The 68,924-nt window shown below is 52.5% G+C and overlaps 4 protein-coding genes across 20 annotated transcripts in view; all 4 read left to right on the forward strand.

Annotated features, from left to right (window-relative positions):
• CDC37 (cell division cycle 37) overlaps positions 1 to 2,048 on the forward strand; it is a 12,118-nt gene extending 10,070 nt beyond the window's left edge. For both annotated transcript variants that reach the window (XM_003914878.3, XM_021930695.2), the window contains exon 8: positions 1,473 to 2,048. In XM_003914878.3, the coding sequence (XP_003914927.1) occupies positions 1,473 to 1,628 (156 nt within the window). In that variant the 3' untranslated portion in view covers positions 1,629 to 2,048. The remainder of the gene's footprint in view (positions 1 to 1,472) is intronic.
• Positions 2,049 to 10,122: 8,074 nt separating this feature from the next.
• Positions 10,123 to 44,932, forward strand: TYK2 (tyrosine kinase 2). Of its 15 annotated transcripts, none has more exons than XM_031659927.1 (25): positions 10,123 to 10,415; positions 11,021 to 11,185; positions 12,311 to 12,523; positions 23,491 to 23,614; positions 23,710 to 23,857; positions 25,063 to 25,226; positions 25,740 to 26,121; positions 26,590 to 26,787; positions 26,867 to 27,024; positions 29,537 to 29,645; positions 29,738 to 29,930; positions 30,013 to 30,116; positions 30,239 to 30,424; positions 30,728 to 30,815; positions 33,459 to 33,586; positions 34,908 to 35,043; positions 35,128 to 35,282; positions 36,640 to 36,790; positions 39,057 to 39,163; positions 39,442 to 39,634; positions 39,994 to 40,112; positions 40,543 to 40,715; positions 41,058 to 41,175; positions 44,295 to 44,405; positions 44,485 to 44,932. In XM_031659927.1, exons 3-25 carry the CDS (start codon positions 12,331 to 12,333, stop codon positions 44,617 to 44,619), a joined length of 3,573 nt encoding a protein of 1,190 aa, XP_031515787.1. In that variant the 5' UTR covers positions 10,123 to 10,415; positions 11,021 to 11,185; positions 12,311 to 12,330; the 3' UTR covers positions 44,620 to 44,932. The 15 variants fall into 15 exon arrangements, 10 of the variants coding, with proteins under 10 accessions (XP_031515787.1, XP_031515791.1, XP_031515793.1 ...); XM_031659931.1 differs by having other exon boundaries at positions 39,066 to 39,163; XM_031659928.1 differs by having other exon boundaries at positions 10,207 to 10,285.
• A 12,878-nt stretch (positions 44,933 to 57,810) lies between these two features.
• On the forward strand, positions 57,811 to 66,197 carry ICAM3 (intercellular adhesion molecule 3). 2 transcript variants are annotated; one of them, XM_031659934.1, is made up of 7 exons: positions 57,811 to 58,156; positions 58,750 to 59,016; positions 63,999 to 64,304; positions 64,618 to 64,830; positions 65,188 to 65,442; positions 65,562 to 65,810; positions 65,914 to 66,197. In XM_031659934.1, the coding sequence occupies exons 1-7, from the start codon at positions 58,081 to 58,083 to the stop codon at positions 66,114 to 66,116; spliced, it is 1,569 nt and encodes a 522-aa protein (XP_031515794.1). In that variant the 5' UTR covers positions 57,811 to 58,080; the 3' UTR covers positions 66,117 to 66,197. The 2 variants fall into 2 exon arrangements, with proteins under 2 accessions (XP_031515794.1, XP_003914922.1); XM_003914873.5 differs by having other exon boundaries at positions 57,814 to 58,156; positions 64,618 to 64,905.
• Positions 66,198 to 66,340: 143 nt separating this feature from the next.
• RAVER1 (ribonucleoprotein, PTB binding 1) overlaps positions 66,341 to 68,924 on the forward strand; it is a 19,350-nt gene continuing 16,766 nt past the window's right edge. Inside the window, exon 1 of the mRNA XM_031659060.1 lies at positions 66,341 to 66,684. Coding sequence (XP_031514920.1) covers positions 66,415 to 66,684 — 270 coding nt within the window. The 5' untranslated portion in view covers positions 66,341 to 66,414. The remainder of the gene's footprint in view (positions 66,685 to 68,924) is intronic.

A 68,924-nucleotide genomic window follows, 5' to 3' on the forward strand; every position in this document is an offset into this window, starting at 1 on the left:
GACTGATAGTCACTGTTACTGTGACTGAGTCCAGCCTCAGTTTCCTTATGCAAACCATATTTTCTCTCAATATCAGCTCACAAAACGTGTGGGGAAAGGAGCTGAGCACATGGCAGGGGCTGGTAAATGCTGGCTGTTAATTGGATTTTGTCTGTTTTTTTGTGTTTGTGTTTTTTTTTTTTTTTTTTTTTGAGACAGAGTCTCACTCTGTCACCCAGGCTGGAGTGCAATGGTGCTATTTCTGCTCACTGCAAACTCCGCCTCCCGGGTTTACGCCATTCTCCTGCCTCAGCCTCCCGAGTAGCTGGGACTACAGGCGCCCACCACCACGCCCGGCTAATTTTTTGTATTGTTTAGTAGAGACAGGGTTTCACCGTGTTACCCATGATGGTCTCGATCTCCTGACCTCGTGATCCGCCCGCCTTGGCCTCCCAGAGTGCTGGGATTACAGGCGTGAGCCACTGCACCCGGCCATCTGTTTTTTTTTGACAGACAGGGTCTTCCTCTCTCACCCAGGCTGCAGCCTCCACCTCCCAGGCTCAAGTGATCCTCCCACCTCAGCCTCCCCAAGTAGCTGGGATTATAGGCTGACACCATGACATCTCACTGATTTTTTTTCTAAAAATTATGTTTTTATAAAGAAGGTCTCACTGGCTGTATTTTTGGAAGTGGCAATAGATGTTGAATCTAAGTAGGACACGATTGACCCTATTCCTACCACTTGGCTCACTGGTTGGTCACCCTGGTTTTCTTGTCTGTAAAATGGGTCTAGCTGCAGGACTGGCCATGAGTTTCTAGAAGCTTCTATGGGCATAGCCATCTAGACCAGGTTCTGCAAACCGCAGCTCCCAGACTCACTGCCTGTCTTTATAATAAAGTTTTATTGCAACAAAGAAGCCATGCTTAATTGTTTCACTGTCATCTACAACCGATCTTGCTCTGCCACAGAGTTGAGTCGTGACGGAGACCATATGGCTTGCGGAAGCAGAAATATTTAGTCAGTCCCTTTACTAAAAAAATTTGCTGGCTTTTGTTCTAGATTGCACTATCTAAATTTAAATTAAAGTTAAATAAAATTTAAAGTTCCAGCTGAGTACGGTGGCTCACGCCTGTAATCTCAGCGCTTTGGGAGGCCAAGGCAGGCGGATCACCTGAGGTCAGGAGTTTGAGACCAGCCTGGCCAACATGGCAAAACCCCATCTCTACTAAAAGTAAAAAAATCAGCCAGGCATGGTGACAGGCGTCTGTAACCCCAGCTACTTGGGAGGCTGAGGCACTTGAACCTGGGAGGTGGAGGTTGCAGTGAGCCGAGATTGCACCATTGCACTCCAGCCTGGGTGACAGAGTGAGACCCCATCTCAAATAAATTGGTTAAATATCAATAGGCAGGAAGCCAGCTTGGGGATGTGCAGGGGATAATGGGGACCCCGGGGTGGTGGCCCCACCTCATCTGCCTGCCCTTCTCCTCACAGGACGCGAAGTACCACATGCAACGCTGCATTGACTCCGGCCTCTGGGTCCCCAACTCTAAGGCCAGTGAGGCCAAGGAGGGAGAGGAGGCAGGTCCTGGGGACCCGCTGCTGGAAGCTGTTCCCAAGACGGGAGATGAGAAGGATGTCAGCGTGTGACCTTCCCCAGCTACCACCACCACCTGCTTCCAGGCCCCTATGTGCCCCTTTTCAGAAAACAGATAGATGCCATCTCGCCCGCTCCTGGCTTCCTCCACTTGCGCTGCTCGGCCCAGCCCGGGGGGCCCGCCCAGCCCTCCCTGGCCTCTCCACTGTCCCCACTCTCCAGCGCCCATTCAAGTCTCTGCTTTGAGTCAAGGGGCTTCACTGCCTGCAGCCCCCCATCAGCATTATGCCAAAGGCCCGGGGGTCCGGGGAGGGGCAGAGGTTGCCAGGCTGGTCCACCAGGTAGTAGGGGAGGGTCCCCAGCCAAGGGGCCAGCTCTGGTCACTGGGCTCTGTTTTCACTGTTCGTCTGCTGTCTGTGTCTTCTATTTGGCAAACAGCAATGATGTTCCAATAAAGAATTTCAGATGCTCTCTGGGCTGCTGGAGGGCTGTTCAGGCAGCTCATCTCTTCTAGGTGGGAGAGAAACCTGGTGGAATTATTGAGGACTGAGCCTGTGCTTCTCTGGTCCTTTGCCCACCAGCCATCGTGGGTCCTCGTCTCACACATGCTGTTCCACCACTTGGAACAGTCTTCCTCCAGAGGCCTCAAAAGCCTCCAACCTTCAGTTCTCACCTACCCACTCCCCTGTCCCTACTTGAACCTCCAGAAGGCAGGGTTGCCCAAGCTGATCACCACCAGAGGGCAGTAGTGATCTGCAAACCAAGTCAACGTTCCCTAGGGTTTTGTGGATCTTCCCCACCTGCCCGCAGACCCCCGCCCTTCCAGCTTCCTTACCACCTTTTGGAGCAGCATCCTGGACTATATCTCCCCACCCTATGGCCAGCACTGGCCCCAACAGATGTGTTTTGGTTTTTTGGGTTTTTTTGTTTTTGTTTTTGTTTTTTGTTTTTTGTTTTTTTTGAGACGGAGTCTCGCTCTGTGGCGCAGGCTGGAGTGCAGTGGCCGGATCTCAGCTCACTGCAAGCTCCACCTCCCGGGTTTACGCCATTCTCCTGCCTTAGCCTCCCGAGTAGCTGGGACTACAGGCGCCCGCCACCTTGCCCGGCTAATTTTTTGTATTTTTTAGTAGAGACAGGGTTTCACCGGGTTAGCCAGGATGGTCTTGATCTCCTGACCTCGTGATCCGCCTGTCTCGGCTTCCCAAAGTGCTGGGATTACAGGCTTGAGCCACTGCGCCCGGCCTTGGTTTTGTTTTTTTTTTTTTGAGAGTCTAGCTGTTGCCTGGGCTGGAGTGCGGTGGTGGAATCTCGGATCACTGCAACCTCCGCCTCCCGGATTCAAGCGATTCTCCTGCCTCAGCCTCCTCCTGGGATTACAGGTGCCCGCCACCATGCCTGGCTAATTTTTTGTGTTTTAGTAGACACGGAGTTTCACCATGTTGGCCACGCTGGTCTTGAACTCCTGACCTCAGGTGATCCGCCCACCTTGGACTCCCACAGTGCTTGGATTACAGGTGTGAGCCACCACACCTGGTCCCCCCCCAAATATCTTGATTCTGACCACTGCCTTTTGTCCCTGTGGCCTCCAGGTCCCCATCCCTTCTGGCTCTAATTCCTGCCCCAGCCTCCTTCCCATTCACCACTCCAAGCTAGCTCCCCAACAGGCAGCAGCCAAAGGGCATCTGTGAACATCAGGGTGGGGGCATGTCCCACCTCTGCTCAAAAGCCTCACAGGACTCCCCTCCCTGGGAACAGAAGCCAAAGTCCTCCCTATGACTGACCAGGCCCCAGCGCCATCTGCCTGTTACCTCCCTGCCCTGTTGTCTGTCCCCAACTCCATGCTGGCCCTTGAGCACTTGGAATTTCTCTTAGTGTGGGCTTAGGTGATGTGCTGAGCCTCAGTGTCCCTGCTCTTAGGGCTAACATCGTCGCACTAGTGCCCTCCTCAGGCTGTAGTGATGGGGACAAGTGAGGTAATGGTTCAGACAACTGGCACCTGGCACTCGTTCTCTGAACGGGGACCTTGGCACTTGCTGGCTCTCTGCAAAACTTACAAAATATTTCTGCCACAGGAAAAGTCTTAAAGGAGAGTGCACAGCCAGGCGTGGCTCACACCTGTAATCCCAACACTTTGGGAGGCCAAAGTGGGAGGATCACTTGAGCCCAGGAGTTCAAGACCAGCCTGGCTAATGTGGCAAAACGCAGTCTGCACTAAAACAAATTACCCAGGCATGGTGGCGTGTGCCTGTAATCCCAGCTACTCAGGAAGCTGAGGCAGGAGAATTGCTTGAACCTGGGAGGTGGAGGTTGCAGTGAGCCAAGATCACGCCGCTGCACTCCAGCCTGGGCAACAAAGACTCTTATCTAAAAAAAAAAAAAAAAAGAGGTGCAGTGGTGCGCACCTGTAGTCACAGATACTTGGGAGGCTAAGGCAAGAGGATTGCTTGAGCCCGGGAGGTCAAGGCTGCAGTGAGCTAAGATTAAAGTACAATAAACACCCAGGTACACATCAGTTTAAGACATGAAATACCTCCAATCCAGTAGAGACTTCTGCCCACCTCTCCCGGGGGACATCGCCTGAAGGGACTGCTTGTCCCTCAGACCACGGATCAATGCCACTTCTCTGAGGCCCTCCTTGACCTACTTTAATTGCCCTCATGCTCGGCCACCAAACCTGCCTCACATGCCCTTCTTGACACAGAACTGTGTATTGTCACCTCCCATGTACTGTGGGTGCCACCAGAGCACGGAGTTTTTCTTGCAACATCCACAGTGCCAGAAAAGGGACCTTCAGGAAATATTTGTAAAAGCATTGGATAAAAACCCCTGGAATGCTGTTGTGCCTAAGCCGATCACCACCAGGGGGCAGGAGTGAGCTGCAAATCCAGTCACTTTCCTTAGTGCTTTGTGTATGAGTGGGAACAGCAGGTGCGGGCTGCAGGGGACTCCTGGAGCCCTGAATGAGCCTCGCACACCTTCCGAGATCGATCTATCTATCTATCTATCTATCTATCTATCTATCTATCTATCTATCTATCAATCATCTATCTATCTATTTATTTATTTATTTATTTTTATTATTTTTTTCTTCAGAGACAGGGTTCTCTCCATGTTGCTCAGAGTGGATTTGAACTGAGCTCAAGCAATCTGCCCGCCTCAGCCTCCGAAGGTGTTGGGACTAGAGACCAATGTGCCCTGGAGAGTTAAAATTTTAATTTTTGAGCCGGGCGCGGTGGCTCACGCCTGTAATTCCAGCACTTTGGGAGGCCGAGAAGGGCAGGTCACAAGGTCAGGAGTCCGCGACCCGCCTGACCAACATGGTGAAACCCCGTCTCTGCTAAAAATACAAAAATTAACCGGGCGTAGTGGTGCGTGCCTGTAATCCCAGCTACTTGGTAGTCTGAGGCAGGAGAATCGCTTCAACCCAGGTGGCAGAGGTTGCGGTGAGCCGAGATCGTGCCTCCAGGCTGGGCAACAGAGACTCCATCTCAAAAAATAATGATAATTTTTGTTCATCATAGACATTTTGGTGTTAATTTCAGTTTTTCAAAATACTGCATTCCTTGTTATTGAAGGTTTTGTTTGTATTTTGTGAGACGGAGTCTTACTCTGTCACTCAGGCTGGAGTGCAGTGGCATGATCTTGGGTTCACTGCAACTTCTGCCTCCCGGGTTCAAGCGATTCTCCTTCCTCACCCTGCCAAGTAGCTGGGAATACAGGCGCCTGCTACCATGCCTGGCTAAGTGTGTGTGTGTGTGTGTGTGTGTGTGATGGAGTCTCCCTCTGTTGCCCAGGCTGGAGTGCAGTGGCGAGATCTTAGCTCACTGCAAGCACCGCCTCCCGGGTTCTCGCCATTCTCCTGCCTCAGCCTCCTGAGTAGCTGGGACTACAGGTGCCCATCATCACACCCGGCTAATTTTTTTGTATTTTTAGTAGAGATGGGGTTTCACCGTGTTAGCCAGGATGGTCTCAATCTCCTGACCTCGTGATCCGCCTGCCTTGGCCTCTCAAAGTACTGGGATTACAGGTGTGAGCCACCGCGCCCGGCCTAATTTTTGTATTTTTTGTAGACACAAAAAATACAAAACTATGAGGACTATGTTGGCCAGGTTGGTCTCAAACTCCTGACCTCAAGTGAACTGCCCGCCTTGGCCTTCTGAAGTGCTGGGATTACACGCGTGAGCCACTGTGCCTGCCCCCCCCCCCTTTTTTTTTTAAGAGATGGGATCTGGCTCTGTCACCCAGGCTAGAGTGCAGTGGCGCAATCCATAGCTCACTGCAGCCTCTAACCTCTGGGCTCAAGTGATTCTCCTGCCTCAACCTCCTGAGTAGCTCAAATGACAGCCAAGAGACACACACTCCATCTGGCTATCCACCACCAGTCCTTTTTTTGTTTGTTTTTTGAGACCGAGTCTTGCTCTGTTGCCTAGGCTAAAGTGCAGAGGCATGATCTCAGCTCACCACAAGCTCCACCTCCCAGGTTCAAGCGATTCTCCTGCCTCAGCCTCCGTACAGGCGTGCGCCACCACGCCTGGCTAATGAAGTGTATTCACTCATTTGACGCCCCTGACATGCCTCTGGGTTTGGGACTAAATAGTCACATCTTGCAGAGGAGGAAACTGAGGCACACTGAGGTTAAGGGACCGCCCAGGATCATGCAGTGATGGAGCTGGGACTTGAACTCAGCCCGTCTGGTGCCAGCCTTCATATGTGTAAGTTACTCTTCTGTATCCTCTCAGGCCAGCACCGAGTGTCCCATTTGGGGTTGCTCCTGAGAATTTTCTAGAGAACACAGGTTCACACACGTGCCCAAAGAAGTGTAGAATTTTTGTGGAAAGATTCCCACGAGGCTGGGTGCGGTGGTTTATGCCTGTATTCCCAGCACTTTGGGAGGCCGAGGCGGGTGGATCACCTGAGGTCAGGAGTTGGAGACTAGCCTGGCCAAGATGGTGAAACCTCGTCTCTACAAAGAATACAAAAATTAGCTGGGTGTGGTGGCAGATGCCTGTAATCCCAGCTACTCTGGAGACTAAGGCAGGAGAATCCTTTGAACCCAGGGGGCGGAGGTTGCAGTGAGCCAAGTTCGTGCCATTGCACTCCAGCCTGGGCAACAAGAGTGAAACCTTCTGCCTCAAAAAAAAAAAAAAGATTTCCCAGGAAACCCATCTCATTGTTGTTTTGTGGAGGAGACTGGCTGTTCCCTGAACTTCCCTATTCATGAAAACACAAAGGTATTTTACTTTCAATCCATCAACTCTTGGCTTTTCCCAGGTACCAGTGGGCTCTGAGGAGGCCCCTCCCTGCAGCCCTCGCAGAGCCAGGGGAAGCCCCCAGCTTTTGTTCCTTCCGGAAAACCCACTGTAGTGGCGTGGCCAACTGCCCTGGCTTGCCCAGGACTGTCCCAATTTTAGCATGGAAAGCCCCTCATTGGGGAACCCCCTCAGTCCTGGGAAACCCCGGCCTGTTAGTCACATGTGGGGTCTGCGGCCTCCCTTATGGACCAGGTCTGAGTTTGGGCAGGAGGCCCTAGGCCTTGGCAAAACAGCCTCCTTAGCCTCTTTTCTTCAGTTGTCAAGTGAGGGTGCTGATACCACTCGCAAAGAAACAGAAGAGGCCGGGCACACAGTGGCTCACGCCTATAATCCCAGCACTTTGGGAGGCCGAGGCGGGTGGATCACGAGGTCAGGAGATCGAGACCATCCTGGCTAACACAGAGAAACCCCGTCTCTACTAAAAATACAAAAAATTAGCTGGGTGTGGTGGCGGGTGCTTGTAGTCCCAGCTACTTGGGAGGCTGAGGCAGGAGAATGGCGTGAACCCGGGAGGCGGAGCTTGCAGTAAGCCGAGATCGTGCTACTGCACTCCAGCCTGGGCGACAGAGCAAGACTCCGTCTCAAAAAAAAAAAAAAAGAAAGAAACTGAGAAGACCCAGGGATGGCTAAATACCCACCCTTGGCCCAGTGTCCAGGCTGGGAAAATGTCAGCTCTTTAATTAATTAATTAATTTATTTGACAGGGTCTTGCTCGGTTGCCCAGGCAGGAGTGCAGTGGGGCAATCGCAGCTCACTGCAACCTCCCACAGTGCTGGGATTACAGGCATGAGACACCACGCCCGGCCACTATCACTACCAGCATTTTCTTTTTTTTTTTTTTTTTTTTTTTTGAGGCGGAGTCTTCACTCTGTCGCCCAGGCTGGAGTGCAGTGGCGCGATCTCGGCTCACTGCAAGCTCCGCCTCCCGGGTCCGCGCCATTCTCCTGCCTCAGCCTCCCAAGTAGCTGGGACTACAGGCGCCTGCCACCGCGCCCGGCTAATTTTTTGTGTTTTAGTAGAGACGGGGTTTCACCGTGTTAGCCAGGATGGTCTCAATCTCCTGACCTCGTGATCCGCCCGCCTCGGCCTCCCAAAGTGCAGGGATTACAGGCGTGAGCCACCGCGCCCGGCCCACTACCAGCATTTTCTTCTTCTTTTTCTTTTCTTTTTTTTTTTTTTTTTGTTTTGGGACCGGGGTTTGCCTCTGTAGCCCAGGCTGGGGTGCAGTGGCCGGATCTCAGCTCACTGCAAGCTCCGCCTCCCGGGTTCACGCCATTCTCCGGCCTCAGCCTCCCGAGTAGCTGGGACTACAGGCGCCCGCCACCTCGCCCGGCTATTTTTTGTATTTCTTAGTAGAGACGGGGTTTCACCGTGTTAGCCAGGATGGTCTCGATCTCCTGACCTCGTGATCCGCCCATCTCGGCCTCCCAAAGTGCTGGGATTACAGGCTTGAGCCACCGCGCCCGGCCCTTTTCTGTCTTTCTTTCTTTCTTTTTCTTTTCTTTCTTTCTTTTTTTTTTTTTTTTTGTGACAGAGTTTAGCTCTTGTTGCCCAGACTGAAAGGCAATGGTACAATCTCGGCTCACTGCAACCTCTGCCTCCCAGGTTCAAGCTATTCTCCTGCCTCAGCCTCCTGAGTAGCTGGGATTACAGGTGCCTGCCACCATGCCCAGATAATTTTTGTATTTTTAGTAGAGACGGGGTTTCACCATGTTGGCCAGGCTGGTCTCGAACTCCTGACCTCAGGTGATCTGCCTGCCTCGGCCTCCCAAAGTGCTGGGATTACAGGCATGAAAGAGACCAGTCCTGGTCTCTTTCAGCATTTTCATACTGAATGTCCACAGCTGCTCTGTGAGGTTTTTTTCCCCATATTTTCTGATTCAGAGAGAAGCAGCCACATGTCCCTTGGCCATGGCAGTTAAGACCAGCTCCATGGAGTTGGGTATCTTAGCTCACATCTGTAATCCCACCACTTTGGAGGGCCAAGGCAGGACGATCACTTGAGGCCAGAAGTTCAAGACCAACCTGGGCAACATAGCCAGACCCCATCTCTACAAAAATTTAAAACTTAGCCACAAAATTTAAAAATTAACAACAAAAGGGCCGGGCACAGTGGCTCATGCCTGTAATCCCAGCACTTTGGGAGGGTGGATCACGAGGTCACGAGTTCGAGTCCAGCCTGGCCAAGATGGTGAAACACCGTCTCTACTAAAAATACAAAAATTAGCCGAGCGTGGTGGCGGGCGCCTGTAATTTCAGCTACCCGGGAGGCTGAGGCAGGAGAATCGCTTGAACCCGGGAGGCGGAGATTGCAGTGAGCCGAGATCGCGCCATTGCACTGCAGCCTGGGCAACAAGAGCGAGACTCCGTCGTAAAATAAACAAATAAATAACAACAAAAGGTGGAAGATGAGGAACTTGATCAGATATCAAGGATGAGCGGATGACTTAATAGGATTCTTTGCTAAGACTTGGCTGGGCAGGTGAAAGACAAAGTCGAGGACTGGTTATGGCATGGCACAGAAGAAGGGTCAGAGGACGGTCTTTGCTACCTCTCTATGCCTGAGTTTCTTCCTCTGTGAAATGGGGATAATAAGAGCCGCCATACAGGGAGTTGCTGCTAGCATTAAATGAGATAACGTATGTGAAACGCTCAGGCTGTAGACTTCTCAGCAAACGGGCACGACTTGCGGAGTGGGGATTTGAATTCACAACTGGTGGGACGTCCAGGCTGCTACCCTGACCGCTGGTGAGCTTCAGGGGACAGGGCTGCCGGTGATCAGGAAGAGGACAGGAGCAGGTGGGCGAGGAATGCTTCCAGGCAGTGAAGGAGGGGTAATTCCAGCCAGTAGGGCGGAGTCGGCCAGGTAGAAACGAAGGAAAGGAGATAGGACAGGATGGAACGGGGAAGCCACAGGGCAGGGCGTCGGAGGGTTGAATGCTGCCCGGTGCAGCTTTGAACACCGAGGTGAGGACATGTAGCTGTGCCCTAGGGTCAGGACCGCACACGCCTGACCCAATTCCACAGCACAGAGGGGAACTCCAGGATCCGGCCGCGTTGCCCACACACTTCGCTCTCCCGCCCGCCTCTCGCAAGCCCCTCCCACGTCTCCGTCCACCACGTGCCAGCGAATAGCAGAAGCGACAGCGCATCCGAGTACCGACTCAGCCAATCGCGGCTGAGCGACGAGTGAGCCCCAGGACCAATCAGGGTGCCGCTGCCATGGCCAAAAAAAAAAAAAGAACTTCCAAAGGTGACGTGCTAGGAGAACAGACCAGCTGCCAATGGGCGTGCGCGTTTCAGGCGGCCAATGGGAGGAGGCGTCTCGGCGGGGGACGTAGTGGCTGTCCGCAGGGGCGGGGTGGGGTCCGGGTTCGAGCTCTTGTCCCCCGGGAAGGGTGAGTCTGGACGCGGGCGCGGAAGGGGCGCGGCCGAAGGTCCTCAGGAAGGATGCGCGGGGACTGGCTGCGCTAGACAGGCTGCACTTGGATGGGAGCACCTGGTACCTCGGCACTGCCCCGATGCCGGGTGGGTGCACATTCCAGTTCCCGCCCTTGCTGGCCGGGTTTAGAGGTTTTGAAGGGGGGGACATGGGGGCGTGCAGCCTTTCCAGTTGCAAACCTCACCCCGATCCCGTCTTCAAAGCTGGTTCCGGGTCCAGTGGGGACAGGAAAGGAGGAAGGAGGAAGTAGGATCCCCGAAAGCCCCATCCCTAGGATCTCATCTATAACATGAATAGGTATTAATGGCAAACGCTGATTAAGCGCTTACTGTATACCAGGCACTTTCCCTGCCTCCTCGCGTTGAATCCTCCCAGCAATCCTTTGAGGTAGACACTCTTACATGCCCATTTTCCAGATGAGGAAACCAGCAACATGGGTGGAACTAACAGCCCCTTCACTTCCATACTGGCGCCCTCAGGAGCCTCAGGCCCTGGACTGGGGGGATGGAGCTGGACATAAACTCTCCTAGGCTTTGGGGAGTCAACAGGGATTGAGGTCACTCTTGGGGGTATGTGTGGGAGAGGAGAATTGTCACTTGAAAGAGAAAGGCCATCACCACGATGAAACTAGTAACAATGATGTTATTCTTGTTTTAGTCATATTTGTTATTTTTGTGTGTGCCTATATCAGGGTCTGTGCTGAATGTGTAATATGCAGAACTATATTGAAACATTACAACCATCTTTTGATGGCAACACCCTGAGGACCTCCCTTTTCCAGATGGGGAAACTGAGGCCCAGAATTGCCAAGTGGCTTGCTTGAGTTGACACAGGGAGCTCCAGGACTTGCCTTCAGGTCTGTTTGACTACACCTGCCCGTCTGGTTATTTTGGGGAGGTGTGTTAAGAGCAGATTTTTATTTTATTTATTTATTTATTTTTTTGTATTTTAGTAGAGATGGGGTTTCACCATGTTGGTCAAGATGGTTTCAATCTCTGGACCTTGTGATCTACCCGCCTCGGCCTCCCAAAGTGCTGGGATTACAGGCATGAGCCACCGCGCCTGGCCCTTTTTATATATTTTTATGTATTTATGTATTTATTTATTTATTTATATTTTTAGAGTAAGGGTCTCACTCTGTCACCTAGGCTGGAATGCAGTGGTGTGATCACTGCTCACTGCAGCCTCCAACTCCTGGGCTCAGGAGATCCTCCCACTTCGGCCTCCTGAGTAGCTTGGACTACAGATGTATGCCCCTACACCTGGCTAAATTTTAAAAATTTCTTGTATAGGCTGGGCACGGGGGCTCACGCCTGTAATCCCAGCACTTTGGGAGGCCAAGGCGGGTGGATCACCTAAGGTCAGAGGTTCAAGACCAGTCTGGCCAACATGGCAAAACTCCGTCTCTACTAAAAATCCAAAAATTAGCCTGGTGTGATGGTGGGCGCCAGCTACTCAGGAGGCTGAGGCAGGAGAATCAATTAAACCCAGGAGGCGGAGGTTGTAGTGAGCAGAGATCGCACCATTGCACTCCAGCCTGGGCAACAAGAGTGAAACTCTGTCTCAAAATAAAGTAAAATAAAATGCCTTGTAGAAACGGGGTCTTGCTATATGGCCTAGGCTGGTCTCGAGCTCCTGGGCTCAAGCGATCGTCTTGCCTCAGCCACCCAAAGTCCTGGGATTAGAGGCGTGAGCCACTGTACCTGGCCAGAGCAGATTTTTATATCGGTGTCAATTTGTGTAAAGAGAGGAGGGTTCAGTGTTATCGCTGATGAGAGATCTAGGTGGGGATGCATACCCCAACCCTGTCCAACAAATGTGGAAAACGAGGCTCAGAGAGGGAATTGGGTCTCTAATGTCATGCCAAGATGGCAGCCCAGGATCTTCCCCTCAGGCCTCAGCGGGGGTGGGTGGAATGTTGAGGAGCTAACGGGGCTCTCTGGGCTGAGACTTGGGAGCTGATAGATTGTCCCCTTTGCAGCCGAGCCACCTGCTGGGAGCATGCCTCTGCGCCATCGGGGGACGACCAGGGGCAGCAAGCCCGTTGGGGATGGAGCCCAGCCCATGGCTGCCATGGGAGGCCTGAAGGTGCTTCTGCACTGGGCTGGTCCAGGCGGTGGAGAGCCCTGGGTCACTTTCAGCGAGTCATCGCTGACAGCTGAGGAAGTCTGCATCCACATCGCACATAAAGTCGGTAAGTCTGAGGCGTTGGCACCATGGGGACTGGGGTGGGTGTGCAAGCGGCAGCTGGCCCCATCCATCCATCCGTCCACCCATCCATCCACCCGTCCACCCACCTGATCACCCATCTGTCCACCCACCCACCATCCACCCATCCATCCATTCATCCATCCGCCCACCCACCCATCCATCCATCCATCCATCCATCCATCCATCCGTCCACCCACCCACCATCCACCCATCCATCCATTCATCCATCTGCCCACCCACCCACCCATCCACCCACCCACCCATCCATCCATCTATCCACACACCCATCCACCCACCCACCCACTCATCCACCCACACACCCAACGATTCATCCATCTATCCATCCACCCACCCATCCACCATCTATCCAATCATTATTTCACCCACCCACCCATCCATCCACCCACACATCCATCCATCCTTCCATCCACCCACCCACCCATCCACCCATCCATCCACCCACCCACCCATCCATCCATCCCCCCCATCCATCCACCCAACCACCCATCCATCCATCTATCCACACACCCATCCACCTACCCACCCATTCATCCACCCACTCACCCAACCATTCATCCATCTATTCATCTACCCACCCATCCACCATCTATCCAATCATCCATTCACCCACCCACCTATCCACCCATCCATCCACCCACCCATTTTAATTTATCCATCTACCTACCGCATCGCATCGCATTCCACGCATCGAGCCCATTATCTTGTTCAATTTTACCTACCTAATTTATCCATTATCTGTCTACTCTAATTTAATTCCATCTATCCACGCATCAATTTTAATTTTATTTGCATTTATCCATTTTAATTTGAAGCACGACCGACGATCTATCCATTCCATTTTAATTGACGTATCGATCCATCCATCTTATCTACCTAATTTTATCTACTTCCACTTATCTAATTTATCCATCTTATCCAATTTTATCTACTCTAATTTTATCTATCTACCTACTCTATCTACTCCATCGACGCATCCATCCATCTACTCTTACTCTATCTACCTCTACCTATCTATCCATCTATCCACTCTACTTCCACTCTTACCGATTGACGAGATTGATCGATCGACGATTGACGACCGACTGATCTAGTTAGCGCATCGATGTCGATATCGATCGATCGATCGATTTATCGATCGATCGATCGATAGATCGACGATGATGATGATTTCACGACGATTTATCGACGACCGATCGATCGACGATCGATCGATCGACGACGATTGACGATTTCGCTGGATCGACGACGATTGACGATTTCACGGACGATCGAGCATCGATGATCGACGATCGACGATCGACGATCGACGATCGACGATAGATCGACGATGATTTACGATTCTCGGATTTACTGACGACTGACGACGATTTACCGACGACCGACGCATTTACCGACGATCGACGACGACGATTCACTGGATTTAATTTTATCTACTCTATCTTACTTCCATCACTTATCTATCTTACCTTTCCACTCTATCCCATTCTATCTACTCTAATGCATCACTCTACTCTATTCAATTCATCTTACTCTACTTATCTAATTTTATACTTCACTTATCTACTCTATCTACTCTACTCTAATTTTATCTATATCTACTCTCCTCTCCACTTCCATTCCATTCATCTTACTCTACTCTACTCTACTCTATCTAACTATCTACCTACTCTATTCATACTCCTCTATTCATCTAATTTTACTCTATTCACTTATCTATCTACCTACTCTATCTACCTAATTTATCTATCTACTCTACTCTATCTATCTAGAAGCAATTTATTCCATTCTAGCTACTTATTCATTCATTTATCTATATCTATCTATTCTATCTTATCCATTCATCCATCCATCCATCCATCCACCACCCGCTCATTCGGGTGAATATTTTGTAAGTATCTACTGTGTGGCAGCTGCAAATCACTGCCTTCTTTGTAGAGCTGAAATTTTAGTAGGGAAGACAGGAAGAAATAGAATAAATCAGAAAACTTGGCCAGGTGCAGTAACTGACACATGTAATCCCAGGATATAGCCTCCAGGCAGGAGGATTGCTTGAGGCCAGTGAAGCTGGAGACCAACCTGGGCAACATAGGGAGACCTTGTCTCACAAACAATTTTTTAGACATGGTGGTGCATGCCTGTAGTCCCAGCTGACTTGGAGAGGCTGAGGCAACAGGATTGCTTGAGCCCAGGAGTTCAAGCCTGCACGAGGTATGTAGGTGGGCATCACTGCACTTCAGCCTGGGTGACAGAGTGAGACCCTGTGTCATTAAAAAAGAAAGTTGGTGCCGGGCTCAAGTTTCATCCCAGTTATTTTAATGCAGGCGTGGCTGGATCACGAGGTCAGGAGATCGAGACCATCCTGGCTAACATGGTGAAACCCCCGGCCTCTACTAAAATACAAAACTTAGCCGGGCGCGGTATGGCTACTGTAGTCCCAGCTACTCGAGGCTGAGGCAGGAGAATGGCCTGAACCTGGGAGGCGGAGCTTGCAGTGACGAGATCACACACTGCACCCAGCCTGGTGACAGCGCCGAGACCTCGGCTCAAAAAAGTCGGGTTGGGTGTATGGCTCACGCCTGCAATCCCAGCACTTTGGGAGACTGAGGCTAGTGGATCACTTGAGGTCAGAAGTTTAAGACCAGCCTGGCCAACATGGCAAAACTCCAGCTCTACTGAAAACACAAAAACTAGCCGGGTGTGGTGGTGCGCGCCTGTAATCCCAGCTACTCAGGCGACTGAGGCAGGAGAGTGACTTGAACCTGGGACATAGAGGTTGCAGTGAGCTGAGATCACACCACTGCACTCCAGCCTGGGTGACAGAGTGAGACCCTGTGTCATTAAAAAAAGAAAGTCGAGCCGGGCATGGTGGCTCACACCTGTAATCCCAGCACTTTGGAAGGCCGAGGTGGGCAGATCACGAGGTCAGGAGATCGAGACCATCCTGGCTAACACCGTGAAACCCCGCCTCTACTAAAAATACAAAACAAAACAAAAAAAAACAACTAGCCGGGCATGGTGGCACACGCCTGTAGTCCCAGCTCCTCGGGAGGCTGAGGCCAGAGAATCACTTGAACCCAGGAGGTGGAGGTTGCAGTGAGCTGAGATCGCGCCACTACACTTCAGCCTGGGACAGAGTGAGACTCTGTCTCAAAAGAAAAAGAAAAAAAAAAGTCTGTAGTGGATATATTTGGAAACGCAATTTCCTCTGGAGGAGGGAAGGACTTTCTTTTTTTTTTTTTTGAGATGGAGTTTTGCTCTTGTTGCCCAGGCTGGAGTGTAATGGCATGATCTCAGCTCACTGCAACCTCCACCTCCCAGATTCAAGCAATTCTCCTGCCTCAGCCTCCCGAGTAGCTGGGATTGCAGGCACGTGCCACCATGCCTGGCTAAATTTTGTATTTGTAGTAGAGACATGGTTTCACTACATTGGCCAGGCTTGTCTTGAACTCCTGACCTCAGGTGATCTGCCTGCCTCAGCCTCTGAAAGTGTTGGGATTACAGGCGTGAGCCACTACACCCGGACTTTTTTTTTTTTTTTTTGAAATGGAGTCTTGCTCTGTCACCCAGCCTGGAGTGCAGTGGTGTGATCTTGGCTCACTGCAACCTCCACGTCCCAGGTTCAAGCCATTCTCCTGCCTCAGCTGCCTGAGTAGCTGGGGATTACAGGCGTGCACCACCACACCCAGCTAGTTTTTGTATTTTTAGTAGAGACGGGGTTTCACCATGTTGGCCAGGCTGGTCTTGAACTCCTGACCTCAAGTGATCCACCTGCCTCAGCCTCCCAAAGTGCTGGGATTACAGGCACGAGCCATCGTGCCCAGCCAAGGGAAGGCCCTTCTTTTTTTTTTTTTTTTTGAGACGGAGTCTCGCGCTGTCGCCCAGGCTGGAGTGCAGTGGCGCGATCTCGGCTCACTGCAAGCTCCGCCTCCTGGGTTCACGCCATTCTCCTGCCTCAGCCTCCTGAGTAGCTGGGACTACAGGCGCCCACCACTGCGCCCGGCTAATTTTTTGTATTTTTAGTAGAGACGGGGTTTCACTGTGGTCTCGATCTCCTGACCTTGTGATCCGCCCGCCTCGGCCTCCCAAAGTGCTGGGATTACAGGCGTGAGCCACCGCGCCTGGCGGGAAGGCCCTTCTAAGGTGGCTTTGGTTACATATACCTTCCTCCAGAAACTCCTCTTACCTCCCCTATTCCCAGCTTCCATGACTGGATGGGAGCATTGTAATCAATTTCTATAACACTTCCTACTTCGCCATTGATGGCTGAGTCTTTTATTTTTTTTCTCTTTTGTAGAGACAAAGTCTCTCTCTGTTGCCCAGGCTGAAATGCAGTGGTGCAGTCATGATGCATTGCAGCCTCCACCTGCCAGGCTCAAGTGATTCTCCTGCCTCAGCCTCCCGAATAGCTGGGGCTACAGGCACACGTCACCACGCCCGGATAATTTTTGTATTTTTTGTAGTGATGGGGCCTCACCATGTTGCCCCATGCTGGTCTCAAACTTCTGGGCTCAAGTGATCCGCCTGCCTTGGCTTCCCAAAGTGTTGGGAGGCTCGAACCATTGTGCGTGGTCATGACTTTTTTTTTTTTTTTTTTTGAGATGGGGTCTTGCTCTGTCCCCCAAGCTGGAGTGCAATGGCACAATCTCCGCTCACTGCAACCTCCACCTCCCGGGTTCTAGTGATTCTCCTGCCTCAGCCTTCTGAGTAGCTGGGATTACAGGTGCCCACCACCACACCCAGCTAATTTTTGTATTTTCATTAGAGACAGAGGTTTCACCGTGTTGGCCAGGCTGGTCTCGAACTACTGACCTCAAGTGATCCACCCGCCTCGGACTCCGAAAGTGTTGGGATTACAGGTGTGTGCCCTCGAGCCCAGTCATGGCAGATTCTTTGTTTTGTTCTTTATGAGATGGAGTCTCGCTCTGTTGCCCAGACTGAAGTGCAGTGGCTCAATCTCGGCTCACTGCAAGCTCCGCCTCCCGGGTTCACGCCATTCTCCTGCCTCAGCCTCCCGAGTAGCTGGGACTACAGGTGCCCACCACCACGCCCAGCTAATTTTTTGTATTTTTAGTAGAGACGGGGTTTCACTGTGCTAGCCAGGATGGTCTCGATCTCCTGACCTCGTGATCCGCCCACCTCAGCCTCCAAACATGCTGGGATTACAGGCTTGAGCCACCGCGCCCGGCCGGCCCCATGAGTCTTAAAGGACTCAGACAGGTGTGTGGGGTGAAGTGAAACACGCTCAGCAGAGGGAACAGCATGCATGGAGGCCTGGAGAGTTTGATCTGTTTGAGGAAGTGAAAGACCTTCAGGGTGACTGGGGTATCAATTTTAAGAGTTTGGAAGGGGAAGTAACAATCGAAACTGGGGCATAGCAGGCAAAAGCCAGGGTGGGGGTACTCAGAATCAAGGGGTTGGGCATTCTCCGGGAGCAATGGGGAGCCATGGAAGATTTAAGCCAGAGAGTGAAGCAGTCTAACTAGTTCTTTTATTTTTTTATTTTATTTGTATTTTTGACTGGTTCTTTAAGAAGTTGTCTCAGGCCAGGCACAGTGGGTCACGCCTGTAATCCCAGCACTTTGGGAGGCTGAGGCGGGCAGATCACTTGAGGTTAGGAGTTTGAGACCAGCCTGGCCAACATGGTGAAACCCCGTCTCTACTAAAAATACGAAAATTAGCTGGGCATGGTGACACACATCTGTCATCCCAGCTACTTGGGAGGCTGAGGCAGGAGAATCGCTTGAACCCGGGAGGCGGATGTTGCAGTGAGCTGAGATTGCACCACTGCACTCCAGCCTGGGTGACAGAGTGAGACTGGGTCTCAAAAAACAAAAATACGAAACATTGGCCAGGTACTATAGCTCACACCTGTAATCCTTGCACTTAGGGAGGCTGAGGTGGGTGGATCATCTGAGGTCAGGAGTTCAAGACCAGCCTGGTCAACATGATGAAACCCCTTTTCTACTGAAAATACAAAAAATTAGCCGGGCGTGGTGGCAGGCGCCTGTAATCCCAGTTACTCAGGAGGCTGAGGCAGGAGAATTGCTTTAACCCAGGGGGTGGAGGTTACAGTGAGCCGAGGTTGCGCCACTGCACTCCAGCCTGGGCAACAAGAGCAAAATCTCCATCCAAAAATAATAATAATAATAATACAAAAATTTAGCCGGGCATGGTGGCACATGCCTGTGCCTGTAGTCCCAGCTACTCAGGAGGCTGAGACAGGAGAATCACTTGAACCTGAAAGGCGGAAGTTGCAGTGAACCAAGATTGCACCATTGCACTCCAGCCTGGGTGACTCCATCTAAAAAAAAAAAACTGTTTCACAGGGAGGTATCCTCCCTTCGCAGAGGGGCAGTATAATTCCATGGTGTGACTTTGGAGAGTGGTTTGATAACACAGTCAAAGCTGGGTGCAGTGGCTCATGCCTGTAATCCAAGCAGTTTTGGAGGCTGAGCGTGGAGGATCACTTGAGCCCAGGAGTTCAAGATCAGCCTGGGCAACATAGTGAAACCCCGTCTCTACTAAAAATACAGAAAATTAGCCAGGTGTGGTGGTGTGCACCTGTAAGTCCCAGCTACTCGGGAGGCTGAGGTGGAAGGATTGCTTGAGCCCAGGAGGTTGAAGTTGCAGCGATCATACCACTGCACTTCAGCTGAGGTGACAGAGTAAGATGCTGTCTCCAAAAAAAAAAAAAAAAAAGCTGGGTGTGGTGGCATATTCCTGTAGCTCCCAGCTACACAGGAGACTAAGGCAGGAGGACTGCTTGAGCCAGGGAGGTCATGGCTGCACTGAGCCATGATTGTACCACTGCATTCCAGCCTATATGTCAGAGTGAGATCCTGTTTCAAAACAAAAAAAGCCCAGAAACATCTTCCCTGAGGTCATATAGTTCCACTCCTGGACAGTGACAGTCACTCTATAAACAGTCAGCTCTTGTGCTCCCAGGGACACTTAGGAGAATGTTTAGAGCTGCCTTGTTTATCATATGGAAAAGGGGAGACCATTGCAAAGTCCCTCAACAAGAGACTGCCTAAGCAAATTGCAATCTGGTTGAATACTAAAATATGGTACAGCCAGGAAAACGAATTTAACCAGAATGACTAATATCATTCTGTATGAAGCTTTATAAACTCTTATAGCGTGAAAAAGCACATTGCAGAGGGATATCTGCAGTATAATACTACACATTTACCATTCATTAGATTTTTTTTTTTTTTTTTTTTTTTTAGACAGAGTTTCTCTCCTGTTGCCCAGGCTGGAGTGCAATGGCACAATCTCGGCTCACCGCAACCTCCGCCTCCCAGGTTCAGTTCTCCTGCCTCAGCCTCCCGAGTAGCTGGGATTACAGGCATGCGCCACCATGCCCGGCTAATTTTGTATTTTTAGTAGAGACGGGGTTTCTCCATGTTGGTCAGGCTGGTCTCGAACTCCCGACCTCAGGTGATCTGCCCATCTCGGCCTCCCAAAGTGCTGAGATTACAGACATGAGCCACCTTGCCCAGCCACAGTTCATAACATTTAAGACTAGATTGTAGAGGATATGAAAATGATAAACACTACTTCAGGGTCGGGCACAGTGGCTTATGCCTATAATCCCAGCACTTTGGAGGCTGAGCTACTCACCCTCCCAGCTACTCAGGAGGCTGAGGTGGGAGGATCGCTTGAGCCCCGGAGTTTGAGACCAGCTAGGACAACATGGTGAGACCCGTTCTCTACAAAAACTACAAAAATCAGCTGGGCATGGTGGCATGCGCCTGTAGTTCCAGCTTCTTGGGAGGCTGAGGCAGGAGGATTGCTTTAGTCCAGGAAGCCCAGGGTACAGTGAGCTATGATTGCACCACTGCACTCCAGCCACACCCAGCTAATTTATTTTATTTTTAGTTTTTTTAGATATGGGGGGTCTCCACTATGTTGCCTAGGCTAGTCTTGAACTCCTAGGTTCAAGTGATTCTCCCGCCTTAGCCTCCCAGAGTGCTGGATTACAGATGTGAGCCACCATACCCAGCCTTAGATAAAATTACTTATTTATTTTATTTTATTTTGTTTTATACAGAGCCTCACTCTTTCACCCAGGCTGGAGTGCAGTGGTGTGATCTCGGCTCACTGCAACCTCCACCTCCAGGTTCAAGCAATTCTCTTGCCTCAGCCTCCTGAGTAGCTGCAATTACAGGTGCGCACCCCCCACACCCAGCTAATTTTTGTATTTTTAGTAGAGACGAGGTTTTGCCATGTTGGCCAGGCTGGTCTCGAACTCCTGACCTCAAGTGCTTTTACCTGCTCCCAATCTCCCAAAGTGCTGGGACGGTGGGCCACCGCACTCCAGCCAGATATAATTTTTTGAGACAGAGTCTTGCTCTGTCACCAGGCTGGAGTGCAGTGTCACAATCTCGGCTCACTGCAACCTCTGCCTCCTGGGTTCAAGTGATTGTCCTGCCTCAACCTCCCAAGTAGCTGGGACTACAGGTGCATGCCACCATGGCTGGCCAATTTTTTTTTTTTTTTTTTTAGATCTCACTCTGTCCAGCTCGGCTGGAGCTCAGTGGCATGATCTTGGCTCACTGCAACCTCTGCCTCCTGGGTTCAGGCAATTCTTCTGCCTCAGACTCCCGAGGAGTTGGGATTACAGGTGCGTGCCACCAGGCTCAGCAAATTTTTTTTTTTTTTTTTTTTTTTTAGTAGAGACGGGGTTTCACCATGCTGGCCAGGCTGGTCTAGAACTCCTGACTTCATGACCCGCCTGCCTCGGCCTCCCAGAGTCCTGGGATTACAGGCATGAGCCACTGCACTTGGCCTAATTTTTGTGTTTTTAGTAGAGACGGGGGTTTCACCATGTTGGCCAGGCTGGTCTGGAACTCCTGACCTCAGGTGATGTGTCCACCTCAGTTTCCCAAAGTGCTGGGATTACAGGCATAAGCCACCATGCCCACACCACAGATACAATTTTGTTTTTTCTTTTTTTTTTTTGAGATGGAGTCTTACTCTGTCACCCAGGCTGGAGTGCAGTGGTGCAATCTCGGCTCACTGCAACCTCTGCCTCCCGTGTTCAAGCAATTCTCCTGCCTCAGCCTCCTGAGTAGCTGGGATTACAGGCATGCACCACCACGCTCGGCTAATTTTTGTATTTTTTAGTAGAGATGTTGTTTCACCATATTGGCCAGACTGGTCTTGAAGTCCTGACCTTGTGATCCGCCCGCCTCAGCCTCCCAAAGTGCTGGGATTACAGGCATGAGCCACCACACCCAGCTGACAGATACAATTTTTTTTTTTTTTTTCGAGACGGAGTCTCGCTCTGTCGCCCAGGCTGGAGTGCAGTGGTGCAATCTTGGCTCACTGCAAGCTCTACCTCCTGGGTTCACACCATTCTCCTGCTTCATCCTCCCGAGTAGCTGAGACTACAGGCGCCCGCCACCACGCCCGGCTAATTTTTTGTGTTTTTTAGTAGAGATGGAGTTTCACTGTGTTAGCCAGGATGGTCTCGATATCCTGACCTTGTGATCCGCCCACCTCAGCCTGTGAAAGTGCTGAGATTACAGGCGTGAGCCGCTGCACCCGGCCAACAGATACAATTTTTAAATGACATCAGTAGAAAGAAAGATGCCCTGGGTAGCTGGTGTGGGAAATTGCAGCAAGTCTGGAGACTGGATTGGGGTTGAGGTTTGCATTTGAAGGTGGCAGATGGATCCCCAGGACATGGAGAGTGCAGGAAGAGCAGGTCTTGGTAACCAATATGTTGTGGAGTTGGTGGGAGAGGCTGAAGATAAGGACCAAGTTCCTGGTTTGAAGAACTGGGTAGAAGCCACACACACTGGCTCATACCCATAATCCCGTCAACTCCAGAGACCGAGGTGGGAGGATCGCTGGAGCACTGGAGGTTGAGGCTGCAGTGAGCTAGGATTGCACCACTGCACTGCAGCCTGGGTGGCAAAGAAAGACCCCAACCCTTAAAAAATAAAATAAAATAAAATAATCGGGCAGAGGAGGGGAGGGTTGGAGTTTGCCGACCACAGGTAAGATGTGTTGTTTGGAACAAAGCATATGTAAGTGGGGGCCTGTGATGTCCAGGGGGAGACAGCCAGGATGTGACTGGATGTTTCTCCAGCCAGGAAGGGGCTGGAGTTCAGGGAGATGCCAGACAATTGCAGCAGTTTGTAGAGTTATGTGGGTCAGGCTAGGATTCGTTTTGCTGCAGGAATAAGCAGTCCCCCTAAATCTTAAGACAATCAAGGTTTACCTAAAATCAGCCGAGCACGGTGGCTCAGGCCCGTAATCCCAGCACTTTGGGAGGCCAAGGTGTGTGGATCACCTGAGGTCAGGAGTTTGAGAACAGTCTGGCCAACATGGTGAAACCTTGTCTCTTCCAAAAATACAAAAAGTAGCCCTAGCCGGGTGTGGTGGCACGCACCTGTATTCCCAGCCACTCGGGAGGCTGAGACAGGGGAATCACTTGAACCCAGGAGGTGGAGGTTGCAGCGAGCTGAGATCACACCACTGCTCTTCAGGCTGGGCGACAGCAAGACTCCATCTCAAAAAAAAAAAAAGGGTTCACCTAAAATCAAGTACAGGTTGGATGGTTCACCTCTATCTTATAGCTTCACCATCTGGCACAAGAAGCCTTCAACATACCTCAGGTGGTGAAGGTGACAAGAGGATTTATTTCCAGGCTTGGAAATGTGCCCATCCCTTTGGCCAGAAACCAGTGCAATTGGCCCCATCCTAGCTGCAAGGGAGGCTGGGAAATGTAGTCCTCCTGTGAGGCCACAGCATGGTCAACATACGCACTGTCCTCTGCCCAGGGGCAACGTGACTGAAGCTGCAGGTGGGGGAGGGGGCCTCAGAGGGAGTGTGAAGGCAGACATTGGGTCTGCAGGGTCTTCCGGTCTGACGGTAGCACATGACATGACTCCTGACCTCATTTCTCCCCTGGTCCAGGTATCACTCCTCCTTGTTTCAATCTCTTCGCCCTCTTCGATGCTCAGGCCCAAGTCTGGTTGCCCCCAAACCACATCCTAGAGATCCCCAGAGACGCAAGCCTGATGCTGTATTTCCGCATGAGGTGGGTGAAGACCCCTTTGCAAAGCTCGTCCCCTCCTGTGCTGAAGCTGGTCTGACTCTGTGCTAAGCCCCAGCTGCGTCCCTCCCGTCCTGCAGGTTTTATTTCCGGAACTGGCATGGCATGAATCCTCAGGAGCCGGCTGTGTACCGTTGTGGGCCCCCAGGAACCGAGGCATCCTCAGATCAGACAGCACAGGGGATGCAACTTCTGGACCCAGCCTCATTTGAGTACCTCTTTGAGCAGGTATGAGCAGGGCTGCGGGGGGCAAGACTATTTGTGGGAGATTTAGGGGCAGTTAAGGAGCCCCCATTTCCCTCCCTGATTCATTATAGCTAATGGGTTTCAACTCATGCCATCTGGGGATCTTTTTTTGTTTTTTTGAAATGGAGTCTCGCTCTGTCACGCAGATTGGAGTGCAGTGGCGTAATCTCAGCTCACTGCAACCTCCACCTCCCAGGTTGAAGTGATTCTCCCATCTCAGCCTCCCAAGTAGCTGAGATTACAGGTGCCCGCCACCACCCCCAGCTAATTTTTCTATTTGTAGTAAAGCTGGGGTTTCACCATGTTGGCCATGCTGGTCTCAAACTCCTAACCTCAAGTGATTCACTTGCCTCAGCCCCCCAAAGTATGGGATTACAGGTGTGAGCCACCATGCCCAGCTAAGAGTTCAGGTTGAAGGGGAAAGAGTGCTGTGATTGATTAGTAATGTCTGTCACAGGCACAAGATTGACAAGAGGAGGGGTGTATGCTGTATATTTGGCCTTTCCAGTAAATGGTGGTCTCTTCCCTCCTCAAGGTGGTGAGATGCAGGAAATTAGAGTTCTCTGGCTAGAGCAAGCTTGTCCAACCCCTGACCTGCAGACTACATGCTGTCCAGGACAGCTTTGAATGAAGCCTGACATAAATTCCTAAAGTATCTTAAAATATTCTGAGATTTTGCTGCAATTTTTTTTTTTTTTTTTTTTTTGAGATGGAGTTTCGTTCTTGTTGCCCACGCTGGAGTGCAATGTCACAATCTCGGCTCACTGCAACCTCCACCTCCCGGGTTCAGGTGATTCTCCTGCCTCAGCTTCCCGAGTAGCTGGGATTACAGGCAGGTGCCACCACGCCTGGCTAATTTTGTATTTTTAGTAGAAGTGGGGTTTCTCCAAGTTGGTCAGGCTGGTCTCAAACTCCTGACCTCAGGTGATGCGCCCGCCTCGGCCTCCCAAAGTGCTGGGATTATAGGCGTGAGCCACTGCGCCCGGCTTGTGATTTTTTTTTTCTTTTACTTTTCTTTTCTTTTTTTTTTAGTTCATCAGCTATCATTAGTGTTACTGTATTTTATGTGTGGCCCAAGACAGTTCTTCTTCCAGTGTGGTCCAGGGTAGCCAAAAGATTGGATACCTCTGGGTTAGAGAGTAAACGCATTCTCACACCTCCCTTTCTGCTCAATTTCCTGTTCCCAGGGCAAGCATGAGTTTGTGAATGACGTGGCATCACTGTGGGAGCTGTCGAGCGAGGAGGAGATCCACCACTTTAAGAATGAGAGCCTGGGCATGGCCTTTCTGCACCTCTGTCACCTCGCTCTCCGCCGTGGCGTCCCCCTGGAGGAGGTGGCCAAGAAGACCAGGTGTCTGGGAATGGGGTGGGGATGCTGTGTAGGCAGGGGGAAGTGTCCTGAGCATCTGGGAGCCGGGGTAGACTTCGCATATTGCCATGCCTCTACTTTTTTTTTTTGAGCCAGAGTCTCACTCTGTCACTCAGGCTGGAGTGCAGTGGCATGATCTCGGCTCACTGCAACCTCTGCGTCCCAGGTTCAAGAGATTCTCCTTCGTCAGCCTCCTGAGTAGCTGGGATTACAGGTGCCCGCCATCATGCCCAGCTAATTTTTGTATTTTTAGTAGAGACAGACTGAGTTTCTTCATGTTGGCCAGGCTGGTCTCGAACTGCTGACCTCAAGCGATCCTTCTGCCTTGGCCTCCCAAGTAGCTGAGACTACAGGCTCAATTCACCACCCTGGCTAGTGTACCTGTTATCTAGATGAGGCAGCTGAGGCTCAGAGAGGTTAAGCCACTTGCCCTGTGTCACCCAGCTGGGTCTGCAACCCAGGTCCCTGACCAGCCCCTCCCTGTGTTCCCCCCAGCTTCAAGGACTGTATCCCGCTCTCCTTCCGTCGGCAGATCCGGCAGCACAGCGCCCTGACTCGGCTGCGCCTTCGGAACGTCTTCCGCAGGTTCCTGCAGGACTTCCAGCCGGACAGACTCTCCCAGCAGATGGTCATGGTCAAATACCTGGCCACACTCGAACGGCTGGCACCCCGCTTTGGCACAGAGCGTGTGCCCGTGTGCCACCTGAGGTTGCTGGCCCAGGCAGAGGGGGAGCCCTGCTACATCCGGGACAGTGGGGAGGCCCCTACAGACCCTGGCCCCGAGTCTGCTGCTGGACCCCCAACCCATGAGGTGCTGGTGACAGGCACTGGTGGCATCCAGTGGTGGCCAGTACAGGAGGAGGTGAACAAGGAGGAGGTGAGCAAGGTGCCTCTTCCGCCCTGGAGGTTCAGGTTGGGCTGGGGTGGGGGGGTCTCTGTTCATCCTTGGCCTTGGCCTCTGAGGGTGGCTGACCTGAGCCCTCTCCCCACATGGCTCTGGGGCACCTGTCTGCTGGGGCCAGTTTCTTGAAGAAGGTCCTCCATCTGCTTACCCCTTGGGGACCTTATTTCTGGAGTCTGCACCTCCAGGGAACCCCTTCATCTGGGGACTGGCACCTGAGTGTGAGGGGGTCAGGATTCCGCTCTCTGCCATCCCTAAGGGTCCGGCTTCCAGCATGTGTATGTTATGGGGTGGGTCCCCATCCCGCCTGTGACACTGGGACTTGGGAGGTCAACCTAGGTTGGTGCCTGGCCCTTCTGGCTCCAGTCTCCCCCCAGGGGAAAGTGCAGAAGTATAAACGAGCATTGCCCTCTCCATCCTCTGCCCCACTTGCGGGGTGTTCAGGGTTCTAGTGGCGGCAGCGGCAGGAACCCCCAAGCCAGCCTGTCTGGGAAGAAGGCCAAGGCTCACAAGGCAATCGGCCAGCCGGCGGACAGACTGCGGGAGCCACTGTGGGCCTACTTCTGTGACTTCCGGGACATCACCCACGTGGTGCTGAAAGAGTGCTGTGTCAGCATCCACCGGCAGGACAACAAGTGCCTGGTGAGGCCCGGGGTGGGAGCCGGGCTAGGGACCGCCATGGCTTGGGAGGACACTCTCCTGATGCTCCCCTGGCTGGCAGGAGCTGAGCCTGCCTTCCCGGGCTGCGGCGCTGTCCTTCGTGTCGCTGGTGGACGGCTATTTCCGCCTGACGGCCGACTCCAGCCACTACCTGTGCCACGAGGTGGCTCCCCCACGGCTGGTGATGAGCATCCAGGATGGGATCCACGGACCCCTGCTGTGAGTGCTGGGTGGGGAGGCACTGGGGGCCACTGCCAAGGCTGCCAACTAGACTGTGAGCCCTAGGGGCTGTGCAGGGTGTGCGTGTGGGTGCACGTCTTTGTCGCTCAAGCTGGAGTGTGGTGGCGTGATCTCAGCTCACTGCAGCCTCCGCCTCCCGGGTTCAAGTGATTCTCCTGCCTCAGCCTCCCAACTGACTACCTGGGACTACAGGCACTCGCCACCACGCCAGGCTAATTTTTGTATTTTTGTAAAGGTGGGGTTTCGTCACATTGGCCAGGCTAGTCTCGAACTCCTGACCTCAGGTGATCCACCTGCCTCCACCTCCCAAAGTGCTGGGATTACAGGCGTGAGCCACCACGCCCTGCCGTGACTGTCATGGTGTGTTGAGGTTGTCATTGCACAGAACTGGTGATTTTCACGGGACTGTCGTTACCCTGGTGCTGGTGATCATTCAGCGGTATGTTGGATGCTTCTGCCTCTGCAGGCGGCTGCCCATGCTGGCAACTTGTGAGTCACTGTCTCAGCGGTCCTGTGTGTGACTTGTGGGCCTGAGGGTGTGAAGTTGCCAGTACTTATGTCATCATCAGGTGCAGGGGCGTGTGTGGCTGTCCTTTGTGCTGCCAAGTCGTGATTTGTGGCTGTCTCCTTGTCGGATCACTGCTCCTGTGACTCTGACCCTTGTCCTACTTGTGATACCAGGGGAGGGGGAAGTGGGCATTTCACCTTGTGAGGCCTGTGGCTGTGACAGCTGTCAAGGCTATATGTAGGCCGGGCGCGGTGGCTCAAGCCTGTAATCCCAGCACTTTGGGAGGCTGAGACGGGCGGATCACGAGGTCAGGAGATCGAGACCATCCTGGCTAACACGGTGAAACCCCGTCTCTACGAAAAAGTACAAAAAACTAGCCGGGCGAGGTGGCGGGCACCTGTAGTCCCAGTTACTCGGGAGGCTGAGGCAGGAAAATGGCGTAAACCCGGGAGGCGGAGCTTGCAGTGAGCCGAGATCTGGCCACTGCACTCCAGGCTGGGCGACAGAGCGAGACTCCGTCTCAAAAATAAAAAAAAAAAAAGGCTATATGTGTGCTGCCCCCTGTACAGACAGGTGTTAGGGGCCACGTGTGTCAGCCACTGCACATGTAGGTGTCTGGGCCTATGTAGCCATGACACTTTATAGTGCATGTTTGTGTCACCTCTGTGTCTGGGTTGCCCCGGCCCCTGTGTTGCCTTGTCACACTGGGTGATTAGGTGTGTCTGGGATTGTTGTCCTTTGCTTGTGTGATTAGCCATCTATCGTGTGTCACCCTTGTGAGTGGTGGTGGCCGTGGCTGGGTGTGCGCCCATCCGGCTCCTGATGGCTGTTTCCTGTCTTGGAGTGTGTGTCACCTCGTCAGGGCCCGTCTGGCGTCAAGTGCAAGAGCAGGAGTGGGCTGGCTGTGGTGGCTCACGCCTGTAATCCCAGCGCTTTAGGAGGCCGAGGTGGGAGAATCACTTGAGCCCAGGAGTTCAAGAGCAGCCTGGGCAACGTAGCAAGGTCTTGTAACTGCTGAAAATACAAAAATTAGCCGGGCGCACCTGTAATCCTGGCTCTTCAGGAGGCTGAAGTGGGAGAATCGCTTGAGCCTGGGAGGTTCAGGCTGAAGTGAGCTGAGATCATGCCGCTGCACTCCAGCCTGGGCAACAGAGCAAGATCCTGTCTCAAAAAAAAAAAAAAAAAAAGAGAGAGCAGGTAGCCAGGCACGGTGGCTCATGCCTGTAATCCCAGCACTTTGGGAGGCTGAGGCTGGCAGATCACCTGAGGTCAGGAGTTTGAGACCAGGCTGGCTAACATGGTGAAACCCCCTCTCTGTTTTTTTTTTGGGGTGGAGTCTCAGCCTGTCCCCAGGCTGGGAGTGCAGTACAATCTTGGCTCACTGCAAGCCCGGCCTCCCCGGGTTCATGCCATTCTCCTGCCTCAGCCTCAGTAGCTGGGACTACAGGCGCCTGCCACCACGCCTGGCTATTAATTTTTGTATTTTAGTAGAGACGGGTTTCACCGCGGTTAGCCAGGATGGCTCTCGACCTCCTGACCTCATGATCCACCACTGCCTCTCCCAAAGCGCTGGGATTACAAGCTGCAAGCCACTGTGCCCGCCCTCTACTGCAACATAAAATTAGCTGGGCATGGTGGCAGGCACCTGTAATCCCAGCTACTGGGGAGGCTGAGGCAAGAGAATTGCTTGAACCCAGGTGGGTGGAGGTTGCAGTGAACTGAGATCGCCACGCATTGCACTGACTAACAAAACTCTGTCTCAAAAAAACAAACAGAAAAGCAGGTGTGTGCCTCCTGCTGCGCTGTGTCTCCATGTAAGGGGCTGTGTGTGTCCACAGTTAGCGTCCTCGCAAGAGTGGCTGTGTCTCACACTTGTCCTAGCTGTGTGTGTGACCTCTAAGCAGGTAATGAGTGTCATTGTTCCCGGGTATGGGTCCAGCAGTGGCCCAGGTGGCCTGATAGTCCCCCTGGACCCCTTTCCAGGGAGCCGTTTGTGCAGGCCAAGCTGCGGCCCGAGGACGGCCTGTACCTCATTCAGTGGAGCACCAGCCACCCCTACCGCCTGATCCTCACAGTGGCCCAGCGTAGCCAGGTGGGCCCAGGGCTGGGGGCTGGGGCTGGGGCTGGACACGCTCCCTGCCTGGTCCCTTGCTCACTGCTCCCATCTCTGCCACCTCCCGCCAGGCACCAGACGGCACACAGAGCTTGCGGCTCCGGAAGTTCCCCATTGAGCAGCAGGCCAGGGCCTTTGTGCTGGAGGGCTGGGGCCGGTCCTTCCCCAGCGTTCGGGAACTTGGGGCCGCCTTGCAGGGCTGCTTGCTTAGGGCCGGGGACGACTGCTTCTCTCTGCGTCGCTGTTGCCTGCCCCAACCAGGAGGTACGACGATGGGGGGACATCTGGGTGGGATGTGGCATCTCTCCCCTAGGCCCACCCTCCATGACTTCACACCTGCCTCCAGAAACCTCCAACCTCATCATCATGCGGGGGGCTCGGGCCAGCACCAGGACACTCAACCTCAGCCAGCTCAGCTTCCACCGGGTTGACCAGAAGGAGATCACCCAGGTGGGTGCAGGGAAGGGGCCCGGGGCAAGGGCAGGGCCCCTGGGGATATGGGTGCTGGGGGCCTTGGGAGATCAGCTGCGAACTCTCACCACGGCAGTGTTCTGTGCCACATGGTTCCGCAGCTGTCCCACTTGGGCCAGGGCACAAGGACCAACGTGTACGAGGGCCGCCTGCGAGTGGAGGGCAGTGGGGACCCTGAGGAGGGCAAGGTGGACGACGAGGACCCCGTCGTGCCTGGAGGGGACCGTGGGCAGGAGCTACGAGTGGTGCTCAAAGTGCTGGACCCAAGTCACCATGACATCGCCCTGGTGAGCGGCAGGGCCAGGCCTGGGGGGTCTGGAGGAGGCGGGATGGGAGGGGTGTGTCTGGAGGAGGTGGGATGGGAGGGGTGTGTCTGGAGGAGGTGGGATGGGAGGGGTGTGTCTGTGGAGGGGGTGGGATGGGAGGGGTGTGTCTGTGGAGGGGGTGGGATGGGAGGGGTGTGTCTGTGGAGGGGGTGGGATGGGAGGGGTGTGTCTGTGGAGGAGGTGGGATGGGAGGGGTGTGGCTGTGGAGGAGGTGGGATAGGAGGGGTCGGCTTTGCAACCACCTGACCTGCCCGGCCCCCACAGGCCTTCTATGAGACAGCCAGCCTCATGAGCCAGGTCTCCCACGTGCACCTGGCCTTCGTGCACGGCGTCTGTGTGCGCGGCCCTGAAAGTGAGTGGGTCCCGCCATACTCATCCCCCTTTGGCAGGCCACCCCTGTCTTATACCCACTCCCTGATCTGTACCCCAACCCTCGACCTACACCCCCAACCTATCCCTATTTCTCGACTCTCACCTGTACTCTGATCCTGGGCTATACCTTGACCTTCAACCTAGACCCCAACTCCTGACGATATTCCAGCCTATAACTTACATCCCAACACCTCGACCCTCACCTGCGCTCAGTCTCAGCCCCCACCCTGATTCCCAACTACATCCCCATTTCCATCTACCTCCCAAACAACCTCTACAATCCAGCACCCATCTGCCCCTGGCCCCATCAGCACTATGGCCTCAGGCAGACTCCAGCACTGATGTGTCCTGACCTCCTAGACCTCAGCCCCTGCACATCCAACCCTGTCTAACCCCACCTCTTCCTTTCCTCTGCAGGTAGCTCAAAACTCCTTGTATAGGCTACGTGTGGTGGCTCACACCTATCCCAGCACTTTAGGAGGCTGAGGTGGGAGGATCACTTAAACCCAGTGGTTCAAGACCAGCCTGGGTAACATGGCCAGACCCTATCTTTACAAAAAATTTAAAAATTGGTCGGGTGCGGTGGCTCACGCCTGTAATCCCAGCACTCTGGGAGGCCGAGGTGGGCGGATCACGAGGTCAGGAGATCGAGACCATCCTGGCTAACACGGTGAAACCCTGTCTCTACTAAAAATACAAAAAATTAGCCAGGCATGGTGGCGGGCACCTGTAGTCCCAGCTACTCAGGAGGCTGAGGCAGGAGAATGGGGGGAACCTAGGAGGCGGAGCTTGCAGTGAGATGAGATCGCGCCACTGCACTCCAGCCTGGGCCACAGAGCGAGACTCTGTCTCAAAAAAAAAAAAAATTTAAAAATTAGGACCAGGCATGGTGACATGTACCTGTAGTCCTAGCTACTTGGGAGGCTGAAATGGGAGGATCACTTGAGCCCAGGAGTTCAAGGCTGCAGTGAGCCATGATTGTACCACTACATACCAGCCTGGGCGACAGGGTGAGACTCTGTCTCAAAAAAAATAATAAATAAATAAAAAGTAAAGCCCTTGTACAGAGCAACCCTAGACCCGCCCATCCCTCAACCCCCTGTGTGTGTGTGCATCTTCCCCACTTTCCCCTGGACCTTGGCTGACGCCCTGACCCACAGCCCCCTGACTACTCTGGTACCCCAACATCACTTAAACCCCAACCTCAAGCCCCCAGCGTCTGCTTATCCATGCCCATCCCTAGTTGCTTACTTTGTAGGCTCACCTTTATCTCCTTTTTTGTGAGACAGGGTCTCCCTCTGTTGCCCAGGCTGCAATGCAGTGGTGCCATCATGGCTCACTGAAGCTTCAACCTCCTGGACTCAAGCGATCCTCCTGCCTCAGATTCTTGAGCACCTGGGATTACAGGCGTGTGCCGTGGAGGAGGTGGGACACCCGGCTGATTTTTTTTTTTTTTTTTTTTTTTTGAGACGGAGTCTGGCTCTGTCACCCGGGCTGGAGTGCAGTGGCCGGATCTCAGCTCACTGCAAGCTCCGCCTCCCGGGTTTACGCCATTCTCCTGCCTCAGCCTCCCGAGTAGCTGGGACTACAGGCGCCCGCCGCCTCGCCCGGCTAGTTTTTTGTATTTTTTTTTAGTAGAGACGGGGTTTCACCGTGTTCGCCAGGATGGTCTCGATCTCCTGACCTCGTGATCCGCCCGTCTCGGCCTCCCAAAGTGCTGGGATTACAGGCTTGAGCCACCGCGCCCGGCCAACCCGGCTGATTTTTAAAAATTTTTTGTAGAGATGGGGGTCTCACTATATTGCCTAGGCTAGTCTCAAACTCCTGGGCTCAAGGGATCTTCCCGCCTCAGCTTCCCAAGTTTTTTTTGTTTTGTTTTGTTTTGTTTTTTTGAGACGGAGTCTCACTCTGTCACCCAGGCTGGAGTGCAGTGGCGCGATCTCGGCTCACTGCAAGCTCCGCCTCCCAGATTCATGCCATTCTCCTGCCTCAGCCTCCTGAGTAGCTGAAACTACAGGCGCCCACCACCACGCCCAGCTAATTTTTTTGTATTTTTAGTAGAGACAGGGTTTCACCATAATTTTCTGTATCTTTAGTAAAGATGGGATTTCAACATATTGGCCAGGCTGGTCTCGAACTCCTGAACTTCTGATCTGCCTGCTTCGGCCTCCCAAAATGCTGGGATTACAGGCGTGAGCCACCGCATTGGCTGTATTTTTTTTTTTTTTAGTAGCGATGGGGTTTCATCATGTTGGGCAGGCTGCCCTCAAACTCCTGACCTCAGGTGATCCACCTGCTTCAGCCTCTCAAAGTGCTGGGATCACAGGCGTGAACCACTATGCCCGGCTCACCTTTCTGTCTTGAACTTCAACTTCCTCCATGCCCCACACCACCTGGACCCCAATGCCCTCATCCAGCACTGCCTTTGCTACATTCTGCATTTCTTCTCTCCCCAAACTCACTTTCAACCCTGACTGAACTCCACCCACACCTCTGCCCTGACACCTCCCCAGCCACATGTACCCAGCCACATTCCAGGTCCCTCCTTGGCCTCTCCCCCAATTCCCTGCCATCCAGAGGGCAGAAGCAGGCAGGTCACCCCAGAGCAGCTGTGTCTTTGCAGATATCATGGTGACAGAGTACGTGGAGCATGGACCCCTGGACGTGTGGCTGCGGAGGGAGCGGGGCCATGTGCCCATGGCTTGGAAGATGGTGGTGGCCCAGCAGCTAGCCAGTGCCCTCAGCTACCTGGTGTGTGGCCTGTGTCAGTCAGGGAGGGCCAGGAGCCCAGGAGATTGAGACCCGCCTGGGCAACAGGGCGAGACCCCGTCTTCTTTTTTTTTTTTTAGATGGAGTTTCACCCTGTCGCCCAGGCTAGAGTACAATGGCATGATCTCGGCTTACTGCAACCTTTGCCTCCCGAGTTCAAATGATTCTCCCACCTCAGCCTCCGGAGTAGCTGGGATTACAGGTGCCTGCCACCATGCCCAGCTAATTTTTATATTTTTACTAGAGATGGGGTTTCACCATGTTGGTCAGGCTGGTCTCGAACTTCTGACCTCGTGATCCACCTGCCTCAGCCTCCCAAAGTGCTGGGATTCTAGGCGTGAGCCACCATGCCCAGCTGGCCCCGTCTTTAAAAAATAAACAAATAGCCAGGCGTGGTAGCTCACACCTGTAATCCCAGCAGTTTGGGAGGCCAAGGCAGGTGGATCACCTGGGGTCAGGAGTTTGAGACCAGCCTGGCCAATATGGTGAAACCTTGCCTCTGCTAAAAATACAAAAAAAAATTAGCCAATGTGAGGCCGGGTGCGGTGGCTCATGCCTGTAATCCCAGCACTTTGGGAGGCCGAGGCAGGCAAATCACGAGGTCAGGAGTTCAGGACCAGCCTGATCAATATGGTGAAACCCCATCTCTACTAAAAATACAAAAATTAGCCGGGCGTGGTGGTGCACGCCTATAATCTCAGCTACTTGGGAGGCCGAGGAAGTAGAATCGCTTGAACCTGGGAGGCAGAGGTTGCAGTGAGCTGAGATCGTGCCACTGCACTTCAGCCTGGGTGACAGAGTGAGACTCTGTCTCAAAAAAAAAAAAAAAAAAAAAATTAGCCAATGTGGTAACTTGCACCTGTAGGCCCAGGGACTCAGGAAGCTGAGGTGGGAGGATCACCTGGGCCCAGGAATTTGAGGCCATAGTAAGCTATGATCACGCCACTGTACCCCAGCCTGGACAGCAGCATAGCTAGACCCCATCTCTACCAAAAATTTAAGAATGAGCCAGCCGTCGTGGTGTGCGCCTGTAATTCTAGCTACTTGGAATACTTGAGCCCTGGAGTTTGAGGCTGCAGTGAGCTATGTTCGCGCCACTATACTCCAGCCTGAGAGACAGAATGAGCCCCTGTCGCAAAAAAACAAAAGAAAAAAAAAAACCCCCTCAAAAAACAAAACAAAAAGAAACCCAGTGATGGTCACAGTTGTCCTTTTCACATTGACTGTCCCTATGGGGTCCAGGTTTGGGGTTGGCATCTGTGCCCCTCCTGAGTGGCCACACCCCCTCTCCTGCCCACCTCAGGAGAACAAGAACCTGGTACATGGTAATGTGTGTGGCCGGAACATCCTGCTGGCTCGGCTGGGGCTGGCAGAGGGCACGAGCCCCTTCATCAAGCTGAGTGATCCCGGCGTGGGCCTCGGCGCCCTCTCCAGGGAGGGTGAGTACCCGAGGGGACCTGGGCACAGTCGGGGGCTTCCCCTGCTCCTTTCACCCTTGGTGACCTCTGACCTTGGCCTCCCAGAGCGGGTGGAGCGGATCCCCTGGATGGCCCCCGAATGCCTCCCAGGTGGGCCCAACAGCCTAAGCATTGCCATGGACAAGTGGGGGTTTGGTGCCACCCTTCTGGAGATCTGCTTTGATGGAGAGGCCCCGCTGCAGAGCCGCAGCTCCTCTGAGGTATGTCTAGGAGACCCTTGGGCCCTCCCCACGATGGGGACCTCTCCAAGGAATCCAGAGGACAGAATCAGAGCTCAAAGCTGCCTCCCCTCTGGTCTCGTGACTTCAAGTCTGTCTGGGCCACCAGCAGGTGGTCCACTCGTTGGGGCTCAATGTAGTCCTAGCCTTTTAGGTCCTTGTGGAAGTCACTTGTGCCTGGTACACACAAGGCAAGTAAGAGACTTGATTTCAGTTTTAGGCAGAGTGACCAGGGCAGTGATGGGAGAGGCCCAGGCTGCGGAGTGGGGAAGAGGAGTGGAGGATGTGCCTCACTCAGCAGCGGGGTCAGACAAGGCTTCCCAGAGGAGGTTTGTGAGTGACGGTTTTTTTTTTTTTTAAGACGAAGTTTCGCCTTGTTGCCCAGGCTGGAATGCAATGGCATGATTTCGGCTCACTGCAACCTTCGCCTTCCGGGTTCAAGTGATTCTGTCTCAGCCTCCCAAGTAGAGGGGATTATAGGCACATGCCACCACGCCTGGCTAATTTTTGTGTTTTTTGTAGAGACAGGGTTTCAGCATATTGGTCAGGCTGGTCTTTTTTTTTTTTTTTTTTTTTTTGAGACGGAGTCTTGCTCTGTCACCCAGGCTGGAGTGCAGTGGCCGGATCTCAGCTCACTGCAAGCTCCTCCTCTCGGGTTCACGCCATTCTCCTGCCTCAGCCTCCCGAGTAGCTGGGACTACAGGCGCCCGCCACTTCGCCCGGCTAGTTTTTTGTATTTTTTAGTAGAGACGGGGTTTCACCGTATTAGCCAGGATGGTCTCGATCTCCTGACCTCATGATCCGCCCGTCTCGGCCTCCCAAAGTGCTGGGATTACAGGCTTGAGCCACCGCGCCCGGCCCAGGCTGGTCTTGAACTCCTGACCTCAGGTGATCTGCCCGCCTTGGCCTCCCAAAGTGCTGGGATTACAGGCATTAGCCATAGTGCCTGGTCCCAGAAAAGGTTTTATCTAAGTGTAGAATGATGCCAACAAGTCCGGCTAAGAAGGGCAGCCTAGGCAGAGTGCATGGCCTGTGCAAAGGCTGAGGCTTCAGTGTATTGAGGAGCTGTGGTCTACAGGAGGGGCGGGAGGGGACCTCCGGGCTGGAGGCTGACTGTGACACTCCAGCTCTGCATAATCACTGGACCTGGGTCCCAGGCTTGGCTCTGCGGCTGTGAGCACGTCCTTCCACTTTGTGGAGCCTCAGTTGCCTCATCTGTATAATGGGACTGATAAGAGTGGGCACCTGGCGGTCCACTGTGGGGGCTTGACTCTGCCTCTTGGGGAAGGGGTGGGGGCGAGGGGAGGATGTTGACTCCTCTGAGTCCCTTCCCCAACAGAAGGAGCATTTCTACCAGAGGCAGCACCGGCTGCCCGAGCCCTCCTGCCCAGAGCTGGCCACACTCACCAGCCAGTGTCTGACCTATGAGCCAACCCAGAGGCCTTCATTCCGCACCATCCTGCGTGACCTCACCCGGCTGCAGCCCCACAGTGAGCTCCATCCCAGTGCTGGGACCCTGGGGAAGTGGGACGGGTCTGGGATCCCTGCTGTATGCCTACAGCGCACGAGAGGTGTCTGCACAGTGGTTCAGGGTATGTGCCAATTTCTTGCAGTGGCGTTCATAAGCATGCCCTGCCTGGCTGCCCTGAGCTCTCCTTTATTTATTATTAATTAATTAATTTATTTATTTATTTATTTTGCGATGGAATCTTGCTCTGTCACTCAGCCTAGAGCACAGTGACGCGATCTTGGCTCACTGCAACCTCCACTCTGGTTCAAGTAATCCTCCCCCACCCTCATTCTCCCCAAGTAGCTAGGATTACAAGACTGCCACTTTGCCTGGCTAATTTTTTGTATTTTAGTACAGGTGGGGTTTTGCCATGTTGGCCAGGCTGGTCTCAAACTCTAGACCTCAAACGATCTTATCCCAAATAGCCTCCCAAATTGCTGGGATTACAGGCATGAGCCACTGTGCCTGGCCTCCTTAATGTTTTGTCTGGGCAGAGACACAACTTCTTTGGATTAGAGATTTAGACCATTGCAGTTTTTTTTTTGTTTTTTTTTTTAATTTTTGTATTGTTTTCTTAAAAAAATTAATATGTTATTTTATTTCTTTTTTTTTTGAGATCGAGTCTCGCCTACACCCAGGTTGAGTGCAGGTCGATCTCAGCTCACTGCATCTACCCCGGTTCACGCCATTCTCCTGCCTCAGCCTCCCCGAGAAGTTAGATTCATAGGCGCCCGCCAATCACTGCCAGTTTTTTTGTATTTTTAGTAGAGACGGGTTTCCACTGTATAGCCAGGATGGTCTCTGATCTCCTGGATCTCAGGATCCGGCCTGCCTCTCGCCTCCCAAAGTGCTGGGATTACAGGCTTGAGCCACCGCTACCTGCCTTTTTTTTTTTTTTGTTTTGAAACAGAGTCTCACTTGTTGCTACAGGGTGGAGGCAGGGTGCACTGGGTCACTGCAACCCCGCCTCCTGGTTCAAGTAATTCTCCTGCCTCAGCCTCTCGAGTAGCTGGGACTACAGGCGCTCAGCCACCACGCCCGGCTAGTTTTTGTATTTTAGTAGAGATGAGAATTCAATTACATTGGCCAGGATGGTCTTGATCTCTTGACCTCGCGGATCCAATCTCACTCGGCCTCCCAAAGTGCTGGGATTACAGGTGTGAGCCACTGTGCCTGGCCTATTTCTTTTTCTTTCTTTTCTCTTTTCTTTTTTTTTTTTTAGATGGAGTTTTGCTCTTGTTGCCCAGGGCTGGAGTGCAATGGCGTGATCTTGGTCCACTGCAACTTCCTGCCTCCCCCGGCTGAGCACCTTTGCCTTTTCCCAGCTCTCCCGAGTAGCTGGGATTACAGGCGGCCCACCACCATGTCCAGCTTATTTTTTGTATTTTTAGTAGAGACGGGGTTTCACTATGTTGGCTAGGCTGGTCTCAAACTCCTGACCTCAGGTGATCCACCCTCCTCAGCCTCCCAAAGTGCTGGGATTACAGGCGTGAGCCACCATGCCCGGCCTAATATGCCATTTTCAACTGGTCATATCACATTTTTCTTTCTCTTTTTTTGTTTTAAAGACTAGGTCTTGCTGTGTTGTCCAGGCAGGAGTGTGGTGGCTATTCAGACACGATCATGGCTCACTGCAGCCTGGAACTCCTGAGCTCTAGGGATCCTCCTGCCTCAGCCTCCCAAAGTGCTGGAATTACAGGTGTGAGCCACCACACCTGACCAGTTTTTCTTTTTTCTCTATGAAATATCTGTGCCTTCTATCCAATCTCAGAACTTCCAGATGTCAGGTTTTTCTGTTTTTTCTTTTTCTTTCTTTCTTTCTTTTTTTTTTTAAGAGACAGTCTCTCTCTGTGGCCCAGATTCACTGCAGCCTCAAAACTCCTGGGCTCAAACAATCCTCCTACCTCAGCCTCCTGAGTAGCTGGGACCACAGGCACGCGCCGCCACACCTGGCTAATTTTTTTTTTTTTTTTAACTTTTTTGTGGAGATGGGGTTTCACCATGTTGTCCAGGCTGGTCTTGAACTCCTGGGCTCAAGTGATCCTCCCGCCTCGGCCTCCCAAACAGGTGTCAGTGTTGATGCAGCCAACTCTGCATCATTTTGGACAGTAAGTGGATTCAGCTGTTGCAGGAAAACGTTTTCTTGCCTCTGGGATCAGATCCTGGGGTAGCTGTGGCTGGCTTTGTGACTCCCAAGTGTGTGCCTGCTGGGGAAAGGATCGGGGTCAGGCCTTTACCCACCGCAGCTCTTCCAGATCTTGCTGATGTCTTGATTGTGAACCCGGACTCATCGGCGTCAGACCCTACGGTTTTCCACAAGCGCTATTTGAAAAAGATCCGAGATCTGGGCGAGGTGAGGGTGGGGCCCGGGCTGCTAAAAGGCCCACCTGGTCGGGGAGGAGTTTGGGGGTTGAGGATAAATACCTGCCTAAGGTGATTCTCAGGAGATGTGGGTGAGACCCTCTGCTTTGAGGGAGGTCTAGGTGCCAGGGAGTCTTAATAGCGCGGAGTGGGCTGGGCCTGGGGTTATTCCGAAAGCATCTGCCTGGAGGAGTGGCCTGGGAAATCGGGGGTTGGGGAGTGGTGCAGGGATTGGGGAGATGGAGCTGACCCTGGTGCGCTCCCGACCAGGGTCACTTCGGCAAGGTCAGTTTGTACTGCTACGATCCGACCAACGACGGCACTGGCGAGATGGTGGCGGTGAAAGCCCTTAAGGCAGACTGCGGCCCCCAGCACCGCTCGGGCTGGAAGCAGGAGATTGAGATTCTGCGCACGCTCTATCACGAGCACATCGTCAAGTACAAGGGCTGCTGCGAGGACCAAGGTGGGCGGGACCCGGCGAGCCTTAGATACTCGAGGGGGCGTGATTAGAGCGGGGGGTGTGGCCTTATGGGCGGGGCCAGTCTGGCCTAGCCAATTAGAGACTCAACCCCAGGCTGCAGGACGCGATTCTTGGCAGCTGGGTGAGCGTGGTCAGGCTGCCTCCTTCCTATCTGGGCGGTGCTACCTGCTGGGGCCAGGATGGACGGGAGCCACCAGCAGCTCCCTCAAGTGAGAATGGGGTTCTGTGCGCGGGTCTTGGCCTTCCCTCCCGACATTGGAGGGGCTCTGCTGGGCTCAGGGTAGGCGATCCCCGGCCCGCCCTTTATCGCCCCCCACGGGGGCCGCCCCTCTCCGCGGCAGGCGAGAAGTCGCTGCAGCTGGTCATGGAGTACGTGCCCCTGGGCAGCCTCCGAGACTACCTGCCCCGGCACAGCGTCGGGCTGGCCCAGCTGCTGCTCTTCGCCCAGCAGATCTGCGAGGTGGGTCGGCCCTGCCCCTGCTTCCGGAGCTTGCCCCTTCCTCTTCAGCTTGGGCTGGCCTCAGCTGTCCGATGCAGTCTGCTCTCACGCTCCGCCCCTGCTTATTTGCCCAGGCCCTCTTGTCCTTGCGCTGGTGACTCCGAATTGGTCGGCTCGCTTGGCCACACCCCCTCCCCCAAGGGACCACGCACTGCAGGCTTGGCCCCTCCCAACTCGCCCTCCTGCCCAGCGTTGCTAGTCTAGCCCCGTCCCTGCTCTCTGGCTTAACCTCCTTTTGCTTGGTGCCACGTGCCATCCGGCCCTCTCCAGCGGCCGGGTAGCCACAGGCCTGACCTGACTGCCCCCCAGCCTTGCTGGCTGCTGAGGTCCTGCGGTCGCCCCCGGCCGAACCCCGCCCTGTTGAAACTGACAAGCCCTGCCCCGCCCCCAGGGCATGGCCTATCTGCACGCGCAGCACTACATCCACCGAGACCTAGCCGCGCGCAACGTGCTGCTGGACAACGACAAGCTGGTCAAGATCGGGGACTTTGGCCTAGCCAAGGCCGTGCCCGAAGGCCACGAGTACTACCGCGTGCGCGAGGATGGGGACAGCCCCGTGTTCTGGTGACCAGGCGGGGTGCAGTCTGAGGGGGTGCTGGGGTCACTTGGAACAGGCAGGGTGGAGTAGACGGATGCTGAGTCTCATGACGGCATGGTCTCGGTGAAGTGCGTGCGGGGGTGGGGCCTATGGAGGCAAGGGGCTGTGTATAGAGTGCGGCTTGGCCTGGTGAGCAGGGTTAACCCGGCCTAGCCAATGAACGCCTCACCCCGCTCAGGCTGCGCTCTTTAGGGTGGGTCCCAACTGAGCCCAGAGGGTCCTTCAGTCTCAGGTGAGGGCTTCAGCCTGGTCTGATCCCCAAACCCTCAGTGCAGCCCCCCGAGGCCTGAGTGACCCCCTTCCCCTAGGTATGCCCCAGAGTGCCTGAAAGAGTATAAGTTCTACTATGCGTCTGATGTCTGGTCCTTCGGGGTGACCCTGTATGAGCTGCTGACGCACTGTGACTCCAGCCAGAGCCCCCCCACGGTGAGAGCCAGGCCCGCAGCCCCACCGGGAGTTTGCTAGAGCAATTAGAAAACCATGTAGTTAGGTCGGGCGCTGTGGCTCACATCTGTAATCTAGCACTTTGGGAGGCCGAGACGGGCGGATCACTTGAGGTCAGGAGTTCAAAACCAGCTTGGCCATCATGGTGAAACCCCGTCTCTACTAAAAATACAAAAAAAAAAAAAAAAATTAGCTAGGCATGGTGGTGTGTGCCTGTAATTCCTGCTACTTGAGAGGCTGAGGCAGGAGAATCGCTTGAACCCGGAGACGGAGGTTACAGTGAGCCCGAGATCGTGCCACCGCACTCCAGCCTGGGTGACAAGAGGGAGACTCCATCTCAAAAAAAAAAAAAAAAGACATGCAAGTCCATGGCAAGTGTTAAAAAACAAACAAAAAAAAAAACAAAAAAAACCACCCCTGCCAAGCGTGGTTGCTCACGCCTGTAATCACAGCCCGTTGGGAGGCCGAGGAGGGCGGATCACTTGAGGTAAGTAGTTCGAGACCAGCCTGGCCAATATGGTGAAAGCCCGTCTTTACTAAAAATACAAAAATTAGCCGGGCGTGGTGGCGGGCGCCTGTAATCCCAGCTACTGGGAAGGCTGAGGCAGGAGAATAACTTGAACCCGGGAGGCAGAGGTTGTAGTGAGCCGAGACCGCACCACGGCACTCCAGCCTGGGCAACAAATGTGAAACTCCATTAAAAAAAAAAAAAATTGAAAAGCATGCGTTCACATCCCGGCTCCTCACTCTTCCCAGTACTCACCCACAAGAGCTCACAGTACTGATCTGTAAAATGGCCCACCTACAGTGCAGGGAGCCACAAATTGTGACAGAAACCCTCAAACGGAGGCAGGCAAAATAGGAACAATTTATTCTGCTATTTGCAAACTTCGTGGATGGGGGAGCCAGGGACTTCATCCTGGACCCTCGGATCTCATCAGGAATCCTGTTCTCCATCTCTCGGATCTACTGTTCTTTGTGGTATCATCTGTCAGGCAAGGTTTCTCTCTGTGTGGTGGTAATAGTGCCCCCTAGCCCTCAGGGAACCCATACCTCTGGCTCAGGGTCCTAGTGGTCCTTTTTTCTGCTTAATTCTCAGGACTTGGTCTGATTGGTCCAGCTTGGTTCATGTGTGCACTCCCAGGTCTATCAATGCGTAGTCATGGGCCACAGGGATTGGCCAGCCCTGACTTTGGGGGAGGAGCCAAGGGTGTGTTAGGGGCTTATTCCAAAGTGCTTTTGTGAGAGTAAAAAGGTTAGCGCGGTGGCTCACTCCTGTAATCCCAACACTGGGAGCTCGGGGGCGAGAGCACCGCTTGAACCCAGGAGTTTGAGACCAGCCTGGGCAATGCAGTGAGACCTCGCATCTTCTTTTTTTTCTTTTTTTTTTTAGACGGAGTTGCTCTGTCGCCCAGGCTCGAGAGCAGTGGCGCGATCTCAGCTCACTGCAAGCTCCGCCTCCCGGGTTCACGCCATTCTCCTGAACCCATTCTCCTGCCTCAGCCTCCTGAGTAGCTGGGACTACAGGCGCCTGCCACCACGGCCGGCTAATTTTTTTTTTGTATTTTAAGTAGAGACGGGGCTTCACCGTGTTAGTCAGGATGGTCTCGATTTCCTGACCTTTTGATCCGCCCGCCTTGGCCTCCCAAAGTGCTGTGATTACAGGTGTGAGCCACCGCGCCCGGCCTTTTTTTTTTTTTTTTTTTAAAGATAGTCTCGCCCTGTCGCCCAGGCTGGAGAACAGGGGCGGATCTCTGCTTACTGCAACCTCCACCTCCCTCCACCTCCATTAAATGTGAAACTTTAATGGAGTTTCATATTTGCTGCCCAAGCGATTCTCGTGCCTCAGCCTCCCAAGACCGTGTATCTGAAAAAAAAAAAAAAAATAGCCGGGAGCAGTGGCTCATACCTGTAATCCCAGCACTTTGGGAGGCTGAGGTGGGTGGATCACCTGAGATCAGGAGTTCAAGACCAGCCTGGCCAACGTGGCGAAACCCCGTCTCTACTAAAAGTACAAAAATTAGCCGGGTGTGGTGGCAGGTGCCTGTAATCCCCACTACTCAGGAGGCTGAGGTAGGGAGAATTGCTTGAACCCAGGAGGCGGAGGTTGCAGTGAGTCAAGATCATGCCATTGCACTCCAGCCTGGGTGAAAGAGCGAGAGACTGTCTCAAAAAAAATTTCTGGATGATAAGAACAACCTGCTGTGAGGCTTAATAATAACAGCAGGCCGGGCGCGGTGGCTCAAGCCTGTAATCCCAGCACTTTGGGAGGCCGAGACGGGTGGATCACGAGGTCAGGAGATCGAGACAATCCTGGCTAACACGGTGAAACCCCGTCTCTACTAAAAAATACAAAAAAAAAAAAACTAGCCGGGCGAGGTGGCGGGGCCTGTAATCCCAGTTACTTGGGAGGCTGAGGCAGGAGAATGGCGTAAACCCGGGAGGCGGAGCTTGCAGTGAGCTGAGATCCGGCCACTACACTCCAGCCCCGGCGACAGAGCGAGACTCCGTCTCAAAATAATAATAATAATAATAATAATAATAATAATAATAACAGCAAACACCTGACTCAGGCTTACTCTATGAATATTAGTTTAACGTTCACAGTAATCCCTGGTGGCAGATGTTACTACTCTATTTTATGGATGAGAAAACTGAGGCCCAGAGAAGTGATCTCAAATTCAAAGTCACACAGCTGAGAAGTGTAAGAGGTGGGATTGGAACCCATGCAGTCGATTTCACGAAGTTGCAGAGTGATTTCTTTTTTCTTTTTTCTGTGACGGAGTTTCGCACTTGTAGCCCAGGCTGGAGTGCAATGGCACAATATCAGCTCACTGCAACGTCCACCTCCCAGGTTCAAGTGATCCTCCTGCCTCAGCCTCCCAAGTAGCTGGGATTATAGGCGCCCGCCACCACGCCCAGCTAATTTTTGTATTTTTAGTAGAGATGGGGTTTCACCATGTTGGCCAGGCTGGTCTCGAACTCCTGACTTCAGGTGATCCACCCGCCTCAGCCTCCCAAAGTGCTGGGATTACAGGCATAAGCCACTGCGCCCGGCTTTCATTGCCTCTTGAAAAGAGCTTGCCTTGTTTCTCCTGTAGAAATTCCTTGAGCTCATAGGCATCACCCAGGGTCAGATGACAGTTCTGAGACTCACCGAGTTGCTGGAACGTGGGGAGAGGCTGCCACGACCCGACAAATGTCCCTGTGAGGTGAGACTTCGTCTTTCCCTGACCCCACCATCCTGCTGTGGAGAGGGCAGCCCCCACCAGCCCTGGTTTTTCCTTCTAGCTCTATCATCTCATGAAGAACTGCTGGGAGACAGAGGCGTCCTTCCGCCCAACTTTCGAGAACCTCATACCCATCCTGAAGACAGTCCATGAGAAGTACCAAGGCCAGGCCCCTTCCGTGTTCAGTGTGTGCTGAGGCACAATGGCAGCCCTGCCTGGGAGGATTGAACCAGGCAGTGGCTGCAGATGGGGCCTTCTGCTCCCTGCCCCAGGATGAAACCAAGAGGGAGACGTCAACCTCACCCACACCCTGTGCCTTACTCCTGTCCGGAGACCCCACCTCCGTGAACTTACTTTTCTTCCATGGCCGTGAACCTGACCATAATTTTGAGGGACCCACGATGTGTAGGGTTACTAATCCGGCCCTTGAACCCCCAGCTTCCAAACTTGAGGCCCACCATTTCCACCATCTGGTAATAAACTCCTGTTTCCTCTGCTGGAGCCCATGATTCTTGGAGCCCTCTTTCAGAAAGGTGGGTTAGCTGGGGGTCTGGTCTCCTGTGGACAGCAGCTAGCATGAGACAGCGCAGAGGTAGCTGGATTCAACTATGTAACAGTTTTATTTTTTTGGACAGGGTCTGGTTCTGTCACCGAGGCTGGAGTGCAGTGGCTCAATCTCAGCTCACTGCAACCTCCACCTCTTGGGCTCAAGTGATCCTCTGGCCTCAACCTCCCCAGTAGCTGGGACCACAGGCCTGCATCACCACACCAGGCTAATTGTTTTTTTTGGTACTTTTTGTAGAGACTGGGATTTGCCATGTTGTCCAGGCTGATCTCAAAATCCTGAGCTCAATCAATGCATCCATCTTGGTGTCTCAAAGCTCTAGGATTACATGGTGGTGAGCCACCACACCAGGCCTCAACTTTTTTTTTTTTTTTTTTTTTGAGATGGAGTCTTTTTTTGTTTTCAGATGGAGTCTCCCTTTGTCGCCCAGGCTGGAGTGCACTGGCGCGATCTTGGCTCACTGCAACCTCCGCCTCCCGGGTTCAAGCAATTTTCCTGCCTTCCTGAGTAGCTGGGATTACAGGCATGTGCCACCACACCCAGCTAATTTTTTTGTTTTTGTTTTTGTTTATGTTTCGAGACGGAGTCTCACTCTGTCACCCAGGCTGGAGTGCAGTGGCGTGATCTCGGCTCACTGCAAGCCCCGCCTCCCAGGTTCACGCCATTCTCCTGCCTCAGCCTCCCGAGTAGCTGGGACTACAGGTGACCGCCATCATGCCCGGCTAAATTTTGGTATTTTTAGTAGAGATGAGGTTTCCCATGTTGGCCAGGCTGGTCTTGAACTCCTGACCTCAGGTGATCCACTTTTCTCCACCTCCCAAAGTGCTGGGATTACAGGCATGAGCCACTGCGCCTGGCCAATAACTACTCACTTGCTATCTCATAGGACTCATGTAAAGAGCTCATGAGGTGGTGTCTGTGAAATGCTTAGCAGAAAGACATGCAAACAAGTGCTTAATAAATATACAATATTATTGTTGGCTGGGCGCAGTGGCTCATTGCCTGTAACCCCAGCACTTTGGGAGGCTGAAACAGGAGGATCCCTTGAGTCCAGGAGTTCGAGACCAGCCTGGGCAACATAGGGAGACCCTGTGCATTTATTTATTTATTTATTTATTTATTTATTTATTTATTTGACAGAGTTTTGCTCTTGTTCTCCAGGTTGGAGTGCAATGGTGCTATCTCAGCTTACTGCAACCTTCCACTCCTGGGTTCAAGCAATTCTCCTGCCTCAGCCTCCTGAGTAGCTGGGATTACAGGCATATACCACCACATCTGGCTAATTTTGTATTTTTAGTAGAGACGGGATTTCACCATGTTGGTCAGGCTGCTCTCAAACTCCTGACCTCAGGTGATCTGCCTGCTTTGGCCTCCCAAAGTGTTGGGATTTCAGGCGTGAGCCACTACGCCTGGCCTATATTATTTTTAAATAAAAATTTTAAAAATGAAGTTGACTGGGTACAGTGGCTCACGCCTGTAATCCCAGCACAGCACTTGGAAAGGCCGAGATGGGCGGATCAGTTGAGGTCAGGAGTTTGAGACCAGCCTGCCCAACATGGCAAAACCCCTTCTCTACTAAAAATACAAACATTAGCTGGGCATGGTGGCAGGCACCTGTAATCCCAGCTACTTGGGAGGCTGAGGCAGGAGAATCACTTGAACCCAGGAGGCAGAGGTTGTAGTGAGCCAAGATCGAGCCATTGCACTCCAGCCCGGGTGACAAGAGCAAAACTCTGTCTCAAAAAAAATAAAGACACATGCACACATATGTTTATTGTGGCACTATTCACAATAGCAAAGACTTGGAACCAACCCAAATGTCCATCAATGATAGACTGGATTAAGAAAATGTGGCACAGGCCGGGCGCGGTGGCTCAAGCCTGTAATCCCAGCACTGTGGGAGGCCGAGACGGGCGGATCACGAGGTCAGGAGATCGAGACCATCCTGGCTAACACGGTGAAACCCCGTCTCTACTAAAAAATACAAAAAACTAGCCGGGCGAGGTGGCGGGCGCCTGTAGTCCCAGCTACACAGGAGGCTGAGGCGGGAGAATGGCGTAAACCCGGGAGGCGGAGCTTGCAGTGAGCTGAGATCCGGCCACTGCACTCTAGCCTGGGCGACTGAGCGATACTCCGTCTCAAAAAATAAATAAATAAATAAATAAATAAATAAGAAAATGTGGCACATATACACCATGGAATACTATGTAGCCATAAAAAAGGATGAGTTTATATCCTTTGCAGGGACATGGATGAAGCTGGAAACCATCATTCTCAGCAAACTATCACAAGGACAGAAAACCAAACACTGCATGTTCTCATTCATAGGTGGGAATTGAACAATGAGATCACTTGGACACAGGGCGGGGAACATCACATATCCACACCGGGGCCTGTTGTGGGGTAGGGGCCTGCGGGAGGGATAGCATTAGGAGAAATACCTAATGTAAATGACGAGTTAATGGGTGCAGCAAACCAACATGTCACATGTATACCTATGTAACCTGCACATTGTGCACATGTACCCTAGAACTTAAAAAAAATGAAACCATGAACAATCTTGGTTATTTACCAAGTTTGTTCTTGTTGAGGAAACAAAATTAAGATTTGAGAGAAAAAAAATACAAAAATTAGCCAGGTGTGGTGGCACACGCCTGTAATCTCAGCTACTCTAGAGGCTGAGGCGGGAGAATCACTTGAACTGGGAGGCAGAGTGCATTGAGCTGAGATCGCACCACTGCACTCTAGCCTGAGCGATAGAGCAAGACTGTCTGGAAAAAAAAAGAAAAAAATGTATTGCTGTTATTCTGGTGTTTGGCAAAGTGTTTCTACTTAACCTGTGTGACTTGAGATGGTGAGATAGATTATGAGTCAGACACATTTGCGAAAGGCACTTAAATATCCCCAAAAGGACTTTTTTGTGGGGGTGGGGACTGGGTCTCGCTCTGTCACTCACACTGGAGTATAGTGGTGCTATTACAGCTCACTGCAACCTTGACCTCCTGGGCTCAAGTGATCCTCCCACCTCAGCCTCCGTAAGAGCTGGGACTATACGCTCCTGCCATGTCACCTGGCTAACTTTTTGCTTTTTATTTTATTTTATTTTATTTTATTTTTTATTTTTTATTTTTTTGAGACAGAGTCTCGCTGTGTCGCCCAGGCTGGAGTGCAGTGGCCGGATCTCAGCTCACTGCAAGCTCCGCCTCCCGGGTTCACGCCATTCTCCTGCCTCAGCCTCCCAAGTAGCTGGGACTACAGGCGCCCGCCACCTCGCCCGGCTAGTTTTTGGTATTTTTTAGTAGAGACAGGGTTTCACCGTGTTAGCCAGGATGTTCTCGATCTCCTGACCTTGTGATCCACCCGTCTCGGCCTCCCAAAGTGCTGGGATTACAGGCTTGAGCCACCGCGCCCGGCCTATTTTATTTATTTATTTATTTTTTAGAGAAGGAGTCTCACTATGTCCCCCAGGCTGGAGTGCAATAGCACGGTCTTAGCTCAGTGCAACCTCCACCTCCTAAGTTCAAGTGATTCTCCTGCCTCAGCCTCCCCAGTAGTGGGATTACAGGCACCTGCCACCATGCCCAGCTAATTTTTGTATTTTTAGTAGAGACAGGGTTTCACCATGTTGGCCACACTGGTCTTGAACTCCTGACCTTAGGTGATACGCCCACCTCAGCCTCCAAAAGTGCTGAGATTATAGGTGTGAGCCACCACACCTGGCCATCTGGCTAATTCTAAAATTTTTTGTAGATACAGAGTCTTACTCTGCTGCCCAGCCTGGTCTCAAACTCCTGGGCTCAAGTGATCCTCCCACCTTAGCCTCTTGAGTAATAGGATAACAACTCAATTTGTTTAGAACAGTTTTAGGTTTACAGCAAAGTTGAGTGGAAAATACAGAGTTCTCCTATGCCCCCTCCCCCCCACCCCCCTGCACAACCTCCCTTGCTGTCCACATCCTATACCACAGTGATACATTTGTTAGAATCTATGAACCTCAGCAGACACGGTGGTTCATGCCTGTAATCTCAGCACTTTGGGAGGTCAGGAGTTCAAGACCAGCCTGGGCAACATGGTGAAACCCCATCTCTACTAAAAATACAAAAACTAGCCATGCATGGTGGTGGGCACCTGTACCCCCAGCTACTCAGGAGGCTGAGGCAGGAGAATTGCTTGAACCCGGGAGGTGGAGGTGGAGGTTGCAGTGAGCCAAGATCGTGCTACTGCACTCCAGCCTGGGCGGCAGAGCGACACTCCATCTGAAAAAAAAACAAAACAAAACAAAACAAAACTATGAACCTCCACTGACATATCATTTTCTCCTGAAGTTTGTACTTTACATGAGGGTTCACTCTTGCTGTTGTACGTTCTGTGGGGTTGGACAAACGTGTAAAGCATGAACCCATCAATATAGTATCACATGGAGTAGTTTCCCTGCACTAAGTCATTCATGCACTGCCTATTCATCCCTCTTTTCTCACTAACCCCTGGCAACCGCTGATCTGTTATTTACTGTCCCCATAGTTTTGAGACAGTCTTGCTCTGTCATCCAGGCTGGAGTGCAGTGGCGCAATCTCTGCTCACTGCAACCTCCCCCTCCCATGCTCAAGTTAATTTCTGTATTTTTTGTAGAGCCGAAGTTTCGTCATGTTATCCAGGTTGGTGAAGACCCGGGCTTAAATGATCCCCCTACCTCAGCCTCCCAAAGTGCTAGGCTTTCAGGCATGAGCCACCACACCTGCCCAATAGATCATTTATTTTTAGTTCTGAATAATTAAATAAAAATACAAACAAGGTTCCCAATTGCATTTGGTTGAGGCTAGTTTTCTGTAAGTCTCTTTTAGTTCTGAAAAAATAAAAAATAAAAATACAGGGCCAGGCACAGTGGCTCATGCCTGTAATCCTAGCACTTTGGTTGGCCGAGGCAGGCAGACCACCTGAGGTCAAGAGAGACCAACATGGCCAACATGGCAAAACCCCGTCTCTACTAAAAATACAAAAATTAGCTGGGTGCGGTGGCATGCGCCTATAATCCCAGCTACTCAGGAGGCTGAGGCAGGAGAAATGCTTGAACCCAGGAAGCGGAGGATGCAGGGAGCCGAGATTGCCCCACTGCACTCCAGCCTGGGCAACAAGAGTGAAACTCCATCTCAAAAAATAAAATTAAATTAAACAAAAATACAAACAAGGTCCCCAATTGCATTTGGTCGAGGCCAGTTTTCTGTAAGTCTCTTTTGGTCTATGGGTTCCTCTTTATGTCTTTTGCCCCCTTGCAACATATTTGTGGATGAAACTAGGTTGTTTGTCTTGTTGACTTTTTTTTTTTTTTTTGAGATGTAGCCTTGTTCTGTCGCCCAGGCAGGAGTGCAGTGGCATGATCTTGGCTCACTGCAACCTCTGCCTCCTGGGTCCAAGCGATTCTCCTGCCTCAGTCTCCCAAGTAGCTGGGATTACAGGCCTGGGGCCAGTACGCCTGACTAATTTTTGTATTTTTAGTAGAGATGGGGTTTCGCCATGTTGGCCAGGCTGGTCTCGAACTCCTAACCTCAAGTGATCCGCTCACCTCGGCCTCCCAAAGTGCTGGAATTACAGTCATGGGCCACCGCGCCTGGCCTGTTTTTTTTTTCCTTTTTCTGCATTGCTATTAAAGATTTTGGCTGAGGCCGGGCGCAGTGGCTTATGCCTGTAATCCCAACTCTGTGGGAGGCCAAGGCGGGTGAATCACCTGAGGTCAGGAGTTCAAGACAAGCCTGGCCAACATGGTGAAACCCTGTCTCTACTAAAAATACAAAAATTAGCTGGGTGTGGTGGCAGGCGCCTATTATCTCAGCTACTTGGGTAGCTGAGGCAGGAGAATCACTTGAACCTGGGAGGTGGAGGTTGTAGCGAGCTAAGATTATACCACCGCACTCCAGCCTGAGCGACAGAGCAAGACTTTATCTCAAAAAAAAAAAAAAAAAAAAAGATTGTTTCCTCATAATCGTAAAGCCGTTATACTCAGTGCAGGTACAGCTAGTACATTTTGCTCAACCCCCCACAGGCTCTGTTCCCTTTACGAGGTATTTATTTATTTTTATTTTTGCGACAGAATCTTGCTCTGTCATCCTGGCTGGAGTGCAGTGGCACGATCTTGGCTCACTGCAACCTCCGCCTCCAGGGCTGTCAGTTCTTGTGCCTCAGTCTTCCAAGTATCTGGGAGTAGAGGCGTGCACCACCACGTCCAGTGAATTTTTTGTATTTTTAGTAGCCATGTTGGCCAGGCTTTTACTAGCTATTTATAATATGCTTGAATCACTCACAGGAATGAAATACTGTCAGTATCAATAGTTAGCAGCCCTTTCAAAATACATTTTGTTGCTTCTATAGAAACCTTAACTATTCTATTAGTCCAGTAATTCCAAATGGTCTTATTATTTCTTGGGTTTTTTGTCTTTTGTTTTTGTTTTTGTTTTGAGACATTGTTTCTCTCTTGTTGCCCAAGCTGGAGTGCAATGGTGCGACCTCGGCTCACTGCAAACTCCTCCTCTGAGGTTCAAGTGATTCTCCTGCCTCAGCCTCACAAGTAGCTGGGATTACAGGCACGAGCCACCATGCCTGGCTAATTTTTTGGATTTTTAGTAGAGACCGGGTTTCATCATGTTAGCCAGGCTGGTCTTGAACTCCTGACCTCAGGTAATCCATCCACTTCAGCCTCCCAAAGTCCTGGAATTATAGGCGTGAGCCACCGCACCTCGCTGATCTTATTATTTCTATACATAATATATGATATTTTGACTGGGCACAGCAGCCTACGCTTGTAATCACAGCACTTTGGGAGGCCAAGGCAGGTGGATCACCTGAGGTCAGTGGATCACCTGAGGTCGGTGGATCACCTGAGGTCAGCAGATCGAGACCAGCTTGGCCGACATGGCAAAACCCCATTTCTACTACAAATACAAAAATTAGGCCGGGTGCGGTGGCTCAAGCCTGTAATCCCAGCACTTTGGGAGGCCGAGACGGGCGGATCACCAGGTCAGGAGATCGAGACCATCCTGGCTAACCTGGTGAAACCCCATCTCTACTAAGAAATACAAAAAACTAGCCAGGCGAGGTGGCAGGCGCCTGTAGTCCCAGCTACTCGGGAGGCTGAGGCAGGAGAATGGCGTAAACCCGGGAGGCGGAGCTCGCAGTGAGCTGAGATCCGGCCACTGCACTCCAGCCTGGGCGACAGAGCAAGACTCCGTCTCAAAAAAAAAAAAAAAAAAATTAGCCAGATGTGGTGGCACACACCTGTAATCCCAGCTAGTCTGGAGGCTGAGGCAGGAGAATTGCTTGAACCCGGAAGGTGGAGGTTGTAGTGAGCCGAGGTTGCGGCACTGTACTCCAGCCTGGGAGACAGAGGGAGACTCCATTTCAAACAACAACAACAACAACAACAACAAAAAGGCCAGGCACAGTGGCTTATGCCTGTAATCCCAGCACTTTCAGAGGCCAGGCAGGCTGATCACAAGGTCAAGACATTGAGACCATCGTAGCCAACATGGTGAAACCCTGACTCTACTAAAAATACAAAAATTAGCTGGTTGTGGTGGCACACGCCTGTAGGCCCAGCTACTTGGGAGGCTGATGCAGGAGAATTGCTTGAACCTGGGAGGCAGAGGTTGCAGTGAGCCAATACCGTGCCACTGCACTCCAACCTGGTGACAGAGCAAGACTCAGTCGCAAAGGAGAAAAAAAAAGTTTATTTATGGAATAGGTCCCATGTTTTTATTGAAGATTCCCAAAGGCTTTTAGAGGGTTTTTAATTTTTTCTTTAATTTTTTTTTTTTTTTAATAATAGAGATGGGTGTCTCCCTATGTTGCCCAGGCTGGTCTCAAACTCCTGGCCTCAAGCAATCCTCCCACCTCACTCTCCTAAAGTGCTGGGATTACAGATATGAGCCACCATGCCCAGCCAAGTTTAGCTTTTTCACAATAAAGGAAAGGAACAGTGTCAATCCATGATTATCAGAACAGCAATTTAGTAAGATCATCTTCAGCTGGGCACGGTGGCTCACGCCTGTAATCCCAGCACTTTGGGAAGCCAAGGCAGGTGGATCACCTGAGGTCAGGAGTTCGAGACCAGCCTGGCCAACAGGGTGAAACACCTGTCTCTACTAAAAATAGAAAAATTAGCCAGATGTGACCAGCCTGGCCAACAGGGTGAAACACCTGTCTCTAATAAAAGTACAAAAATTAGCCAGATGTGGTGGCAGGTGCCTGTCATTCCAGCTACTTGGGAGGCTGAGGCAGGAGAATCGTTTGAACTTGGAAGGCAGAGGTTGCAGTGAGCCAAGATTGAACCACTGCACTCCAGCCTGGGCAACAAAGTGAGAATTCATATGAAAAAATACTGATAATAATAAGATCATCTTCAGAACTCAGTTCCTGGTGCATGAAGAGATTCCATACAGCCCCCTTACTTTCAGTTCTTAGAAAGAAGAATATGCCAGCCTGACCAACATGGTGAAACCCCCGTCTCTAATAAAAGTACAAAAATTAGCCAGGTGTGGTGGCGTGCACCTGTAATGCCAGCTACTCAGGAGGCTGAGGCAGGAGAATCACTTGAACCCGGGAGGTGGAGGTTGCAGTGAGCCCAGCCTGGGCGACAGAGCGAGACTCATTCCCACCCCTCAAAAAAAAAAAAACGGCCGGGCGCGGTGGCTCAAGCCTGTAGTCCCAGCACTTTGGGAGGCCGAGACGGGCGGATCACGAGGTCAGGAGATCGAGACCATCCTGGCTAACACGGTGAAACCCCGTCTCTACTAAAAAATACAAAAAACTAGCCGGGCGAAGTGGCGGGCGCCTGTGGTCCCAGCTACTCGGGAGGCTGAGGCAGGAGAATGGCATGAACCCAGGAGGCGGAGCTTGCAGTGAGCTGAGATCCGGCCACTGCACTCCAGCCTGGGCGACAGAGCCAGACTCAGTCTCAAAAAAAAAAAAAAAAAAAAAAAAAAACAAGAAGAAGAATATGAAAGAGACAGGATCAATAACTACCTTCATTGTTTAATAGCCTAAGAGTGAAAACCAAACACAGTGGCTCACTCCTGTAATCCCAGCACTTTGGGAGGTTGAGGTGGGAGGATCGCTTGAGTCCAGGGGTTCGAGATCAGCCTGGGCAATATGTCAAACACTCATCTCTAGAAAAAATACAAAAATGAGCCGAGTGTAGTGGCACCTACCTATAGTCCCAGTTACTAGGGAGGCTGAAGTGGGAGGATCACCTGAGCCTGTGAGGTCAAGGTTGCAGTGAGCCATGATTAAGCCACTGCATTCCAGCCTGGGCGGCACAGCCAGACCCTGTCTCAGGAAAAAGAAAAAAAAAAAAAAAAAGCCAAATCTTTTCATCCCAGGATGTCTGAAAATGACAGAGTCTATGGAGTATGGATGCAGAAAAGTAGTTATTCCTACTAGAAAAAAAAAAAGAAATGTGGACACAGCCACTCAAGATCAGAGACTCAACCAGTGAAAGCAATTAGCTTCAATTTCATTGTCACCAGGAGGGCACACACCAGAGAACCTGGGAGAAAGCCTGGGTTAGAGCCCTTAGCATTCTCAGTGTTACTGGTGCTGTGGTTCAACAACCTTTGTGGGAATGAGGAGAACCAGAGACCATCACCATCACTCCTAAAAAGGATACTATAGCAACAATGTGGCTGTCAAAAATCAGCTGGAGGCCAGTTGTGGTAGCTCAGGCCTGTAATCCTAGCACTTTGGGAGGCCAAGGCAGGCGGATCACCTGAGGTCAGGAGTTCGAGACTAGCCTGGTCAACACGGTGAAACCCTGTCTCTACTAAAAATAGAAAAAATTAGCCGGGTGTGGTGGTGCGTGCCTATAATCCCAGCTACTCAGGAAGCTGAGGTGGGATAATCACTTCAACCTGGGAGGCAGAGGTTGCAGTGAGCCCCAGACTGTGCCACTGCACTCCAGCCTGGGTGACAGAGTCAGACCCTGTCTCAAAAAAAAAAAAAAAAAAAAAAAACAGCTGGAGTTTAATTTATACACTGTTTGCAATCCAGACTGTATTTGCTTTCTTGTCAACGGCTTGACATATGTGCAGGAGCTCCTTAAACATGTGTAAGTGACCTTTCTCTGTCGCCCAGACTGGAGTGCAGGGGCACAATCTCAGCTAACTGCAACCTCCACTTCCCAGACTCAAGCAATCCTCCTGCTGCAGCCTCCTGAGTAGCTGGGACTACAGGTGTGTGCCATCAAGCTTGGCTGATTTTTTGTATTTTTAGTAGAGACAGGGTTTTGGCATGCTGCCCAGGCTGGTCTGGAACTCCCGACCTCAAGGGATCCACCCATCTTGACCTCCCAAAGTGCTAGGATTACAGGTGTGAGACACCACTCCTGGCCCAGAAATACTTCATCATCAGAAATATTACTGGAGGGTGTAGAAGGGTACACCGATAATCCCAGCACTTTGGGAGGTCAAGGCAGGCAGATCCCCTAAGCTTAGGAGTTCAAGACCAACCTGGGCAATATGATGAAAGCCGTCTCTACAAAAAATTAGCCAGGCGCGGTGGTGTGCACCTGTGGTCCCAGATCCTAGGGAGGCTGAGGTGGGAGGATCGCTTGAACTCAGGAGGCTGAGATTGCAGTGAGCTGAGATTGCGCCCCTGCACTCCAGCCTGGGTGACACAGTGAGACTCTGTTTCAAAAAACAAAAAAGAAGGGCCGGTGATTGGCTCAAGCCTGTAATCCCAGCACTTTGGGAGGCCCCGGCGGGTGGATCGAGGTCAGGAGGTCAGAACCATCCCCTGGCTAACATGGTGAAACCCGTCTCTACCACTAAAAATACAAAAACTAGCGAGTGGTGGCGAGCCTGTAGTCTAGCTACCGGAGGCTGGGAGGCAGGAGAATAAGTGAACCTGGGAGGCCCGGAGCTTGCAGTGAGCGAGATCAGCCACTACCTCAGCCTGGGTGACTGCTTGCTTGAACTCAGATCTCAAAAAAAAAAAAAAAACAAAAAAAAAAAAAAAAAACAAAAAGAAATATTACTTATTTACAAATATTTCTTTCTTTTTTATTTTTAGAAACGGGGTCTCACTATTACATAATTATTATAAATCATATCTATATCTATAATATATATCTATTATATATAATAATAGATATAATAGATATATATTTATGTATCTATTATATATATATATATGTATTTTTGAGACGGAGTCTTGCTCTGTCACCCAGGCTGTAGTGCAGCGGCACAATCTTGGCTCACTACAACCTCTGCCTCCCGGGTTCAAGTGATTCTTCTGCCTCAGCCTCCTGAGTTGCTGGGACTACAGGCGCCCGCCACAACGTCCAGCTAATTTTTTATATTTTTGGTGGAGACGGGGTTTCACTGTGTTAGCCAGGACGGTCTCGATTTCCTGACCTCTTGATCCGCCCACCTCAGCCTCCCAAAGTTCTGCTGGGATTACAGACTTGAGCCACTAAGTCTGGCATCTTTTTTATTTTATTTTATTATTATTTTTTTTGGAAACAGGGTCTCACTGTGTCGCCTAGGCTGGAGTGCAGGGGCACAATCTCAGCTCACTGCAGCTTTGATCTCCCAGGCTCAAGCGATCCTCTCACCTCAGCCTTCCAAGGAGCTGGGACTACAGGCACCAGGTCCATGCTACTGGGCCCTGCTATTTACAAATACACTAGACTTGGGTTTTAGCTACTCTCTCAACACTAGGTGGGAAATGAATTGTTCGGAAGGCAGAGGAATAGAGGAGGGACCTGATTAGGAAGGTGGGGGTGCTCCAGATGAGAGAGGAGGTGCTGTGACCTCAAGGTCTGGGAAAAGTGGGTGAACGCAGGGCCCCATCAAGGCCCTCAACAAGGTCCCTCTCTGGTGCTCAGATGTTAGGCCCAGAAGACAGGTCAGAGGCCTGAGGTCAGCGGCAGGTCAAAGGTGGGAGTCCCCCCTGGTCCCCTTGGTGCCTTCCCTTGGAATGAAGTGACCAGCTGCCTGGAAAGGTGGGCAAGGGGGCAACAGGATGAGGTAAAGGCCAGTTACAAGTAGAATCCTGGAAGGTCGGGCGAGGTGGCTTATGCCTGTAATCCCGGCACTTTGGGAGGCCAAGGCAGGCGACTCACTTGAGGTCAGAAGTTTGAGACCAGCTTGGCCAACATGGTGAAACCCCATCTCTTACCAAAAAGTACAAAAATTAGCCGGGCGTGATGGCACATGCCTGTAATCCCAGCTACTCGGGAGCTGAGGCAGGAGAATTGTTTGAACCAGGGAGGCAGAGGCTGCAGTGAGCCGAGATCCCACTACTGCACTCCAGCCTGGGCAACACAGTGAGACCCTGTCTCAAAACAAAACAAAAGCCAAATCGAATCCTGGAAAGACAGTGGCTCAGGGACTCAGCTGTCCCCAAATCACCTACCTTAGCTCTTCGTGCATGGGAGGGGGGATCCCCAAAATCTTCAAAGATAGGGAGATGTCCTCAAGATCTTCAAAGGTGGCCAGGCGTTGTGGCTCACGCCTGTAACCGCAACACTTTGGGAGGTCAAGATGGGAGGAGGCCATCTCAAGGCCAGGAGTTCAAGACCAGTCGGGGCAACATAGCAAGACTCTGCTTCTGTTTTTGTTTGTTTGTTTGTTTTTGTTTTTTTTTTTAATGTTTCCTTGAAATCTCACCTTAGCATCTAAACAGTGGTGCCTACAGGTTTCCCCATTAACTTCCTCTCTGGGAACAGAATATTCCCCTCCCCACCTAAGTTCAGCCGGAAGGAGATGCCTCATACCCCCACACCCAGGCTTCCCAGTGCTGAGAACAAAGGAAGCCAGTTCAGTTAGCATTTCCTGGCTAGGAACTGGGGGCCAGCAGTGCAACTGAGACCAGCCCTGTCCCTGGGGGAGACTCAGCAGTGCTGGCCACTTTGCAGAGCCCCGTCTGGGTCCCCCATTCTAGCCCCCCAGGGCCACAGCATCCCCTTCTCCCCACAGGCCTGGGTAAGGTGCAGTCCCCAGACTTCTGCAATCTTAACCGCTGTGCTTCCGTCTCAGTGGGAGGCCCCGCCTTTCCCCCTGCCTGCCCTTTGGGCACCTCAGGAAGGCACCTTCCTCTGTCAGAATGGCCACCATAGTACCATCTGTATCGTGGCCCGGGGCCTGCTGGACTCTGCTGGTCTGCTGTCTGCTGACCCCAGGTGAGGCTGGTCAAGCCCAGGAGGGCTGGAGAGGGCTGGGTTTTGGGGCTCAGTAGAAGGTGGAGGAAGAGAATGCAACACTCTTTGCATCCTGCCACACTGCGACTTGGCTGCTGACCCCGTATCCTCGGGAGAAAGTTCTGGTTCCTTAGTTCTGCCTTCAGGTGGTCAGGCCCCAGCATACGGCTTCTATGCCATCCCTCTTCCCCAACACACACACACACACACCCCTCACGCTTCCTGCTCCATCTGAACTCCTGAAATTTGCCCTTTGCGTATGTGGTTCCCTCTGCCAGGATCACCTGTCCCTTTCACTTGCTAACTCTTACTTAGCTTTCAGTTTCAGGCTGGCATGGTCCCCTCCTCCAGGAAGCCTTCCCTGACTCACCTCCTCCTATGCTGGATCAGAGCCTCTTCTGGCCTCCTTCTGAGTTCTCCCTGGTCCCTGATGGATTCTGCCTTTCCCACTGGACCATGAGGGCGGGAACCCTTCTATCTCGGCACAAGGAAAGAGGTGTTAAATGGTGGGGCCTGCTGATACGCGGGTTGGGGGGCAACAAAACAAACACCAGGATTTCTTCATGTTCCTGAAGGTGCCCAGGGGCAGGAGTTCCTGCTGCGGGTGGAGCCCCAGAACCCTGTGTTTCCTGCTGGAGGGTCCCTGTTGGTGAACTGCAGTACTGACTGCCCCAGCTCTAAGAAAATCATCTTGGAGACGTCCCTATCAAAGGAGCTGGTGGGCAATGGCACGGGCTGGGCAGCCTTCCAGCTCAGCAACGTGACTGGCAACAGTCGGATCCTCTGCTCAGGGTACTGCAATGGCTCCCAGATAACAGGCTTCTCTGACATCACCGTGTACAGTGAGTCGATGTGTCCAGAGGTGGGACTGGTGTTGGGTAGTGGTGTGGGCAGGTGGCCGATGGCTCAGGAGAATGGAGACCCTCAGTTTGCAAAGAATGGACCAGGGTTCTGACCCAGAGCTCAGACCTGGACATTTGTGTGTGTGAGATACAAAGACATAGAGACACATCTCAATCTCATGCCAAGGCAGCAGTTGTGAAATCAATTAACTTGGGCCCCAACCAGCATTTTTTTTTTTTTTTTTGAGACAGAGTTTCGCTCTTTTTGCCCAGGCTGGAGTGCAGCTGCGCAATCTCGGCTCACTGCAACCTTCGCCTCCTGGGTTCAAGTGATTCTCCTGCCTCAGCCTCCCGAGTGGCTGGGATTACACATGCACGCCACCACACCCGGGTGATTTTGTATTTTTAGTAGAGATGGCATTTCTTTTTCTTTTTTTTTTTTTTTGAGACGGAGTCTGGCTCTGTCCAGCCCAGGCTGGAGTGCAGTGGCCGGATCTCAGCTCACTGCAAGCTCCGCCTCCCGGGCTTACGCCATTCTCCTGCCTCAGCCTCCCGAGTAGCTAGGACTACAGGCGCCCGCCACCTCACACCCGGCCCCAGTTTTGTATTTTTGGTAGAGACGGGGTTTCAACATGTTAGCCAGGATGGTCTCGATCTCCTGACCTGGTGATCCGCCCATCTTGGCCTCCCAAAGTGCGGGGATTACAGGCTTGAGCCACTGCGCCCGCCTGAGATGGCATTTCATCATGTTGGCCAGTCTGGTCTTGAACTCCTCACCTCAGGTAATCCGCCTGCCTTGGTCTCCCGAAGTGCTGGGATTACAGGCATGAGCCACTGTACCCTGCCCCAACAAGTTTTTTTGTTTTTTGTTTTTTGTTTTTTTTGAGATGAAGTCTGTCGCTCTGTAGCCCAGACTGGAGTGCAGTGGTGCCATCTTGGCTCACCACGACCTCTGCCTCCCGGGTCCCAGTTCAAGCATTCTCCTGCCTCAGCCTCCCGAGTAGCTGGATTATAGGCATGCGCCAGCATGCCCAGCTAATTTTTGCATTTTTTGTAGAGATGAAGTTTCACCATGTTAGCCAGGCTGGTCTTTAACTCCTGACCTCGTGATCTGTCCACCTTGGCCTCTTGAAATGCTGGGATTACAGGTGTGAGCCACCTTGCCTGACCCCAACAATAATCTCAACACTTTGGGAGGCCAAGGCAGGAAGATTGCTTGAGCCCAGAAATTTAAGACCAGGCTGAGCAACATAGGGACACCTTGTCTCTACAAAAATAAAAAATATTAGCTGGGGCCGGGCGTGGTGGCTCACACCTGTAATCCCAGCACTTTGGGAGGCCAAGGTGGGCGGACCACGAGGTCAGAAGATCGAGACCATCCTGGCGAACACTGTGAAACCCCATCTCTACTGAAAATACAAAAAAATTAGCCGGGTGTGGTGGCGGGCGCCTGTAGTCCCAGCTTCTAGGAAGGCTGAGGCAGGAAAATGGCGTTAACCCGGGAGGCGACGGAGCTTGCAGTGAGCGGAGATTGCACCACTGCACTCCAGCCTGGGCGACAGAGCGAGACTCCGTCTCAAAAAAAAAAAAAAAAAAAAATTAGCTGGGCATGGTGGTACATGCCCGAAGTCCCAGCTACTTGGGGGGCCAAGGTGGGAGAATCGCTTGAGCCCAGGAGTTCAAGGCTATAGTGAGCTATAATTGCACCACTGCACTCCAGCCTGCGCGAAAAAGTAAGACCCTGTCTCTTAAGCAAAAAAAAGGGGATACCCCTTTCAGTCAGCAGTAGGTGAATGGAGGTTTTATATTTACACTTTTTTATACTTTTATTTTAGAGACAGGCTCTCCCTATATTGCCCAGGTTGGTCTCAAACTCCTGGGCTCAGGCAATCCTCTTCAGTTTCTCCAGTAGCTGGGATTGCAGGCCTGAGCCACTGTACCTGGCTACTTTTTTTTTTTTCTTTTTTCTTTTTCTTTTTTTTTTTTTTTTGAGACGGAGTCTTGCTCTGTCCCCCAGGCTGGAGTGCAGTGGTGCAATCGTGGGTCACTGCAACTTCTGCCTCCCGGGTTCAAGCGATTCTCCTGCCTCAGCCTCCTGAGTAGCTGCGATTACAGGTGCATGCCAACATGCCCGGCTCATTTTTGTATTTTTAGTAGAGACAAGGTTTCAACATGTTGGTCAAGCTGGTCTCGAACTTCTGACCTCATGATCCACCTGCCTCAACCTCCCAAAGTGCTGGGATTACAGGTGTAAGCCACCACGCCTGGCCTTTTCTTCTTCTTTTCTTTTTTTTTTTTTTGGAGATGGAGTCTCACTCTGTTGCCCAGGCTGGAGTGCAGTGGCACGATCTCAGCTCACTGCAACCTCCACCTCCCAAGTTCAAGAGATTTTCCTGCCTCAGCCTGCTGAGTAGCTGGGACTACGGGTGTACACCACCACGCCCAGCTAATTTTTGTATTTTTAGTAGAGACGGGATTTCACCATGTTGCTCAGGCTGGTCTCAAACTCCTGGCCTCAAGTGCCTTGGCCTCCCAAAGTGCTGGGATTACAAGCGTGAGCCACCATGCCTGGCCTACTTTTTGATTTTACTTTTTTTATCCTTTGAGACAGAGTCTTGCTCTTGTCCCCCAGGCTGGAGTGCAATGGCGCGATGTCAGCTCACTGCAAACTCTGCCTCCTGGGTTCAAGTGATTCTCCTGTCTTAGCCTCCTTAGTAACTGGGATCACAGGCATGTGCCACCACGCCTGGCTAATTTTTGTATTGATTTTTAGTAGAGACAGGGTTTTGCCAAGTTGGCCAGGTTGGTCTCAAACTCCTGACCTCAAGTGATCCGCCTCCCTCGGCCTCCCAAAGTGGTGGGATTACAGGCGTGAGTCGCCTAGCTCAGTTTTTTTTTTTTTTTTTTTGACATAGAGTCTTGCTCTGTCACCAGGCTGGAGTGCAGTGGCACTATCTCAGCTCACTGCAACCTTTGCCTCCTGGGTTCAAGTGATTCTCGTGCCTTAGCCTCCTGAGTAGCTGGGATTACAGGCATGTGCTACCACGCCTGGCTAATTTTTGTATTTTTAGTAGAGACGGGGTTTCACCATGTTGGCAAGGCTGGTCTTGAACTCCTGGTCTCAGGTGATCTGCCCATCTTGGCCTCCCAAAGTGCTGGGATTACAGACATGAGCCACAGTGCCCACCCTGAGGCCCAGGGTTTTGTAGGTGTACCTGGGAGGGCACCCAGCCTGGGAGTGTCAAGTCTCCTGTGACTGTACCAGAGCATCTGGAGAGGCTGCCACAGGGCTGGTGAACCAGGAAAGCCCTGAGTGTCTGAACCTGATTGGAGAGAACTGAACTAATCTCTGGTAGAGGCCAAAGCAGGTGTTCAGGCCAGAAGCTAGGAGAAGGGGCCAACAGACTCCCTAGACATGATATCCAGGAGGCGCCTCTGCTACTTATCGTTTGTGCGTCCTTAAGTAATTCACCTCCCCTCTCTGGGCTATATATTTCTCCATCCATAAAAGAGAAAAAGGCCAGGCGCGGTGGTTCACACCTGTAATCCCAACACTTTGGGAGGCTGAGGTGGGTGAATCACTTGAGGCCAGGAGTTCAAGATCAGCCTGGCCAACATGGTGAAATCCCGTCTACTAAAAATACAAAAATAGGCCGGGCATGGTGGCTCACACCTGTAATTCCACTTTAGGAGGCCAAGGTGGGTGGATCACCTGAGGTCAGGAGTTTGAGACCAGCCTGACCAACATGGTGAAACCACGTCACTACTAAAAAAAAAATAAAAAATTAGCCAGGCATGGTGGCGGGCACCTATAATCCTAGCTACTTGGGAGACTGAGGTGGGAGAATCGCTTGAACCCAGGAGGCGGAGGTTGCAGTGAGCCGAGATCCTGCCACTGCACTCTAGCTTGGGCGACAAGAGCGAGACTCTGTCTCAAAAAAAAAAAAAAAAAAGAGAGAGAGAGAGAAAGGGCCGGGAACGGTGGCTCACGCCTGTAATTCCAGCACTTTGGGAGGCCAAGGCGGGCAGATCACCTGAGCTCAGGAGTTCAAGAGCAACCTAGGCAATATGGCGAAACTCCGTCTCTACTAAAAATACAAAAAAATTAGCCTGGCATGGTGGCATACTCCTGTAGCCCCAGCTACTCGGGAGGCTGAGACAGGAGAATCGCGTGAACCCGGGTGGCGGAAGTTGCAGTGAGCCAAGATCACACCACTGCACTTCAGCCTGGGCAACAGAGCAAGACTCCATCTCGGGGAAAAAAAAATAGTTACTGCTTATTAATATCTTCCCTTAGTATCTTTCCTTAGACCTTCAAGAGGTCATCCACCTTCATGCACACAACAACCTAGTGAAATCTTCTCTATTCTTCTCTTCTTTTCTTTTTTTTTGAGACAGAGTCTTGTCGCTGGAGTGCCATGGTGTGATCTCGGCTCACTGCCACTTCTGCCTCCCGGGTTCAAGCGATTCTCCTGCCTCAGCCTCCCAAGTAGCTGGGATTACAGGCACACACCACCACACCCAGATAATTTTTGTATTTTTAGTAGAGACAGGGTTTCACCATGTTGGCCAGGCTGATCTCAAACTCCTGATCTCATGATCCACCCATCTCAGCCTCCCAAAGCTCTGGGATTATAGGCGTGGGCCACAGCGCCTGGCCATAAACAGGAATTTGTAATATTCATGTCAAATAGTCATAAACGTTCATCCCTTCCTTCCTCTTTATTAATTTTTTTTTATTGTGCCATCCTGGAGAACAGAAAATTTTGTTTAGCGCCTCGCAAGGTGTCTGACAACAGAGGAAATGATAATCACTGCACTAATGATAATAGCAAACGCTTTGGCCCAGTTCTAAGCCCTCTAAGTTTATTAACTCAAAGCTCACAGTTTTCGGCAGGACCGCCCTGTCTCCTCCCCAGTCCCTGGGGTGGGTGGGTGGGGTTGCAAGACCCGCTAAGTGCCATCCTCCCTTCCTCTCTCAGGCCTCCCGGAGCGCGTGGAGCTGGCACCCCTGCCTCTTTGGCAGCCGGTCGGCCAGAACTTGACCCTGCGCTGCCAAGTGGAAGGTGGGTCGCCCCGGACCAGCCTCATGGTGGTGCTGCTCCGCCGGGAGGAGGAGCTGAGCCGGCAGCCAGCAGTGGGGGAGCCAGCAGAGGTCAATACCACTGTGCTGACCAGCAGAGAGGACCACGGAGCCCATTTCTCATGCCGCACAGAACTGGACATGAAGCCCCAGGGGCTGGAACTCTTCTGGAACACCTCAGCCCCCCGCCAACTCCGAACCTTTGGTGAGAGAAGGGGCTTCAGACGGTGGGTGATGAGCTGAGTCAGGGTAGAGGGTGCCCTGGCCTTGGGGCTCATGAGAGTGGGGTGCCCCGGACCTCACAGGCTTCTGGGAAGTAAAGCCCCAGGCCACTGGGCAGGGTGGCCCCAGAAGGGAGGCCCAAGCCGTGGGATCTTTGGAGAAGGCCGTTTTCATGGCCGTGTGTGTCCTGGGAAGAAGGGTGACGCAGTCGGCAAGAATTCCTGATGGGGGGGATGAAGGTGTCCTGAGGAAGGCACAGTCCTGGGGGTTGTGCTCATGCCCACCTTTCTCCCCAGCCCTGCCGGTGACCCCCCCGCGCCTCGTGGCCCCCCGGTTCTTGGAGGTGGAAAAGTCGTGGCCGGTGACCTGCACTCTAGACGGGCTTTTTCCAGCCTCAGAGGCCCAGGTCTACCTGGCGCTGGGGGACCAGATGCTGAATGCGACAGTCATGAACCACGGGGACATGCTAACGGCCACAGCCACAGCCACAGCGCGCGCAAATCAGGAGGGTGCGCGGGAAATCGTCTGCAACGTGATCCTAGGGGGCGAGAGACTGGAGGCCCGGGAGAACTTGACGGTCTTTAGTAAGAGGAGGCGTGCGAAGGGGGCGCGGCCTCAGCAGTCTGGGGGCGTGGCAGAGGGGGCGGAGACTAGCCGAAAAGGTGGGGCCTGACTTGCCCCAATAGTAGTTGCAACGTGGGCTGGGCCTGAGGGCCCGAAGTTGGACAAAGCCCAGAAAGAGGGCGAGGCTTGAACGCCAAAAGCGTGGCCCGGATATCCTGAGACGAAAGGGGAGGGCGGAGGGAACGGCTTGACCTGCAGGAAGGTCTTGTTCATTAAGCTCCTGGGCAATGCCCCGCCTTTAGGCTTCCTAGGACCCATTCTGAACCTGAGCGAGCCCAGCGCCCCCGAGGGGTCCACAGTGACCGTGAGCTGCATGGCTGGGGCTCGAGTCCAGGTCACGCTGGACGGAGTTCCAGCCGCGGCCCCGGGGCAGCCAGCTCAACTTCAGTTAAATGCTACCGAGAGTGACGACGGACGCAACTTCTTCTGCAGTGCCACTCTCGAGGTGGACGGCGAGTTCTTGTGTAGGAACAGTAGCGTCCAGCTGCGTGTCCTGTGTGAGTCGGTCACCCTGACCTTTAATCCCTTCACCCCTGCCCTGGAAAGATTAGACGCTCCTCTGCACCACCGTGCCTCGGGTGTGTTGGGTGTCTGATCACACATGGTGGTTCCACAGATGGTCCCAAAATTGACCGAGCCACATGCCCCCAGCACTTGAAGTGGAAAGACAAAACGAGACACATCCTGCAGTGCCAAGCCAGGGGCAACCCGTACCCCCAGCTGCGGTGTTTGAAGGAAGGCTCCAACCGGGAGGTGCCGGTGGGGATCCCGTTCTTCGTCAGTGTAACACATAATGGCACTTATCAATGCCAAGCGTCCAGCTCACGAGGCAAATACACCCTGGTCGTGGTGATGGATATTGAGGGTGAGCTAACACTGGGCCGCGGGCCTGGACTGGCAAGCCGCGGGGGGGCGGGGAGGTTGGAGACAGGGGGGACGCATATTGACTTAGCGCTTTCTCTGCACAGCTCCGAAGTCCCACTTTGTCCCTGTCTTCTTGGCGGTGTTAGTGACCCTGGGCGTGGTGACTGTCGTAGTGGCCTTAATGTACGTCTTCAGGGAGCATAAACGGAGCGGCAGGTACCGTATTAGGCAAGAGAGCACCTCTTTGCCCCTCACGTCTATGCAGCCGACAGAGGCAATGGGGGAAGAACCGTCCAGAGCTGAGTGACGCTGGGATCCGGGGTCAAAGTTGGCAGGGGCTTGGCTGTGCCCTCAGATTCTGCACCAATAAAGCCTTCAAACTCCCTAATCTGTGGTTTGATTCCACCCGCGCTGCAAGGCTCTCCCACCCAGGTGCACATCCACTGAGTAGCGTCGCTGCGACGGAAGGAGGCGGGGTCTGTGGCGCGCAGACGCACCTTGAACTCTTGAGAGGCGGGCTGGGGCTTAGCCAATGGGTTAAGGGGGGAGGGAACGAGGTGGGGCTTCTCTCAGCCAATCGACAGGCGCGCCCTCGTTGCCGCTCTATGCCGCTCCGCCCCGGCTCGTTGGTCCCAGAAGGCGCCGGGTTTCCCAAGATGGCGGCGGACGTGTCCGTTACTCACCGGCCCCCGCTGAGCCCGAAGTCTGGGGCCGAGGTCGAAGCCGGCGATGCCGCGGAGCGCCGGGCGCCGGAAGAAGAGCTTCCGCCTCTAGATCCAGAAGAGATCCGGAAACGCCTGGAACACACCGAGCGCCAGTTCCGTAACCGCCGCAAGATACTGATCCGGGGCCTCCCGGGGGACGTGACCAACCAGGTATTGGGGGGGGGCGGTGTAGGAGCGTGGCGGGAAATACCACGGTGCGCGTGCGCGGGGGGAACCGGGCGACACCAGTGCGCGGGGGTCGTTGGCGGGGGCGTCCAAGCACCGGATCCACGCGGGATCGAGAGAGACCAAGAGCGGGATGTGGGGGGGCGGTGATGAAAGGGGAAACCGGCTGTGAAGTGAGGGAGGGCGTTGCTAGGGGCGACCACAGGCTTGGTCGACACCAAGTGATGGAAGGGGGCGGACAGCTTTGGTCCTGTTGGGGAATTGTGAATGGGCTGGTACATTGGACCACCAGTTGCCCCCTGCTTGGATGATGCTTTTCTCCACCCACTCTACCACAGGGTGGCGGGACCTCAAATCCAGAAGTTTCAGGACTGCGGAGAGTATGCCCCTCCGTCTCACGCGTTTATTCACTGCTCTCAGAGATAAATCCGGAAGTAACAGCAGCCCCTGGGTCTCAGCCCCCAAAACCTCAGGATTAATTTGGGAAAATGGGGTCTCCTGCCACCAGCCTACAGACCTACAGGAAGGAAGCGGGGCCTGTGTTCTATGGATCCCCTCGTGGCTAATCTTCCTGCTAGGAGTGCCCTTCTCATGGGGCCAGCATGGGGCAGCACTTCCCAATGCTCTTTGGACCCGGGGAAATGGCATCTATACTGCCCTGCCCTATGGCGGTGAAACAGGTTCTCGCTTCCTTCTGCTGAGAATCCCTGCTCTCTGGCCCACCAGCACACCTGCCACTGGCTCTCCCTGCCCATGGGTGGGCATCTGGCTAGTGGGACCCCAGGAATGTTGGGAGGGGCTGAATTTGGGGACAGATCGGGGCAGGCATCATTAAGAATGGTCAGGTTTGTTTCTGGGTCTTCCTCTCAGTGTTTGCAGTCTCTAAGCAGGAAACACATTGTTTCTCCTGCAAGATACATAGTGTATCTGGCCCCAGCAGGACCCAGCACTTTGCCTTCAAAGCTGACTTGAGGCTGGGCACGGTGGCTCATCCCTTTAATCCCAGCACTTTGAGAGGCTGAGGCAAGAGGCTGTCTTGAGCCCAAGGGTTCAAGACTAACCTAGGCAGCATAGTGAAACCCCCATCTCTACAAAAAATTTTAAATAATTAGGCATGGTGGTGCGTGCCTGTAGTCCCAGCTACTCAGGAGGCTGTGGTGGGAGGATCACTTGAGCCTAGGAGGTTGAGGCTGCAGTGAGCTATGATCGTGCTATTGCACTCTAGCCTAGGTGACAGAACAAGACCCTGTCCCTAAAAAAAAAGAAAATAAATGAGCTGGCTTGCAAGAGGGCAGCCTTATCAGGAGGAGGAAATTGGGAGGCATGTGAACCCACAGAATGTGGGGCTTACTAGTAGATGGGCTTCCCAGTCAGGTACCCGTGGGTGGCCGCGCTGCCCAACTGAATGGCCTCCAGCTGATCTCTTCACTTCTCCTAGCCTAGGTTTTCTCGTGTACAACATGAGTTTGTTAATACTTCACTTACAGAGTTGTTAGAAACGGTGAATCTTGCAAAAGGAGGTTCATGGAGGTTAAATGACTTCCCTAAAGGCATATTCCTTGTTTTTTGTTTTTTTTTTTTAAGATGGAGTCTCACTCTGTAACCAGGCTAGAGTGCAGTGGCTTGATCTCTGCTCACTACAACCTTCACCTCCCAGGTTCAAGCGATTGTCCTGCCTCAGTCTTCCAAGTAGCTAGGACGACAGGCGCACTCCACTACATCTAGCTGTTGTTTTGTATTTTTAGTAGAGACAGGGTTTCACCTTGTTGGCCAGGATGGTCTCGATCTCTTGATCTCATGATCCGCCTGCCTCGGCCTCCAAAGTGCTGGAATTACAGGCGTGAGTCCGGCTTTTTCTTTTTTTTTTTGAGACAGTGTCTCCCTTTGTCGCCCAGGCTGGAGTGCAATGGCACACTGCAACCTCTGCCTTCTGGGTTCAAGCAATTCTCCTACCTTAGCCTCCCGAGTAGCTAGGATTATAGGTGTGCGCCACCTATAACCAGTGGCGCCACCAGTAGCCACTCCTGGCTAATTTTTGTATTTTTAGTAGAGACAAGGTTTCACCATGTTGGCCAGGCTGGTCTCGAACTCCTGACCTCAGATGATTCACCCGCCTCGGCCTCCCAAAGTGCTGGGATTATAAGCATGAGCCACCCCACCCAGCCAGCTAAAGGTATACCCTTTAAGAGCATGTTGCCTGGGTAATAGCACAGTCTGCAGCCAGG

Source organism: Papio anubis, chromosome 20 (assembly GCF_008728515.1).
Source record: "Papio anubis isolate 15944 chromosome 20, Panubis1.0, whole genome shotgun sequence".
Taxonomy (NCBI): Eukaryota; Metazoa; Chordata; class Mammalia; order Primates; family Cercopithecidae; genus Papio; species Papio anubis.

Bases quoted from the DNA above. Each gene is read 5' to 3' on its own strand.
- TYK2 (XM_031659924.1), top strand. From the start codon at position 10,198: ATGGGAGGAGGCGTCTCGGCGGGGGACGTAGTGGCTGTCCGCAGGGGC. The intron at 30,816-33,458 runs GTGAGTGGGTCC...GTGTCTTTGCAG, and splicing joins CTGTGTGCGCGGCCCTGAAA to ATATCATGGTGACAGAGTAC. The intron at 41,176-44,294 runs GTGAGAGCCAGG...TTTCTCCTGTAG, and splicing joins CCAGCCAGAGCCCCCCCACG to AAATTCCTTGAGCTCATAGG.
- ICAM3 (XM_003914873.5), top strand. From the start codon at position 58,081: ATGGCCACCATAGTACCATCTGTATCGTGGCCCGGGGCCTGCTGGACT. The intron at 58,157-58,749 runs GTGAGGCTGGTC...ATGTTCCTGAAG, and splicing joins CTGCTGTCTGCTGACCCCAG to GTGCCCAGGGGCAGGAGTTC. The intron at 64,305-64,617 runs GTGAGAGAAGGG...CTTTCTCCCCAG, and splicing joins CCGCCAACTCCGAACCTTTG to CCCTGCCGGTGACCCCCCCG.